This window comes from Somniosus microcephalus, chromosome 6 (assembly GCF_052327205.1).
Source record: "Somniosus microcephalus isolate GS21.2 chromosome 6, FLI_Smic_1.0, whole genome shotgun sequence".
Taxonomy (NCBI): domain Eukaryota; kingdom Metazoa; phylum Chordata; class Chondrichthyes; order Squaliformes; family Somniosidae; genus Somniosus; species Somniosus microcephalus.
The window spans coordinates 189,683,495-189,755,583 of NC_140992.1; the positions used below are offsets into that span (position 1 = coordinate 189,683,495).

The 72,089-nt window shown below is 44.3% G+C and overlaps 1 protein-coding gene and 1 pseudogene across 2 annotated transcripts; one reads left to right on the plus strand and one right to left on the minus strand.

Moving 5' to 3' along the window:
• The first annotated feature begins 7,104 nt into the window (after positions 1-7,104).
• LOC147116269 (natural cytotoxicity triggering receptor 3 ligand 1-like) lies at positions 7,105-16,086 on the plus strand (annotated as a pseudogene).
• A 2,197-nt stretch (positions 16,087-18,283) lies between these two features.
• On the minus strand, positions 18,284-56,073 carry nudt21 (nudix hydrolase 21). 2 transcript variants are annotated; one of them, XM_085991043.1, is made up of 8 exons: positions 55,298-56,073; positions 45,352-45,573; positions 40,024-40,224; positions 33,035-33,098; positions 32,322-32,411; positions 26,483-26,558; positions 24,601-24,715; positions 18,284-18,765 (listed from the first exon to the last, which is right to left on the minus strand). In XM_085991043.1, the coding sequence occupies exons 1-8, from the start codon at positions 55,408-55,410 to the stop codon at positions 18,744-18,746; spliced, it is 903 nt and encodes a 300-aa protein (XP_085847169.1). In that variant the 5' UTR covers positions 55,411-56,073; the 3' UTR covers positions 18,284-18,743. The 2 variants fall into 2 exon arrangements, with proteins under 2 accessions (XP_085847169.1, XP_085847170.1); XM_085991044.1 differs by lacking the exon at positions 45,352-45,573 and having other exon boundaries at positions 55,298-56,045.
• Between the last annotated feature and the right edge of the window lie 16,016 nt (positions 56,074-72,089).

Genomic DNA, 72,089 nt, shown 5'->3' on the forward strand with positions numbered 1-72,089 from the left:
ATTGGAAATAGTAAGAAAATAACCCCAGGCACCTTTTCAGGGCTTTGGGAGTGTTGGGCAGGGGCAGCTCCCGTAGGGGGCGCAATCGGTCGGGGTCTGGTCCGATTTCCCCATTCTCCACCACGCTGCCCAGTATGCAGAGGCGCGTGGTGTTGAAAATGCACTTGTCCTCGTTATAGGTGAGGTTGAGTTTTTGTGCGGTTTTCAGGAACCTCTCGAGGTTCGAGTCGTGATCCTGCTGGTTGTGACCGCAGATGGTGACGTTGTCGAGGTAGGGGAAGGTTGCCTGCAAGTGGTGGTCATCGACCATGCGATCCATCTCCCTCTGAAAGACCGAGACCCCGTTCGTCACCCCAAAGGGGACTCTGAGGAATTGGTAGAGGCGTCCGTTCACCTCGAAGGCGGTGTACGGGCGGTCCTCTGGTCTGATAGGGAGCTGGTGGTACGCTGACTTGAGGTCGATGGTGGAGAACACCCGGTATTGGGCGATTTGGTTCACCATTTCTGATATGCGGGGTAGCGGGTAGGCGTCTAGTAGGGTGTACCTGTTGATCGTTTGACTATAGTCGATCACCATCCGTTTCTTCTCGCTACCCCTTACCACTACCACTTGGGCGCGCCACGGGCTGTTGCTGTGTTCAATAATGCGCTCTTTCAGGAGCCTGTCTACCTCGGTCACGATAAACCGCCTGTCCTCCCAGCTGTACCTCCTGCTTTTGGTCGCTATTGGCCGGCAGTTAGGGGTAAGGTTCGCGAATAGCGAAGGCGGCTTTACCTTCAGGGTAGCCAGACCACACGCTGTGAGGGGCGGCTGGGACCCACCGTACTTGAGCGTGATGCTTTGGTGGTTGCACTGGAAATCCAAACCCAAGATCACGCTCGCACATAGATTCTTCATGATTAGTACTTTAAAATTATCATACACAGTTCCGTTAACGCACAATTGTACCGTGCAGTAACCCAGAATGGTCGATGTCTGGGTTTTATCGGCCATAGAGATGGTACCCTGAGCAGGGACCACCTTTAGGGAGAGTTGTTGTGCCAGTTCAGGGTGGATAAAACTCTCCGTGCTTCCACTGTCAATTAAGCATTTAACCCGGCACCCGTTTACCTCGATGTCCACCATTGATTTGGATAGCGGATGCGGCCTGGTCTGGTCCACTGTGACCGATGCCACTGTAGGGCCCTGATCGAGACAAGATGGCGTCCACGCTGTCTGCTCATAAGATGGCGGACCCCACGAGGTCGGGCAAGATGGCGTTCAAGATGGCCGCTCCCACGGCGCACACGCGGCGGTGGCGGGTTTTCCGGCGGTTGGTTTTCCGGCGGGGTTCCCTCTGCACACCTTCCCGAAGTGCCCCTTCTTACCGCACTTAAAGCAGGTGGTGCCTTTCGCCGGGCACAGGTTTCTGGTGTGCTTTGGCTGCCCGCAGAAGTAGCAGTTGGGTCCTTGGCGCGTCGCGGCTGTCGTAGGGCTTCTGGGGGGAGAGCTGGGCCCCGCCGGTGTCGGGCTGCCGGGCGGGGAAGATGCCTTCCAAGATGGCGGCGCCCTCGGCGCACACGTGGCGGCGTGGGCGGCGCGGGCTGAAGAATAGGCGTCCGAGTTTCTCTGGGCCATCTCCAGGGACCGCGCGGTGTCCGCAGCCTGTTTCAGGTCCAACTCCGTTTTTTCCAGCAGTCTTTGCCGGATGTGAGTGGAGCTGAGGCCTGTGATAAAGGCATCGCGAACAGGCTCGTCGGTGTACACTGCAGCTTTTACATCTCGGCACTTACAGTCCTTGCCAAGCTTTTTCAGGATGCTTAGGAACTCCTCCACCGATTCCCCAGGTCGCTGTGCGCGAGTAGCGAGTAGATGCCTAGCATACACCTCATTCGTAGGCTGCTGGTAATGCGCCTTTAAGGTGTTGCAGGCGGCCAGGTACGTATCGGCGTCTTGGATGAGGGGGTAAACCCAGTGGCTTACCCAATTCCGTAGCATTCCGAGTCTCATCTTCGCAGTGTCCGTAGCATCTTTGACGGCTGCGGAATTGTCCAGGAAGAATTCCATACAGTCAAACCAGTGTCCGAAGTGTTAAGTCTGTGGGTTGTATTATAAATAATCACAGACTCCACTGTTAACAAAATAAAACACGTCTTTACTATTCAGAGGCTCGGGCGATTCTGCCCTAGTTAACGTATCACAACCCTTATATACTGGTGTGGTCACTATCGGTATTACAGTATACATGAGCCAATAGATAGTGCCACCCTAAAGTAGTGCTCTTAAAGGCGAACGGTTACATTCTATAGTTCCCTTAAAGGTAAACGGTTACATACACAACACTCCTCCCTTCCTAGCTTATTACTTACAGAATCCCGTTAAACATACAATCTTCAACTTTATATAAACAGTTTGCAGATATACTCTCGATGGAGTCAACGTCATATAACAATTTACAGATATACTCTCAATGGAGTCAACGTCATATAACAGTTTACAAACATACTCTCAGTGGAATCAGTTTACAGGTTCAGTCTCTGTGGGAACAGTTCATAAATTCAGTCTCTGGTATTAATTCGTTCCAGACAGCATCCTCCATAGCCTTTTTTTTTTTTTTTTTTTAACAGCTTGTACTTTCGTCCTGTTGAACCAGCAGTGCGGACTTATACAACCCACTGGCTGTCTTGATAATGTCCCTGGATTTTTTTTTTACAAATTTAGCACCTTTCGTAGTGTTCGGACTGAGGTAGTAGAAGTAATAATATTTTAAACAGTTATTATTTTCTGCTTCTTCTTTTTCTTTTCTGCCTTTTTGAAACTCTCCGAGCTCTTTTCCCGGCTGCCATCTGTAGCGCCACCAACTCTCTATGCTCCTTAGACCTTAAGTGCTTCCTCAGGATTTCAGCACTTTGGGAGTTCCCATCACAATTTGGGCAGACCACATCCTCATAACATTCGGTGTCACTCAACAGGTCAAAACCCTTCTTCAAGCAATCATATTCATCCTGCTCTTCCTCGGATGTCTGCCCTTCCTTCCCTCCTGGCCTCATTTGTGCGTTCAATCCTTTCCCTTCCTTCAGGGATTTCGTTATCAGGCTATTTAATCCTTCTACTGAAGTAGCTGTTTCCCCATTCTCCTGTTCCCCTGGACGTAATTCAGCGTACTCCTCCATTTCATCCATCATTTTCTCCAATGCTTTCATCTTCTCTTCCTCTTGTACTTTGGCTTCCAGTGCTTGGAGAAGTTGCGCCTCGATGCTCTCTAGCTCATGTTCAGGGCCCATTCCCAGTTGAAACTGTTCTTCAAGTCGGTCAACCTCGGTAATTGCCGCCTCATATTTGTCTTGGGCTTCCTTCCATATTTTTATGAGTTCTGCCATGTCTTTCACCTCTACATCCTCATCTATGTATGGAACTTCTACCGATGAGTCTGTCTTGGCCCTGAGCTCCTCAAGAATTTCCTGCAGCCTTTGGACTTCTTGCTCATGTTCAACCTTTAGTTGCTCATATACTTCCAACGAAACTAGCTTTTCGGAGGTTGCTGAGTTAACCCCCTCCAGAATTGTAGTCTGGGCCTGTTCATACTGTTTTTTCAACTTCTCGCACTCTGCTTGTAAGGAGTCGTAGAGAAGAACTGGAATAAAATCCTGGCTTCCTGAAGATTCCTCTTCATTTGTTTCTTTCGCAATTTCCTGTTGGAGTTCAGCCAAGGCTGCTATGCTATCTGCCTCTCGAAGTCTCACTGCCATCAACTCTTCTTTATTCTTGCAGTCCATCTCAGCCATTTCCCGTTTACTTTCATTTAACTGAGTGAGTAGTCCCTTATTTTGGGCTGAGAGATATTGCACCTTCTCATGTAGACCCTTGCACTCCTTCTCTGCTTGACATAGCTGATTACCGCTGATTTGGTTCTGCGTTTCAAGTTCCAACATCCTTTGCTTAGCTTCTTTCAGTTTCGCCCCTATAAGCTCCTCTTGCAACATGGCCACATTATTCTCATCAGGTAAAGAAGCGTTTCTCTTTTCCATGTCCAAGATTTGTTTCTGCATCTCCTTAAGAGCACCCTGTGATTCAACTTCTCTTAACTTTGCCTGCACTAGCTCCGTCTCTAATTGCAGAACAAAATCCTCAGTGCAGCGTGATTTGCCCTTCTGCTGTATCTCTAGATCATGCAAATATTCTAACCCCTGAACATCATCAGGGAGATGTGATCGGTAATTGGTCACGATGGCTCTATGGTCGCTCTCTGCTTGAGCCAGTAGGTTCTGTTGTCTTTCCAGACTCTCCCATTCGGTGTCATAGAACTTTTTCATTGTTTTCATCTCTTGTACGAGGCGGTAACTTAATTGTTCTAATTGTTGTTGTACTTTGAAATAGCGTTGAGTTCGAGCCCGGTGTTCCTCCGTAATGCATATGTCTGTAGCTTGAACAGACTCAGAATTCTCTGTCTTTATACACGCCATCGATTTTCCAACCTTAGTCTGTGAGTTAATGTTAACCTTGTTTTTCATACATAAGCTGGACTTATCGTCTTCCGGCTCAGAGTCTGAGCTGCTTGTCTGCACCGAGTCCTCACTCATCATTGCTTGTCGGTAGTGCCATTCCATGTCTATTTTCTTGATCCACTCCCGTCCTAGAAGTGGTGGTCCTCCCTCAGGTAGTACGTACAAATTCATTCTTGGGTGTACTTTACCCCTATCTCTCACCTTGACTCTTATTTTCCCCATGGGGTATATGCGATGCCCCGTGTATGTCTGTAATACGAACTTGGTATTTCTTAAGGGTATGTGAGAGAATAGTCGGTGGTAGTCCTTTTGGTTGATGACTGATACAGCTGATCCCGTGTCCAGCTCCATTCGTACTTGGACTCCAGCTATTTTTAGTGTGACCCAGATCGTCTGTAGATCAGTTACTTTACTCACATTGTGGATTCTCAGACTATCCAACTCCTGGCTGTTTGGGTCTGAGTCTGAATTTTGTTCGTCTGAACTCTTTTCAGCCACCTGATGCACCTTGTTGTACTTTTCTTGTGGTGGTGGCTTCCTTTGTTTGTTGGTCTTCTTTCTGGACCTGCATACCTTCGCGATGTGACCCAGTTTGCCACATTTCCTGCACTCTTGATTCTTAAACCAGCACTGATTCTGGTCGTGCGTTGTCTTTCCACAACGGTAGCATTTGGAAATGCTTGCAGTCATTTGGTCCACCCCGAGTGCCGCCGCCTTTAGCTGCATTTCCGCCGTTCCTTTCACTGCGGCTTCGTGCGATGAAGCTATGAGGACAGCCCTGTCCAGTGTGAGGTCGTTTTCCTCCAGGAGTCGCTTCTGCGTTCCTTCTTTGGCCAAGCCGCATACGAACTTGTCCCGCAGCGCCTCTGTCAAATTCCCTCCAAGCTGGCAGTATTTCGCTAGCTTACGCAGTTCGACTAAGTATTCCGCATTGCTTTCATCTTGCCTCTGGGTTCTGGCGTAAAATTTAAATCGTTCAGCCAGTATCAACGGTGTGGGGTTCAAGTGATCCTTCAGCACTGCTACGATCTCTTCGAAGGTCTGGTCCACTGGTTTAACTGGTGCTATTAGATGTTTCAAAAGCCCGTATGTTTTTGCTCCCATCAAATTGAACAAAGTTATTGCCTTGTCGTATATGGCTACGCAATATATTCCTATGCGTTCCCCATACGTGGCCCTGTCTTCTATTTCAGCATTAAAATCATTAATATTTCCTCGCTTAGGCATCTTCTTCTCTTTTCGAGTACAGTACAAGTATTACTTTACTTATTATTAATTTTCTTCTCTCTTCTTGAGAACACCACAAGTATTGCTGTACTTATACTTATTTTCCCTCTCTTCTTGAGAACACACCAGCCTTTCTGAAAAATCTTATTACTTTCCTGAAATTCTTAATAATTTCCAAGATGGCGGTTTCCCGCTTCTTCCTTCTTCTTCAGCGGTTTCCCCGTGAAAAATGGCGGCTTTCCCGTGCTTCTCGCTCTCCCCGCCCACTTCGATGGCGGTTTTCCCGCGCTTCTCGGCGCTCTCCGCCCACTTCAATGGCGGTTATCACCCGTTCCCCGACGCTGACTTTCAGGCCGAGTGCGGGCCTTATCAGCGGATGCAATCGATGGCCCGGCTGCGCCTCGCACTTGAAAGCGGCCCCCAGCCTCTGGCTCACCCGCTCGCGCGGCTCTTGCTCGCTCCCTCCCGGGCTCTGGCTTACCCGCTCGCGCGTTTCACCACGGCTCTTATCAGGGATTGCGATCGCCCTGTCTTTGCAGCCAACGCTGCGGCTTACCCACGAGGTTATGGAGGCTTCAGGGTCCTAATGCCTGTCGCTTCCAGCCTGTCGGTTCCAGACTGGTGAGGATTGAAACCTCTCTTCAACGTCCTGTCTTCGGACGAAGCCGCCGTGGAACAACTGCCGCAGGGTTCGAATCCTGACTCGTCGCCAATGTTAAGTCTGTGGGTTGTATTATAAATAATCACAGACTCCACTGTTAACAAAATAAAACACGTCTTTACTATTCAGAGGCTCGGGCGATTCTGCCCTAGTTAACGTATCACAACCCTTATATACTGGTGTGGTCACTATCGGTATTACAGTATACATGAGCCAATAGATAGTGCCACCCTAAAGTAGTGCTCTTAAAGGCGAACGGTTACATTCTATAGTTCCCTTAAAGGTAAACGGTTACATACACAACACGAAGCATGCTGATGCGTCCGGAGCATGTTGATCCAAATCCAGACGTTCGGGTTTCAGGAGTTGATCCATAGTGTTGAAAATTGAGTTCATAAAATTGATGTGCCTCAATTATTCCGAGACTCGAAGTTAGCAGAACAAAAGTAAGGCTTTTATTAACTCAGAACATAACACGTAAAATAGAGAGATGTCTTCCTTCAGGAGGCTGATGCCCGACTGAACTTAGATTACAAAGGAGCCAGGTATGGGCGGAGCCCTGCACACAACCAGTTCCAGCACATTCCAATACATAATACATGAGGACTGGGGGAAGGGAAAAGACACAGAAAGCAGGCAGTTACAAGACACAGAAAACAGGCAGTGATGAATGGAATATATTTCATCACACTCATTTGCAGCAAGTGACCAACTAACTTTTTATTTGCAACATGTCGGTGAGAGCTACAGTTCAGTACATGGCTCTTCTGGGCATGGTTTGGCCAGGTACCCTTAGTTATGTGCTGTCGTTTCTGAATGGCAAATCCTATTTTAGAAGATTCTACAACTGTTATGTATTGCAAAGTTAGATACTGTGCTTTTCCAATTTGATTGCTGGTGTTTCTTAATTGTTCTTGTATTTTACGTCTCTTAATTATTTGTCTTTATCTGATGTCAGCGTTCTTGTTTATTTTCTGATAGCCGCTGAAGTAACTTCGAGCAAAGTGGATCAAGTCCCGAAATACATGGAGGTTGCCAGCGGTACAAATGTTTCTATGTTCTGCACATTTCCCATATTCCAAGATGCCCCCGATGTTTATTGGTGGAGACGGGGCGAGGAGACGTTTCTGGAGCCAGACAGCAGAAAGCAATTTAATGTAAAAAAGGGAAGTGGTTCATTTGATCTCCTGAATGCGAGTGTCGCCGACTCCGGTGTGTATTACTGTAAAGTAAAACGTCATCAAAAATCTATTGGAGATGGAAGTGGCTCCCAGCTTACTGTGTACGGTAAGAGTCATTGTGCCGGGGAGTGGGAGATTTTCAGCAGTGTGCGATATATGTAAAACTCAATGGTGGGGGTAATTTCAACTTTTATCACTGGCCGAAACCCTGGCGATAGCAAATTCGTTTTACACTTCTCCCGATTTTCTTTTCCATTGACCCCGGTGTACAACGCCCGCCGATTCGCTAGCGCCCGTTTTGCGCTACTGCCCCAGATCAATTTCACCCCTTCATTGTCCACATGACATTTCAAAGTGCTTTGCATCCAATGAGTTCTTTTGGAAGTGCAGTTACAATTATTATTGAGGCAAGATACTGAAACAGTATAAATGTTTAAATCTTGGCTTGAAATTAATAACTGGGATCAGATGGCCAAATTCTTCCTTACCAAAATAGCGGTGCCAAGGAGCGACAATGGGAACAATTTTAACGGCTCCTAGGTCAGGTATTTTATACTTCATTAAAGGCCAGCTGCTCCATCCCAACAAGGTGCCTTCATCACAACTCAACAGAACAATGTCCTGCCACAACCCCGTTTATTTCACACACCAGGTAACCTTTTGAAATTGCCAATCTAATATTTTCTGTACCGAATTGTTCGAAATCTGGAATTCTCTCCCCCACAAGGCTGTAGATGGAGGGAGAATTTGAGCTTTCAGGTTTGAGATGGATAGATTTTGTTAGGCATGGATATCAAGGGATATGGAGTTAAGTCGGACAAATGGAGTTGAGGTACAGATCAACCATAATCTAATTGAATGACCTCCTCCTGTTCCTATGTCCGCAGTTTAGGCTGTGCACTTCCGTCCATTGAGAACTTCTTTTGAGACTGCCAAACTCACTTCGCAAAGGAATCTTACAACCCATTGAGAAAAGCAGTGTTTTCGTACCCTCAATGCTGGATTGGAACCCAAGTCCTAGAACTGATAGGACAGTGTAGAAACCCAATGCCCCTGTTTGAAACTCTTTCTTATGCCAATTGGACTTTTTATACGCTCACAACCTGGCAGGATATCACCGAACATTTCTATAAATGCCTGGGCTCCTGTATTTGTAATTCATGATTGCCATTTACACTACCCCAACCCCAGACTGAAGTTACTGCAGGAGATCAAGAGAACACCGTCCTCCTCCTCCTGCACGGAAATTTTACCGCTTTACATATTAAACCTAAACAGATCAGTGGTAAAGGAATGGAGTAATTCTGAGCTTTGGTTGGACAGTGAACACGGTACGGCTGGGAGTAAAGGCTAAAATAATTTTCCAAGTTAATAATGCCCCTGATTTAATAAAGTGATTATACTACAAAGTCGGACAAGTACAAATGTAAAGAAAAGATGTTAAGGAGGTTGTTTGTAATAAACGGACAAAACAATGCAAACCACTAAGGGATTCTACTTCCAGCTAAACAGTGACTGTAACTCTAACGGACAAAGGTTGACATTAGTAAAAGAAGATTGTAGGACTGGTATAAGCAGAATCCTCTTCAGGCAAAACGTGTTCGACAGACCGAATAGGCTTGGGGAAGAACAAAAACCCTGGAATTATATAAGACATGCACTCTGAGTTAGGAGTTCCTATTCGTTTTCCCTCACCTGTATGGATGTTGTGATCTACACAGAGATACACCATTACCAATATAACCCTTTCATGGCGTGAAACATATTCCAGCCCTCGGTTCGCGCTCTGGGGAAAGTACGTTTAGTGAAAGCTGTATTCTGTCTGCAATCTGTGTAGGCATCAGAGCTACTTCGATATATTCTGCACATCTTCTCAATATTCACCGATAATATGTTTCGCAATATATGAAATATCCGAAAAACGACCAAATTTGAAATAAACACACTAAATGTTTAATACTTCAAAGATTATTAATGAATAACGAGAAGCGATTCCACTGTTCGTGTAGACTGGGTTGCGCTCTCTCCGATATATTAGGACAGGAACCTCACTCGGGGTCACTGCTTCCAACCACAATCCCGCACCAGGATATGATACTCCATTCAGAACAGTGACGCGTGGCTCCCTGCATGTTAGCAGCCCTGGGAGTTTCACCCTCTTTGAGTACCGTTTCCATTACATCCCGTCATTTTGCTATGCGCCGTAAAACAATTTATAAAATAAATGCAAACTCGAAGTAAAAAAAAAACGACAGCGCGGATAACTGTTGTGACAGTACGACTGTAACAGCATAACGAGAGTAGGCAAATGAGAATGTGTTCCTTTAAATTGAAAAAAAAAAGATCAATATAATTTTTTTTCTGTTAAAGTTCCACCAGCCCCCCTGAAAATCGATCCTGTTGAAGGGATTTCAGCGACTTCTCTAAAACTCGAGTGTAAAACGGCTGCCTTTTACCCGGAGCATTTAGACATCTCCTGGCGAAGAGATGGTGTCGAAATTCTGACCGGAATAGCAACTGTGAAAAACACGAGCGCGGAGGGACTGTTTGAGGTTTCCAGCTCGTTGGAAGAAGCACAGCCTGCACAGAGCGGCGTTGTTTATACATGTCTGGTATCTCATGTCTCTCTTCTGGTGCCCGCCAGTGTCAGCTACACCGTTAATCAAGGTAAGATTGGAAACCTTTTCAGCGGGGATCTGCTCCAACCTGCATTTACTTATTAGACATGTAGCTGAGTCGCTGTTCAACCCCAGGGATACAGGGTAAATGTGAAATGTATTTCCTCTCAGTGTCACATCAATGGGAGCGAAGTAAAAATATTCCAGATGGTTTGTAAGTGAAGGAGAGAGAATATCTCGCTGAAGAGATCCGCAACGGGAGGTTGATATGCGAAATGCTCAAAAGCTGAAAGACCATTCCTCGTCAAATTCTTGTAAAATAAAATAAAATTACACACCAAATTGATCCATTCTACCAGATTCACATTTACAGCCTTTGTATTTAAATGGAATATATGGAACTGTTATTGAAAGACTTGCATTTATATAGCGCCTTTCACGACCACCGGACGTCTCAAAGCGCTTTATAGCCAATGAAATATTTATGAAGTGTAGTCACTGTTGTAATGTGGGAAACACGGCAGCCAATTTGCACACAGCAAGCTCCCACAAACAGCAATGTGATAATGATCAGATAATCTGTTTTTGTTATGTTGGTTGAGGGAATAACTCCCCTGCTCTTCTTCGAAATACTGCCATGGGATCTTTTACATGTTTAATGTCTCATCCGAAAGACGATTGAGTATTTTGAATTGAGTAGATTGAGCCTATACTCTCTGGAGTTTAGAAGAATGAGAGGTGATCTCATTGAAATATATAAGATTCTGAGAGGGCTTGACAGGGTAGATGCAGGGAGCCTGTTTCCCCTGGCTGGAGAGTCTAAAATTAGGGGGCATAATCCCAGGATAAGGGGTCAGCCATTTAGGACTGAGATGAGGAGGAATTTCTTCACTCTGAGGGCTGTGAATCTTTGGAATTCTCTACCCCAGAGGGCTGTGGTTGGGTCGTTCAATGCTGAGGTAGATAGATTTTTGGACTCTAAGGGAATCAAGGGATGTGGGGATAGGGCCGGAAAGTGGAGTTGAGGTCGAAGATCAGCCGTGATTGGAGCAGGCTCGTGGGTTCGTATGGCCTACTCCTGCTCCTAATTCTTATGTTCTTATTATGTTCATCTGTTTTCTGCGCACCGTTCCTTCAGCTGTCTAGACCCTAAACTTTGGAATTCCTGCACTAAACCTCTCTTCTATATCTCTCTCCTTCTTTAAGACTTTCCTTAGACCCTACCTCCACCTGTCCTAATCGTGGCTCGTTGTCAAATGTTGTTTGATACCGCTCCTGTGAAGTGCCTTGGGACGTTTTACAATGTTAAAGGCGCTATATAAATGCAAGTTGTTCTTGTTACCTACTAAAAGTTGCAGTAGGTGTTCTCTGGTAAGGCTGGTGAGGGGTGGCAGCACTGGAGAATGGGCGACTTTGCCACTTTTTGCAGCCGGTGCCCATCAGTCCGGTGTAGCATGGCTAGGTAAAACATGAAACTCTCTTTACTCTTAATTAACAACAGTCATGTGCAGAGAGAAGCTTCCTGGGCCTTTATGTAATGGGATTTGTTTTCTCCCTAAATTGCATCACTGAGTTGCAGTTGATGTCGTTTGGTACACGTTATAATCCTTGTACAGCTACTGCCCATAGAAATAAAGTGATCGAGCCACTCTGACAGTCAGTGGACGCCATCATCTCAAGAGACACCTTTGGGACTCGCCCTCCCATGCCGGACCCATGATTCCCTGTGTGTATATCTCTCCAAGCTCTACAGTTTCTTATGTCAATTATCTGTTGATCCTGTAGGTACTGATGACAAATTTACACTGATATTTGGTTGTGCAGGGGGCGCATTGGCAATTTTACTGTTGATAATAATTTTGGTGAGACTCAGATTGAAGGCTTCAGATGGTAAGAACATTTCTTATTTCAACAAATGCTTTTATTTTCTGCGGCCCAGTTGCATTGTTACAAAACCGAAAGGGCAGATGAATAGTGATTGATTGTAGAGGAATAACGTGCCCTTAACTGCCCGCATCTTTAAAGAATGAAGTTACTACCACAAGAGCGTTATGTGGTTGGCACTAGTTGAATATGACAATGTAAACCGGATCTTGAAATGTAAATATTTTACCTTCCCATTCGAACTATTCACTCAACTTATACACTTCCATCTTGCAACACCCGGAATCCTTAATGTTCTGCAATGTTTTAGTATCAATGCGGGTCCAGATCTTGAAGCGTAAACACTTTGAGGTAGATGCTGACTTTTTGCGATAGTGTAAAACGGATGATAGCGAATTGGCAGACTGTTTTACATCTCTCCCGATTTCTATTTCCCTGTGTGTGTGTCACTGGGAGAGATGTAAAATGGGCTGCCGTCTCACTATCACCCATTTTACACTATCGCACAAAGTCAATGTCTGCTCCATTGGGTGCAGCGTCACTACGGGGTATGAGAAGGTCATGAACAGTATAATACACTAAGGACTGACACTTCTTAACACCGTCAAGCAGCTCGGTCGCTTCAGATCTCACTTTACAAAGTAAATGTGACCAACATCAAATCGTGTTGATTTTGCTGGCACACAGATTAAATTATTCACGGTGGATTTTTTTCCTTTCCTTTAGGCATTAAGAGAAATTCTGTGGAAGCGGGTCAGAGTGAAGAGCCGGTAGGGTGACAATGTTCTTTATGTTCCAAAAAAGAAGAGGGGGCAGGGGGTGAATAGCAACCCAATATATACATTCAGCCGAGAAGATACTACTTATACTTCATAGAATCATAAACTCTTACAGCAAAGAAGAAAGCCATCGTCCCTGTTTCGGCTCTTTGAAAGAGTTATCCAAATAGTCCCATCCCCCGGCTCTTTACCCATAGTCCTGCAATTGTTTTCGTCCCAATTCCCAATTTGTAAGTTCCTACTGAATCTGCTTCCACCAACCTTCCAGGCAGTGCGCTCGAGATCATAACAGCTGGCTGCATAAAAAATTCTCCTCATCCTCCCTCTGGTTCTTTTGCCAATTATCTTAAATCTGTGCCCTTTGGATACCAACCCACCCATCAGTGGAAACAGGTTCTCCTTATTTACTTTATCTAAAACCCCTCCGAATTTTGAACACCTCTATTAAATCTCCCCTTAACCTTCTCTGCTCTAAAGAGAACAACCCCAGTTGTAAGATCCTCCAATAGGCTGGGCTGGCCGAGGAATGGGAATGTGGCCGACGCCCCAGCAGGAGTGAAAACCTTCAGGAGAGTAGAGAGAGAGTTAATTGGGGAAGAAAGGGGAAAATGAGTAATGTGTAGTATTCATAGGATAGTTATTAGCTGTGCTTCGAATCATCCTGATTTTAAATGTATGTAAATAATTTGTACGCTATGGGTTTCATATTTAGAACATTACTCCACACCTTGTGGGTGAGATATTGGATAAAATCATTGAGTGGGACAGAATGTAATTGTACCCTAATCTATCGGTTACTGTGTGCATATTTACTTTCAGACTCAGTTCTAATTGATGGTAGCTGGCAGCTGTATCAGACTCTCCGCTATCAGTATTTCATGTCTTATTTTTACAGGTTAGACAAGGACCAAGTGAAGAGATTGCTGCCTACGCTACTCTAAACTTGAGAGATGACAGAGGACTCTATGGCCTCCCAAACGGAGACAGGAGAAAGAGCACACCGTCTATTCCCAGGTACATAGGATTATATCGGATATACGGCACAGAAACAGGCCATTCGGCCCAACCAGTCCATGCCGGCGTTTATGCTGCACAGAGCCTCCTCCCGTCTTCCCTCATCTAAATCTATCAGCATAACCCTCTAGTCCCTTCTTCCTCATATGCTTGTCCAGCCTTCCCTTAAATGCATCTATACTATTCGCTTCAACCACTCCCTGTGGTAGCGAGTTCCACATTCTCACCACTCTTTGGGTAAAGACGTTTCTTCTGAATTCCCTGTTGGATTTCTTGGTGACTATCTTATATTGATGGCCTCTAGTTTTGCCCTTCCCCACAAGTGGAAACACTCTCTCTGTATCCACTCTATCAAAATTTTTCATAATTTTAAAGACCTCTATTAGGTCACCCCTCAGCCTTCTTTTTTCAAGAGAAAAGAGATCCAGCCTGTTCATCCTTTCCTGATATGTATGCCCTCGCATTTCTGGTATCATCCTTGTAAAACGCCTCTGCACCCTCTCCAGTGCCTCCAGGTAAATCGAAGGGATTGGCGCCAATAATACCCAAACCATTTCCATACAAAATCAACACTCTGTGATAACAGAGGCAATGTTAACAATCTGTACAGAAACGTGGGGTAATTTTGACTTTGTGCGACAGTGTAAAACGGTGATAACGAAACGGCATCTCTCCCACTGACTTCAATGGAAATACAATCGGGAGAGATGTAAAACGGGCTGCGGGCCCGTGTCACGCTAATACACAGTCAAAATTATCCGCGTTTCTTTTTCGGGTCTGGCTGTGATAATGATTGCTCTGAACGACAAATTGCAAAATAAGAAACTCACCTGATCAGACTGGCAAATGTCTCTGTTACAGACGAAGCAAGGAACCGGCGACAGACGCTCTCGTAACCAATACCACGAAAAACGCGAAACCCAGACAGGAGATTCATTGAAACACGATCAATGTTCTGCGGTACGACACTGAGCCTCAGGAAATAGAAAGATCCCAGGTTTAATCTACCAAGTGTGCTGTGTCAGCTGATCACAGCCAAGGTTAATCATAATTGACCTCCGTGCCCCAGGAATCGGCTGAAAAGTGCAGATGCGTGGGCAGGTTCAACCTTGGAGCCTCCGCCATGAGATCAGCAGGTCACACAGGCTGTCGAGGCTCAGACACCTTAAAACGGTACATTGCGATATGAGATATACTTAACAGACGGGTATGGCATTGCTTTGTCTGCTATTGTAATTTGAAGTATTATCTTGCTCAGTTAAATGGGTTACAACAGCAGACGAACTAATTGTATATGAACGTTAAACCCGAATACTCAAGATTTTTTTCGGGCCCAAGAATGGACACTGAGGTGGGTGGGGGCAGCAGATTCCCCTGGAATTGGAGCCCAACAGGAATCATTGTTTGCAGAGCAAGGAGAAACCGGAGAGAAAATAAAATCAGTAAAAATGTGAATAAATCGGTTCCAATCTGAAGTTAGTAATTGATGAGAGGAAATTTCCCCACAGCCTTTTTAAAGCTTGATTTCTTCAAGCAATGAGTGGGCAATGGACTAACGGCTGATACTAAATGTTATTTTCACAGACTAAACAAAGAGGCGGAGACAACAAGCTGACTTACGCCGCTCTGCAGCTTGCCGATTCCAAGAAAACATCAAAATCGAAACACCAAGACAAGAGGGCTGTGTACGCAGCAGTAAACGTGAGAAACAAAGAGATAAGCTGAGAACCGGAATGCAGTCCGAAGATGTGGGCTATTAATGAGTGCAGGCCCGGGGTATTCCATTATAAACCATATAAGATGTGTGTCTATCACTGTTTTCATTTATTGCAGCCAGACGAAGGAGTGACGTCCTGGATCATCACACATTTTGCGTGTGTGGCGGTGTTGGGGTGGATGGGGAGGCAGGTGAAGTGGCAATTTTCACCTTGTGTTGAGGCGGTAAACTGGCGGAATTCGTCGCCGGCCCATTAAACAACCAGCCCTCTATCGCGCGCTGTCCATGGTGTGGTCAGAGTCCGCAACGCTAGTTTTACCCGGGCTGCAAGCTGAAAATCTACCTCGGCCCATGTGTTCTGGATTTCAAGTGTACAGAACGTACTGTGCGCGATATTATCAACCGGTTGTCATCGAAATTTGGCAATGTCAGCTTGCGATGGCTCTTAAAATTTAGCTTGCATGGTTAAGATCACAGGGATGCATAAGGAGTCCCTTGCAGTCTAATAAAGTGCTAATCGATTCAACGTTTTTTTAAATTAGTATTTATTTACATTGTTTAACAAATTATAACATTTGTCTTTTAAAATGCTTTAGGCGACAGCAAGTATTTGCTACGAATTCTACCTGTAGTGTGGTCTTTCGGTCACAGTCCAGAGGGAGGAGATAGGCTAATGTACCCATACCATAGCAACGAAATGTTTCCTAAATGATTCGAGGATGCCCTCTTGAAGTCGCCGAATTTCAATCCAGGGACAGATGAGCCTAACCTCCCCCCACAGGTACACAAATTAAGTCCTAGTCAAAGGGGCAACGTCACTCAAATATCAGAGACTGATCCAACCAAACAATTTTAAACAAAATTAAAAGCTAAATAGTATCAAAATCAAAATGGAAAATGAAATGTGGTGCCTAGCGGGCTCTCCCCCCGAACCTGACCTTCCGCTGAAGCGAACCTAGTTAGAGAGTACAGTACAGACAGCAACTATTGAAAGATAGAAGCTATTTATTTCTTCCCGCTCCAAGAGAAACACACCTCAGTTAGAGCCAACCGGGTGAAAGAGACAGCACAGCTAACATGGACTCTGGCTTTGTGCCGGGGTTGTGTAGTGTTGCAAAATGCGGCAGCTAGTCGAGTTGTAAAGTAGTTCGTGAAGGGGGCACTATAGCAGAACAGGACGCAATTCAGAGGTAGACTATGGTCCCAGCATTGTAAATCAGTTTCGGGTACATAAATAGGTCAGAAAGACAAGTGCACAGGTTCTATATGCCCTTTTAGCAAAGTACAGAGGTTTCTTAAAAGGCTTTTCAACAAATACTTGTACTTCTGTTCAAGATCACATTTGGAGTTGGTGAACTCTACTTTTTAAAATACGATATAAAGCCTGGCCAATATTTACATACACTATTGTCAGCAGGTAGATTAGTACCACACTACACGTCTGTGTGATGGTACCAATACGGAATAGGGTAGGGGGATGGTGGAGAAACACTGGCTCTGAACTTCCACAGGGATACTACCATCAATCCTGCTACAACTTTAACAGACCAGGGGGCAACCGTAAAGAAACAGTGCAAGCAGGAATTTGTCATTTCCCTCAGGTTACCAAAGTTACAGCAGGAGCCCAGTGATAGCCTTATGGAATGCCAGGGACACCATATTTAATGCAACGTGCTTTGCACTAATTATGTAATACAAGTTCAAGCTGTTTAATTGGATCAGCATAGATCCACTATGAATTATACATGCCTACAGCAATCCTAATGACAACACTTCTATATTGTGCCCAGCATCTACCAGATAGAAATCTGGCCTTTCTTGATGCTGTCTAACAATCTTTGCACAATACAGAAAGACATTTTTAAAAATTCCTTCTTTGGCTGTGAATGGCACAGGCAAGGTCACCTTTGGTGCCCCGAGAAGGCGATGATGGGTCTTCTTGAATTGCTCCAGTCCTGGTGACGATGGTCCTCCCCCATTCTAACTCACCTCACACTTGACAAGAAAGCATGAAATAGATATCTAATGCTTTCAATATTCAGTATAAACAATTAAAACAGACATTTCCAAAGTTAGAAGAACTTCAGGATTAGAACTAAAGACTGAAGGTGGAATGAACCATAGCACCAAACAAACCCAGACCCACAGGTGTCAAGACCAAGCTACACTCACCTCGACAAAGATTTATATCCGCACAGGCCAATCTTTTAATAACTTTAGTCCAGTTCAAACTGAATCTTTTCCTTTGCGGCTTCAAGTATTCACTACCATCCTCCCCATAATTTTTGAATACATTTTGACAAGTTCCTAAAGATCCCCATACAGCATTATGACTGCCTGCAATCTGATATTTACCATGCTACCCACTGCTTGTAAACATTTCAATTTGCTGCAGAAGCTTAGATTACTTACATACAAAAAATCTAAATTACACTCAGCAAATTGGACTGGCCCATAAACCAGTCAGATCATTTACATACCTAAAATGACATGGTACAAAGCATACAGCTAAAAGAAAGCATTAGTGTTTGTGTAAAAACAGGCAGGAGTTAACATCGCAAACAAAGTATAAATCGAAGGGTCAGAGTTCCAGATCTGATCATAAACCAGACCAAAACTGTACACGAGGCTGGAATTGGACTAGAAAATTACGAGTCCAAAGACGAGAGTTAAAAACTTCACGTTTCTACCATACAAACTGAAGCAGTAGAATCCAGTCAGTGAATTTTTTTTTTTTTATCAATCCACCAACTAGGTCGAGTGCTACATCCAATTACAAAATAAAGTAGAAGTCAAAATGAACATGGTGAAATACAACAAAATACACAAACTACAGCCATTAAAACCCTCAAAAATAAAGGCATTTGTCCATTTAATAAAGTAGAAAATGCAAACAATTACACACGAGCAGAAAGAAACATTTCTTTAAAAAAAAAACACCAGTTAAGTTCCTTGGCTTCATTATTGATGTAGGCATCATTATTGGTGTAGAGTTGAACAGAATCCCAATTGAGCACCAGCCAAGTCAGGGCAGGTGCTGCAATATGCCACTGGGTTTGGTTTGAAGAACTGATTACAGTCCCTGGCTGAAGAAAGCCACGCTACTGGCTCGGAGATGTTCAGGGAAACTGGACCTACACGGCCATCATGATCTTGTGTCTGAGAAGTCCATCAACTTCAGTTATAAATAAAATTAAACCTACAATTAAAAGAGTTAGAGAATTTTAGGTACATTGAAAAATGAGAGCAATCCCTGCAATAAGAAATACACGAAACTTTGCGCTATCTGGCACCGACGGGACCGAGCTGTTGCCGTCCCATCAAAACTGCCGGACAAACCAGCGCTAAATGTTGAAACATATGGAGATTGAGCTCCGTATCTGGCAACAAACCGTTGCACAGCTTCTAAACAGTCGGCCGTATCTTGCAAGCGTCTCTGTAGCTTAGCAACAGCTTCAGCGAGACCTTGCAGAGCCTGACTGGTGAAAAAAAAGCAACGAAACAGCTCCTGATTTTTGCTGGTGGCTCGAGCATTCCGGACAATTAACCTCCGGATAAACCAAAGTTTCCTGTATGGTTTTCCCCTTTAAATATGAACAATGTAATTAGACCCAAGGGTATTATAAAGGATGGAATCCTTTTTTTAAAAAAGGACTGTGTTGGATGAATTAGGTCACAGGCTCAAGGCTAACCAACTGTATACACTGAAGCAGCCAAGCGGACCTGAATTAAAATCCCTGTGGTCAATTACACTTTGCTGATAGAGAAGATTTAAAAAGTGTCAACTAATTCCTGGCAGAAAACAAATTCCAATTCATAGCATAACAAATCAGGAAACAAAAAAGATGGTGGGGGCTGGGACCCTTTGCTGGAGGTCTTCCTCGCTCCCAGATACAGCTCCTGCAAAAACTCCAACTCTTTATTGGACCAGAATTTACTGAAAAAATGTGAACACACGCTGTTAATATGCAAATTGGCCAGCAACTTGTGGCAAGGAAGTGATATCGCTTGAATTGTGAATCATAAGAGCATAAGAATTAGGAGCAGGAGTAGGCCATCTGGCCCCTCAAGCCTGCTCCGCCATTCAATAAGATCATGGCTGATCTTCGACTTCAATTCCACTTTCCCACCCGATCGCCATATCCCTTAATTGCACTAGTCCAAAAAGCTATCTCTCAGCCTTGAATATACTCAACAACTCAGCATCCACATCCCTTTGGAGTAGAGAATTCCAAAGATTCATAACCCTGTGAAAAAATTTCTCATCAGTCCTAAATGGCTGACCCCTTGTTCCAAGACGATGCCCCCTAGTTCTAGACTCTAGCCAGGAGAAACAACCTCTCAGCATCGACCCCATCAATCTCCCTCAGAATCTTATGTTTCAAAGAGATCACCTCTCATTCTTCTAAACTCCAGCAAGTATAGGCCCAATCTACTCAATCTCTCCTCATAGGACAAACCTCTCATCCCAGGGATCAATCTAGTGAATCTTCATTGCACCACCTCCAAGGCATGCATGTCCTTTCTCAGATAAGGAGACCAACTGTGCACAGTATGCCAGATGTGGTCTCAAAGCCCATTACAATTGTAGCAATCATTCTTTACTCTTGTACTCCTACCCCCTTGCAATAAAGGCCAACATGCTATTTACCTTCCTAATTGCTTGCTGTACCTGCATGCTAACTTTGTTTCCTGTACAAAGACAGCTAAATCTTTCTTAAACACCAACATTTAATTGTTTCTCACCATTAAAAAAATATTGTTTTCTATTCTGCCTGCAAAAGTGAATAACCTCACATACTCCATCTGGCACCTTATCACCTATTCACTTAACCTGTCTATATTCCTTTGCAGGCTCTGTGTCCTCATCACAGCTTACTATCCCACCTAACTTTGTATGTCAGCAAACCTGGATACATTGCACTCGGTCCCTTCAGCCAACTCATTAATATAGATTGTAAATAGCTGAGGCCCAAGCACTGATCCTTGCAGCACCCTACCAGTTACTACCTGCCAACATGAAAATTACCAGTTTATCCCTACTCTCTTTTTTGTCAGTTAACCAATCCTCTATCCATGCTAATATATTACCCCCAACCCCATGAACCCTTATCTTGCGTAGCAACCTTCTGTGGCACCTTATCGAATGCTTTTTGGAAAGACAAATATACATCATCCACTGGTTCCTTTTATCTACCTTACGAGTTACATCCTCAAAAAAGCTCATTTGTTAAACCACGATTTCCCTTTCATAAATCATAATATGATTAGGCAGAGTCAACATGGTTTTAAGCGCAGTTACCACTTCCTTAATAATGGATTCCAGCATTTTCCGACAACTGAGGTCAGGCTAACTGGTCTGTAGTTCCCCGTTTTCGCTCCCTCCTTTCTTAAATAGTAGGGTTACATTTGCTACCTTCCAATCTGCTGGGACCGTTCTATAATCTAGGGAATTTTGGAAGATCACAACCAATGCATCCACTATCTCTGCAGCCACCTCTTTTAGAACCCTAGGATGTAGGCCAGAATGGGTCAGCTTTCAGTCCCATTAGTTTCTCAAGTGCTTTTTATTCTTCCTTTTTACATACTTGAAGCTCTTAATCTATTTTTATAATTTCTAGCTAGTTTACTCTCATTCTATGTTTTCCTATTTTATCAATTAAGGTCATCCTTTGCTGGTTTCTAAAGCTCTCCCAATCCTCAGGCTTACTACTATTCTTCACAACATAAGCCTCCTCTTTCAATCTAATACTTAACTTCTTTAGTTAGCCACGGATGGATCAAGTTTCCCGTGGGGTGTTAATTTCTCAATGGAATGCATATTAGTCGAGAATTTTGGAATATTTCTTTAAATGTTTCACACTGCTTATCTACCATCATACCTTTCAATCTAATTTCCCTAATCTACTTTTAGCTAACTCACCCCCTCATACCTATGCTTTAAGTTTAAGAATTTACCCCCTCTTCCATTCTGCCTGTTTTTTCTAAATGCCAAGTACCCTGGAATATTTAGCTTCCAACCTTGGTCACCTTGCAACCACATCTCTGTAATGGCCATTAGATCAAAGCTATTTATCTCTGTGCCACTAATTAGTCTATCTTGTTATGAATGCTTCGTGCATTCAGCTAGAGCCTTTAATTTTAAATTTTTACCATTATTTCCTGCTTTCACCTTACTCGCTGATGCACTTTTACTGTTAAACTCTGTTCCTTCCTGTCACACTCGGCTTATCTTTACCCAAATCGCTACACTGCTCCATTGCCTGGACTTTTGATTTCTAAATTTCCCCTCACTTGACCCCTCCAACCCCCCCTTTTTAGTTTAAAGCCCCGTCTACAGCCCTAGGTATTTGATTTGTCAGGACACGGCCCGGTTTAAATGGAGACCGTCCCAACGGAACAGCTCCATCTTTCCCTAGTACAGGTGCTACTGCCCCATGAATTGAAACCCCTTCCTCCCACACCTGAGCCAAGCATTTAACTCTGATCTGCTTGTCCCTATGCCAATTTGCACGTGGCTCAAGTAACAATCCAGAGATTATTACCTTTGAGGTTCTGCCTTTTAATTTGGACCCCAGCTCCTCAAACTCTCAGCAGAACCTCATTCCTAGTTCTACCTCAGTCACTGTTCCTACATGGACCACGACAACTGGATCCTCCCCCTCCCACGTCAAATTCTTCGCCAGCCGCGAGGAGATATCCTTAACCCTGGCACCAGGTAGGCAACACAGCTGTCTGAACTCCCGGTCACAGCTGCAGAGAACATGATCTATCCCCTTGACTATACTGTCCCCTACCATTACAACATTCCTTTTCACTCCCCCCACTTGAATGGCCTCCTGTACCACAGTGCAGTTGTCAGTTTGCTCATCCACCCTGCAAACCTTGCCCTCATCCACACAGGCAGCAAGAACCTCATAACTGTTGGACAAGGGCAAAGGCTGAGGCTCCTCCAGCTCTGCACCTGGAATCCCCTTACCCACCACAAGTTGCTGGACAATTTGCGCCACTCTGCCGCTAGCTTCGGGAAAAACAGCATCTCGCCCTTAACCTTCCCCTTGTGTTTCATGAAGTTGCTGTATTTGCATATTAATTGCTCATTAAACTTACCACAGAAAGTCAAGTCTAGTAATTAATAGTGCAAGTACCCTATTAATGATTGGCAGTCATTAACAATTATTCAATCAACCTCTAGCCCAGAAAGTGAATTAAAAGCGTGTAGTCTCATTCCTTCAGGTAGTGAATTGTTAAAGGTTTAAAAAAAGTCAAACTTCAAATTATTTTTTCCCCTATTTTTCCCCATCTCCTGTCTTTCTCAATCCAATCTTTCTTTCCCTCTCAATTCTCTTTCGGTACGATTTGACATTGAATCACCCATTCTAATCCATCCTCCTTTTCAGTCCTTCCTGTTTATTTCTCAATCCTTAAATCTCATTGGTTAAGGAGATACACTTGGTCCTGTTGTTGACCAAGGTCCCAGATGCCCTGGCTGCACAGTTACCAGCTTGCACTTCCAGTACCTTGCAAGACAAAAAAATTGAGCTGAAGTGTGCATGAAATAGGTCGAACTAACCGGGCACACTGCAAGATGCCCCGCTTCAGCAAATTCCAGCCCATTGTGTCTACAGTAAGTGTCTGGGTGATTTAAGAGGGAAGGGAGCATCCCAAATCAGAATTTGTCTCTTCAGCATTACATAAGTTTGAGTAATAACAACAATTTATATAGCGCCTTTAACATAGTAAAACATCCCAAGGCGCTTCACAGGAGTATCAAGACAAAAAATGACACCGAGCCACACAAGGAGAAATTAGGGTAGTTGAAAGAGGTAGGTTTTAAGGAGCATCTTAAAGGAGGAAAGAGGTCACGAGGCAGAGGTGTTTAGGTTGGGATAATAGGGTTGAAATGGAAGTAGTTCTCTTCCTTAAGATACAAATGGAAGACAGACAGCTTCACGTGAACTAAGACAAGTGATCAGATAAAGGAAACTTCCTTTGATGGCTGGGCCACCACTGTTAAAATGTTATGAATGCACTGATTTCTGTTGCGATCCCTAAGATAACAAGCAGGTGCAGGGGAAATGCCAAAAGGAATAACTGTTCAAGGCCATCAAGGCATTAGTTACCAGGATGAAAAGACTTAATAGCTCACTTGCTTGACCAATTCAAAAAGAATTAGCTTTAAAATCAAAGCTAGTTCACAGGATAAATATTCCATTGCTGACTGCTAGCTTAAGTTCTGGTCTCTTTAGCTCAGAGCCTGGAAGCCAAAGCTCACTCCAAATGTGCCATTGTATCCTGAATGACTAGACGGTGTACCAAGAAAAGACTCTGCTGAATCATCTGAAGGAATTGTTATGTTGCAAGCAACTGTACAGACAGCTTGTTTAAAAATAAGGACATATTCACCCTTGGTCCTCAATACTCTGCTATTTAGGTTGCCCATGTACTAGTTTTATGTACAAATAAATCCAGAACAGCAATTTAAAGTAGTGATCTGGCAGCAGGATATATTCTGTCCTCAGCGATTTAACACGCATCGAGCAGTCTACTGGAGAATATGTAGGGAAGTTGCTTCAATCAGGGTTAATTCTTACTCTTCATCTAGATTAATCCAAGTAGGGCAAAGAATAAAGACAGTTTTCAGTTTGCCCAAGAAAACTGCTAATCTGTAAACAAGGAAAAGATGTTGGCAAACAGATGGAACTGTAATATGTTGCTAACAATGTTCCAGGTAAGCCCCACCCAAGTCTTACTTTTAATGGGTGAAATAAAAAGCACACATTCGGAGCCACACAAGCCAGTATAGATCAGGTTCAGGACTTGCTTCCTCCATTTATAAAAAGGTACATTCATTACCCAGAGGCTTGTTAAGCCCATTCCCATACTAATCAGTTTCAAAGCTTCCCACTCCACAATAAAAAAATTCTCAGCTCTAATCCCCCTCCCCAACAATTTGTACCCAACCATGTAAGCTTTAAACCACCTGGAGGTCTGAGTATGCAGGTGTTACTGAATTATTATATTCCTTTGTTACCTGCTCAGAAGCTGAGGAAGGCTGGAGATGATGGGTCCATAACCAGGAGCATTGTCATAAAGCTCAAATAACGGTGCAGCAACCAGCTTGTAATTCTTCGGCACTGCAAATAGGGCTGTAGTCAAACACAGGATCATTAGAGACATCCAGAACTATTGCTGTGTCACAAGTACAGTAAATGCCTCCATTAAAATAGCTATCCCAGTGGCTTAGCCAGTAAAGACAACAGCCAAATCTTGCTGGAAAAGTAATAGCGAGCTCACAAAACATTACATATAATGTACAGTACAGAAGCTGGCCAGTCAGCTCAACTGGTCCATGGTAATGTTTTTGCAACACACAAGCCTCCTCCCACCACTTCATGTAATCTTATCCCTTTCTCCCTCACGTGTTTATCTAGCTTCCCCTTAAATGCATCTACGCTATTCGCCTCAATCATTCCTTGTAGTAGCGAGCTCCACATTCTAACCACTGGGTAACAAAAACATTCCCTATTGGATCTATTAATGACTATCTTATATTTAATCGGCCCTAGTTTTGGTCTCCTCCACAGGTGGAAACAACTTCTCTAAGTCTACCATATCAAACCCTTTGATAATCTTAATTCCCAAATCGGCCAGAAAATTCAGGCAAAGAAGAGACATGTCGTGAGTTGTGAATCAGCATAACTTGGTCACTTTACACCGCTTTGCCTTTTGCCTCGCACAAACAGCAGCTCACGCTCAACATCTGTTCTTTTCAACAACTTGCTGCAATTGCGCATTAATCTCACCGCAGAAAGTCAGGGCTCGTACTTAAAAGCTCAAGTACCCTTTTAACAACGGGATGACAAGACAATGCCAACCAAGCTCTCCGGCCCACAAAGAACAATTTAAACTACTGAGCTTCATTCGTGCATGAGATTTTAAGTCTTTTCCTTTGTCTCTTCTCATAATCCAATCTTGATTTCCCTTTCTGTACCTGATTTGACTAATTCACCCACCTGCTCAGTCATTTCTATGCATCTTTCTCGATCCTTACAGCTCATTGGTTAAGGAGATAGACTACTGTGCCTGTCATTCACCAATGTCCCAAATGCCCCATTATAAGCTCACACTTCCAGCAACTTGAGCCGAATGGTGCAGGGGAAAAAAAAAAAAATCTAACTGCCACATGCCACGAGAGGCCCTGCTCCATCAAAATTTGGACCAACATGTCATGGAGCCGTACTGACCAACCAGGCAAATACCCGGATAGACTAACAGTTTGTGCAAAGTTAGCTGACCCCAACTGGGGTTGGGGAAGGGTTAATGTTAAAACTAGCCTCAGTGCCCCTGGGCAAGAGAGGAAGATAAACCTTCACCAATGGCCCGTAATTCCTGTTGGAAGGTGCACATAAGTGGGGATCTCAAGAGAGAGGACAGTGTTAGGCTCAACAGTTGCACATTAAAAAAAAAGGTAACACTGCACGCTCAGAAATGTCGTCTTTCGGATGAGACATTGACCGAGGCCCCATCTGCCTGTTCAGGTGGATGTAAAAGATCCCATGGCACTATTTGAAGAGAAGGGGAATTCTCCCGGTGTCATGGTCAACATTTAACCCTCAACCAATGATACAAACACATTAACTGGTCAGTTATCTCATTGTGGTTTGTTGGACCTTGCTGTGTGCAAATTGGCTGTCTCATTTGCTCACATTACAAGTATTTAATTTGATGTGAAGTGCTTTGAGCAGTCCAGAGGAATTGAATGGTGCTACATAATTGCAAGCTCTTTCTTCTTTCTAAATGCAGATCAATGTATTTCTCTTAGGAGCGCCTTTAGTTAAACTACTGCAGACTGTTATGAATGCAATCACCACATGTCCAGGCACATTATATATTCTCAGTCTTCTAGGACATACCTTTCTCTTGAAGCTGCACTAGGAAAAGCTTCTTATGCTCTTTGGGCTTTGTGATGTGAGCTGGAATGTAGGGATACTGGAGGAGAGGGAAAAACAATGTTAAGAACAGAACACAGGTTTATCTCAATAAAAGGCTCACCACAGATGGTTAATTCAGGAGTGTTCAGCTATAATATCCATTGACTATGCAAGGGGATACTTGAAAGCTTATAAAGTTTAGACGGTCTTAATTTTTGTGGTTATAGTTTCCAAGGTCTCTTGTGTAGTGGGGAGTGCGAGTAAACAAGGGCCCTTGGGTATATCATTTAATTGTAGCGTAATTAGTGATATTGATTTGATTTAATTTGAATTATATAAGGGTAAATCATGGCAGCACAGCTCAGCCCCGTGGCATGCTCCTCCTGCACTATATGGGAAATCAGGGACACTTCCTGTGTCCCTGACAACCATGTGTGCGGGAAGTGTATCCAGCTGCAGCTACTGGCAGACCGCATTGCGGCACTGGAGTTGCGAATGGAGAGATACTGGAGCATTCACGATGCTGAGGACGTGGATAGCACATTTGATGAATTGGTCACACCGCAGGTAATGGCTACACAGGCAGGAAGGGAATGGGTGACCGCCAGGCAGAGTAGTAGGCGCAGGCAGGTAGTGCAGGGTCCCCTGTGCCCATTCCCCTCTCAAACAGATATACCGCTTTGGATATTGTTGAGGGAGATGTCTTATTGGGGGAAGGCAGCAGCAGCCAACTTCCTGGCACCATGGGTGGTTCTGCTACACAGGGCGGGAGGAAAAAGAGCAGGAGAGCTAGTGATAGGGGATTCTATTGTAAGGGGAATAGATAGGCGTTTCTGCAGCCGCAAACGAGACTCCAGGATGGTATGTTGCCTCCCTGGTGCAAGGGTCAAGGATGTCTCAGTGGCTGCAGGGCATTCTGGAGGGGGAGGGTGAACAGCCAGTTGTCGTGGTGCATATAGGTACCAACGATATAGGTAAAAACCATGATGAGGTCCTAAAAGCTGAATATAGGGAGTTAGGAGGTAAATTAAAAAATAGAACCTCAAAAAAGGTAGTGATCTCAGGATTGCTACCAGTGCCACGTGCTAGTCAGAAGGATATTTCAGATGAATACGTGGCTAGAGGAATGGTGCAAGGGGGAGGGATTCAAATTCCTGGGACATTGGAACCAGTTCTGGGGGAGGTGGGACCAGTACAAACTGGACGGTTGGCACCTGGGCGTGACCAGGACCGATGTCCTGCGGCGGGGAGAGAGCGTGTTTGCTAGTGCTGTTGGCAGGGGGACAGAGGAAAGGGAAGCAAGGATAGAAGCAAAAAAGACAGGAAGGAGAAAAGCAAAAAAGTGGCAGTCAGAGAAATCAAGGGTGTAAATCAAACATGGCCACAGTAAATAATAATTCTAAAAGGTCTAAGTGTTAAAAAAAAACAAGCCTGAAGGCTTTGTGTCTTGATGCGAGGAGCATTCGTAATAAGGTGGATGAATTAGCTGCGCAAATAGATGTAAACGGATATGATATAATTGGGATTAGAGAGACGTGGCTCCAGGGTGACCAAGGTTGGGAATTCAACATCCAGGGGTATTCAATATTCAGGAAGGCCAGGCAAAAAAGGAAAAGGAGGCAGGGTAGCATTGCTGGTTAAAGAGATTAGCACAATAGTAAGGAAGGATATTAGCTCTAATGATGATGTGGAATCTGTATGGGTAGAGCTGAGAAATACCAAAGAGCAAAAAACATTAGTGGGAGTTGTATACAGACCCCCAAACAGTAATGCTGAGGTTGGGGGTGGCATTAAATGGGAAATTAGAGATGTGTGCAATAAGGGCACAGCAGTTATCATGGGTGACTTTAATCTACATATAGATTGGGCTAACCAAAGTAGTAACAATACTGTGGAGGGGTAATTCCTAGAGTGTATATGGGTTGGTTTCCTGGACCAATATGTCGAGGAACCAACTAAGAAATCAGGCCATCTTAGACTGGGTATTACGTAACGAAAAAGGATTAATTAGCAATCTTGTTGTGCGAGGCCCCTTGGGGAGGAGCGATCATAATATGCTCGAATTCTTCATTAAGATGGAGAGTGAAGTAGTTGACTCAGAGACTAGGGTCCTGAATTTAAATAAAAAGGAAACTACAATGGTATGAGGAGAGAGTTGGCTAGGATGGATTGGGGAACGTTAAAGGATTGATGGTGGATAGGCAATGGCAAACATCTAAAGATCACATGGATGAACTACAGATTGTTCATCTCTGTTCGGCATAAAAATAAAACAAAAAAAGGTGACTCAACCGTGGCTAACGAGAGAAATTAGGGATAGCATAAGATCCAAGGAGAGGTCATATAAATTGGCCAGAAAAAGCAGCAAACTGAGAATTGGGGGTAGTTTAGGATTTAGCAAAGGAGGACAAAGGGATTAATTAAGAGGGGGGAAATAGAGTACGAGAGTAAGTTTGCACAGAACATAAAAACTGACTAAAAGCTTCTGTAGATATGTGAAGAGAAAAAGAATGGTGAAGTCAAGCGTAGGTCCCTTGCAGTCAGAATCAGGGGAATTTATAATGGGGAACAAAGAAATGGCAGACCAATTAAATACATACTTAGGTTCTGTCTTCACAGAGGACACAAATAACCTCCCAGAGATGCCGGGGGACATAGGGTCTAATGAAAAGGGAGGAATTGAATGAAATCAGTATTTGTAGAGAAATGGTGTTAGGGAAATTGACGGGATTGAAGGCCGATAAATCCCCAGGGCCTGATAATCTACATCCTAGGGTACTCAAGGGAATGGCGCTAGAAATAGTAGATGCATTGCTGGTCATCTTCCAAAATTCTAGAGACTCTGGCACAATTCCCATGGATTGGAAGGTAGCTAATGTAACCCCACTATTTAAAAAAGGTGGGACAGAGAAAATGGGGAATTATAAACCGGTAAGCCTGACATCGGTAGTGGGGAAAATGCTAGAGTCCATTATAAAAGATGCAATAACAGAGCACTTGGAAAACCATGACAGGATCGGACAAATTCAACATGGATTTACAAAAGGTAAATCATGCTTGACTAATCACTGGAATTTTTTGAGGATGTAACTGGTAGAATGGATAAGGGAGAACCAGTGGATGTGGTGTATTTGGACTTTCAGAAAGCTTTCAATAAGGTCCCACATAAGGGATTAGTGTGCAAAGTTAAAGCACATGGGATTGGGGGTCAGGTACTGGCTTGGATAGAGAACTGGTTGGCAGACAGAAAGCAAAGTGCTGGAATAAACGAGTCTTTGTCCGAGTGGCAGGCAGTGACTGGTGGGGTACCGCAGGGATCGGTCCTAGGACCCCAGTTATTCACAATATATATTAATGATCTAGACGAGGGAACTAGATGTAATATCTCCAAGTTTGCAGACGACACAAAGCTGGGTGGGCGTGTGTGCTGTGAGGAGGATGCAGAGAAACTCCAGTATGATGTGGACAGGTTGGGTGATTGTACTGCATCTGCCCAATATGGATAAATGCGAGGTTATCCACTTTGGTGGCAAAAACAGGAAGACAAGATTATCTGAATGGCAATAGATTGGGAGAAGAGGGAAGTGCAACGAGACCTGGGTGTCCTTGTGCACCAGTCGCTGAAGGTAAGCATGCAGGTGCAGCAGGCGGTTGAGAAGGCAAATGGTATGTTGGCCTTCATAGCGAGAGGATTAGAGTACAGGAGCAAGGATGTCTTGCTGCAGTTGTACAGGGCCTTGGTGAGACCACACCTTGAATAGTGTGCAGTTTTGGTCGCCTTATCTGAGGAAGGATGTTCTTGCCGCGAAGATTCACCAGGCTGATACCTGGGATGGCAGGAATGACGTACGAGGAGAGATTGGGTCGATTAGGCTTATATTCGCTAGAGTTTAGAAGAATGAGAGGGGATCTCATTGAAACTTATAAAATTCTAACAGGACTAGACAGACTAGATGCAGGAAGGATGTTCCTGATGGCGGGGGAGTCCAGAAGTCACAGTCTAAGGATAAGGGGTAAGCCATTTAGGACTGAGATGAAAAGGAATTTCTTCACCCAGAGAGTGGTGAACCTGTGGAATTCTCTACCACAGAAGGCAGTTGAGGCCAATTCATTAAATATATTTCAAGGCGGCATTAGATGCTGTATATTTCTTAAGGCTAAAGGGATCAAGGGAGGAAGCAGGGCCAGGGTACTGAATTTGGATGATCAGCCATGATCTCATTAAATGGTGGAACAGGCTCAAGGGGCCAAATGGCCTACTCCTGCTCCTATCTTCTATGTTTCTATAATACCCTCCATCACCAGTGGATAAAAATACTCCAAATAATGCCAAAACAACCTCAGCATAAGCTGCGGTTATACTAATCATGTCCCTGGTTTATACCAAAAATCTGATCAAGATGTTAGGGCACCATTTTGATGGAGATAGCAGGAATAGCAGAATTGTTTCAGGAAATAATTCTGCTCAACACTTATGGGTGAAATCACACTATGCAATATTAAAATACAAGGGTAATGCCAAGAGTTAAAATAGCAGCCAGAGAATTTTTCTTACAAACATGTTGCCATAATATGGGGTAATGGGATCCCATAAGCATTAGTTATGGTTTCAGGTGAATGTGAAACTTTTTAACCACAGCTGTGCAGAGGATAAATAGATCAAGTTACTGACAGAACAGAGGGGCTGGGGAAAAAAAGGCATCTATCCAGCAAATAGCCAACCCCTACAGACCACAGAGCAAAGGCCAGGCATTAAACCCAGGACGAGTACCTCCCTTTACCCAGGGTAGCAGTAGGAGGAACACTGTACTTGGTTCCCAGTTCACGTGTGGTGGGGAAGAGAGAGAAACTGAAAATTATGCAAAAAAGGGTCTGCTCCAAAATCACTACTTAGCCACTGGATCGTGCCAGAGAGGAGGGAAGAATGATTGACTTTCAGTGAAGGGAAGAGTGTGCAGAGGGTGAAGTGGCTCCATGCAGAGAAGCCACCATTAACTGACATGCTGGGTGCAATGACTGGGGCCAAGGTACAGATGTAACTTGCATTCGAGGCAGCACTGCCAGTACCGGAGGACCTAGAGAGAAAACTGAAGCAACCCAGCGTGGAGATTCTTCTCAAACTCAGCTGGGAACAGGGACTTGCCAAGGAGAGAAGTGAATGAAGGTAACCAGCCCAGGGGGAGCAGGGTGAAGCAATGTATTCTGAAAAGTGAGTGACAAGAGTCGATCAATGCAGGCTAGGATCAAGTAGAAATAAACTCCATTAAAAATGGATGAAATTTAAAAAAAATTTTTAATGTAAATCACCATTTTACAAAAAGTGCCATTGGAAGTTTGCCAGGAGTTTACTCCACTCTGCAGCAGTCCTGATCCACTTCCCTCAGCTGCTGAGAAAGAGATGGCAAATAAAACAACTGGAAATTCTCTTTACCGTTGCTTTTTTTTAAAAAAAGTCTCTTCTTACTGAGGGCTGATTCCATTATTTGATTTTTAGTACCAAGTGGAGCACAAGGGACTATGAGAATCAGTAGGCTGTGGCTCAAAATAGTTCAAATCCATTGCTCTTTGCTAGTGTACTACCCAGTTAGTTAAACTCAAATCCAGCTTGAAAAACTCTACGGAGCTCCAGAAAACAAGACTAAGTAGACAAACACTAACTTAAGCTGTAACAATTTTGTTTCAATATCTGAGGCCAGAAACTACCACAGAGCTTCACATCACAAATATTTTTAAATGACATGACCCCACAATGACTTGGAGCTCATTTTACAGTATTAAGCGAGTCATCCGAGTAGAGACGATAAAACCCTGCACCACTCACCTGAGGTGGTTCAAAGTTCGGCCTCCACCAGTTCCCGATGCAGTCATCAATGACCCAGTCTTGCTGCACACCATCTTGGCGGCCCAAAATCTGTGAAAATGCACAGTTGAATGAGAGTTTCTCAACTACAAAACAGGTGCACTGCTTCATCCCCGAATCATGATGGGGCATCAGCCCTTTTTAAGCCGTCTTAAAAGATGCTGGCTTTATCAGGTTTGTTCACTTGAAGGAGCCTTCCTTCCCCTCCTCCAGGAAAAAGTTTGTGACAGTTGTACAGATACAACATTCAATTGGGGCTGGCTTCAAAACAAATCAATTCAATAAATTACTAACTGTTCTGAACATCCTCTCGTTTTGCTCTTACTTCCATTCTACCCCTCCCCTACTTATTTGCAAGAGGGTTAAGACAAGTGAAATTCCCATTTTAAACACAAACAGCACACATTAGGTTGGAAACCAACCCCTCACAGCAAGGGGCAAAGGGTTCTAGGGCAGACAGCAATTTTCCATAAACTCAAGAGCCTAAATCTAACGCGAGCTACTCCAAACAAAAGTGCACAAAGCAGCATAAATTAATTGGCTTCCATTTAATCGTGTGACATGTGGACAGTACCATAAAAATCAAATCCGGTCAGAGCCCGACCAGCTGATCCTTTAGCACGTACTCCACCCAACCAGTCTGGAGTGCTCCTATCTGAAAACAGGTTCCGTACCTCTGTCATTAGACGCTTCAGACCCTCCACCTCATCTTCTCCAGGATTTAACTCTCCACCAGGCCTAAATCCACAAAACAAGAAGCACAGAATGAATGTTACAATTCAAAAGCAACAGAAACTAGAGGTAGGTTAAAAAAGAGATGAAATCTGCACTGGCTTACCAATTTCAAGAAAACCCGATGGTCGAAATTGTTCAGTTTGCAGCCTGGGTAGTTAGCCTCAAAGGCTACACACTCCTTTGACAAATTTATCTAACCATCCTAACTCTATGCTGATTTATTAGGATGTTATATAATTGGCCTTAGCACCCCTCGATAGGGAGAGGGATAAACGTCATGAGGGCTCCATCTCCTGATCATGATCCAGTGACTGCTGCTGGAACTGTGCACGTTAAGTTAGATAAGGACTGGATTCAGCCGTGATGCCTGCTGTGCAGAAATAGCCTGCTCACACCAACAATGATCACTTCGGCACATGCAGGGATGTAAACACAACTGTGTAACTGCACCCCACAGTAAATCAATACCTTTGGGAGAGGAAATTAGCCAAAAAAAAAGTACATGCTGTATCCTCCCTAGCATATTTAATACGTATCTTAGTCCTGTGACCACGTTGAAGGATGCCAGCACCTCAGCATGGAACACTTTCATTATGGAAAACTGGTGCCCACATGAAATAGGTTTATGTAGGGTATGGTGCTTTAAGTCACAACTACTTTTTACAGCTCCTGTATACTGTAGTACTGGCAGTAACCACACCGGTATACAAGCTGTGCGCATGCCTCTGTACCCCAGTCTAGAGATGACCCTCCTCCAGTAAAGACCTGTTGTTTGTTTATGTACAGCATCCGTGTAATTATTTATCCACTGAACCACGGATCTAACAGTGGCGACGAGTGTTGATGCGAATCTACCTGCAACATTAAACAAAAAAAAAAGGTCGAGTCCAGGAACACGGGCGTCGACCGCGAGCAACCGCCCAGCAGTCAGGCAGAGATCCAACTTCACTGGGGAGGCTGTGGAGAGCCGGGCTTGGTTCGCCAGCCACAACGAGCAGTAAGAGACCGACGACAGGTCCAGAGCAGACCCTTCCCGAGCAGCGGGGGCTGGAGCCGACCGACGAGAGAGAGAGAGAGAGAGAGAGCCGGGCAGCGTCGACAGGGCAAGAAAAAGGGTGAAGAGAGCAGGGCGCAGCCGGGGGTTGATCACCGAGCGGCGTCGAGGAAAAATACTGCAAAAAACCAGAGGGTAAGAAACAGCCAGGTTCTAGACTGAGCGGCGTCGACAAATATCAAGAGAAGAACGCGCAGAGCACAGCCAGGGATCACGGGCTGATCAGGGTCCGCGGGGCGAAGCAAGGGGAGACGCCATTGAGAAGCAGGGAGAGTGCGGGAGGCGCCATTGAGAAGGAAGAGCGCGGGAGACGCCATTTTGCGAAACCGCAGCGGAGAAGACGGGCGAGCGCAGGAAGGAAGGAAAGCGCGGGAGACGCCATTTTGTGCCAGCAGAGAAGAAGGGGAAGCACGGGAAGTGCCATTGGTGATAGTTAACGCACAACCAAGGATGCCGAAGAGTGGCAGTATCTCTACGTTTGACAATGAAGTCGAAGATTGGGCGACATATGTGGAACGTATTGAGGTGTACTGCAGGGCGAATGAAGTGCCAGATGCTAATAAAGCACTGGTTCTGTTAAATTCCATGGGTGCAAAAACTTATGGGTTACTGCAAAATCTAATAACCCCAGAGAAGCCGGTAAACAAGAATTTTGAAAGCATAGTAGAAATCCTACAGGACCACTTAAACCCCACACCGCTGCAGATAGCAGAACGATTTAAGTTCCATAAAAGGAACCAACACAAAGACGAAAGCAATGCTGAGTACCTAATGGAACTGCGCAAGCTATCGAAATACTGCCAGTTTGGAGTGGGGCTAGCAGACACGTTAAGGGACAAGTTTGTGTGTGGGCTACAAAGTGAAGGAACCCAGAAACGGCTTCTATCAGAAAAGGACCTTACGCTGGACAAAGCTTTCAGTATGGCAGTATCACACGAAGCAGCCGCAAGGGGCGCTGCAGAGATACAATGGAGACCGCAAGAATACGGCACCAACGAAATGACCTATGGAACAGGGAAGTGCTATCGCTGCGGCAGAACACATGACCAGAAAGATTGTTGATTCAAGGACCAAGCGTGCAGACAGTGTGGGAAAGCAGGACACATAGCAAGAGTCTGCAGGTCTGGGAAGAAAACCAACAGTAAGAAATCTCCACAGGAGGAGAAGTACAAAAAGGTACACCAGGTGATGGACAGTGGTTCAGATGAACAGAAAAGTGACAGACTCCAGAAGCAAGGAGCTGGGTTGTCTGAAACTACATAATGTAACCGAAATAGAGGATCACCAGACTATCTGGGTTACACTCAAGATAGACGGAGTCCAAGTGGAAATGGAATTGGACACAGGGTCAGCTCTAACAGTCATAAATCAAAGAGACTACAAGCGGCTATTTTCACACATACCCTTGAAAGCTAGAGATTGTCTTGAAGACGTATATGGGGCAAAAAGTCTACCCCAAAGGAAAAATAAGGGTGAAAGGGACATAAAGGTCAGGAAATACCTAAAATGGATATATATGTATTGCCAAATGGAGGACCACCACTGCTAGGACATGAATGGATCCGGAAGATACATTTAGATTGGCATTCCATACAGGCACTGAAGGTGGAGGCCAAAAAGGATGACGACGTCACACCTGGACGACTGTCAAAAATGCTAACTGACGCAAAAGAAGTGTTCCACGAGGGACTAGGAACACTAAAAAGGAATAACAGCAACAATTAAAAGAGAGGCTAATGCAAGCCCAAAGTTTCTGAAGGCCAGACCAGTGCCTTATGCAATCAGACCAGCAAGGGTTGGAACGTTCAGGAGTACGGTCCAAAGTGGACTGGAGCGAGTGGGCTACACCCATCGTCCCTGTAATGAAGAGGTCGTTGAGTAATACGCCTGGGGAACCAAAGAAGGTCTGCATCTATGGGGATTTTAAGGTGACAGCGAACCCAGTCCTTCACATGGTGCAATATCCGCTTCCACGAACGGAGGATATTTTCGCCTCGCTATCTGGTGGTAAACGCTTCACCAAAATTGATCTAGCCCAGGCGTACTTGCAAATGGAGGTAGAAGCAGCTTCGAAACATTACCTTACGATCAACACCCATAAAGGTCTTTATCAATACAACCGGCTGGTGAGCAGCCTCGGCTCCGGCTATCTGGCAAAGGGCGATGGATCAGGTCCTGCAAGGGATTCCAGGGACCCAGTGTTATTTGGATGACATCTTGGTCACGGGCAAAAATGACAGTGATCACCTCGCTAACTTGGAGAAGGTGCTTGCCAAATTAAAGGAATATGGGCTACGAGCTAATCGCCACAAGTGCGAGTTTTTCCAGAAACAGATCTCTTATTGCGGCCACGTCATCGATGAAGAGGGGTTACATAAGTCCCCTGACAAGATTGAGGCAGTAGTCAAGGCTCCAGCACCGGAAAATGTGTCACAACTGAGGTCGTTCCTCGGGCTGGTAAACTATTACAAGTTCTTACCAAATTTGTCTACGGTACTACACCCGCTGAACACCCTACTGCAAACAGGGGTACCATGGAAGTGGGATGACGAACGTAGATGAGCTTTCCAGAAGTGTAAAGAATTGATCACATCAAGAGAGGTGTTGGCCCATTTCAACCCAGCACTACCAATTCGTTTGGCATGTGATGATGCATCACCCTACAGCATTGGAGCGGTGCTGTCGCACAAATTCCCAGACGGGTTGGAGAGGCCAGTGGCCTTTGCGTCTCGGTCACTAACCTCAGCCGAGCGCAACTACGCCCAGATTGACAGGGAGGCCCTCAGCCTAGTATGGGGAATAAAAAAATTCAACCATTATCTGCATGGGCAGAAGTTCACCTTGCTGACTGACCACCAACCACTTGTCTCCATCTTTAATCCGAAGAAGGGCGTGCCAGTAATGACTGCACAGCGGTTACAAAGATGGTCCCTGTTTCTAGGGGCGAATCAATATGAAATAGAATATAAAAGGCACGAAACAGCATGGGAACGCTGACGGGCTATCGCGCCTGCCACTGCCTACGGTGGAAGAAGCACCAGCAGTGGACCCTATCGAGATATTTTATTCGTCGATAATTGAACGATTGCCAGTAACAAACGCGGATATAGAGAAGGAGACCCGCAATGATCTGACGCTGTCACGGGTATATGAATTGACGGTGAGGGGATGGCCAACACATGGCGACTCACTGTTGCCAGCATTCTCATCCAGAAGAGAACTGTCAGTATGCCAGGGGACAGTGATGTGTGGATCCAGAGTAGTGATTCCACCCAAGTTAAGGGAGAGAGTGCTAAAGGAGCTACATGAAGGTCATCTGGGGGGAGTGAAAATGAAAAGCCTTGCTAGGGCTTGTGTGGTGGCCGGGAATCGATCAACAAATCGAAGACCTAACTAAGAGCTGCTTAGGATGCCAGAAGGTCCAAAATGCACCACCACATGCCGCTCTACACCCATGGGAGTGGCCCTCCTCTCCATGGCAACGGTGCACATTGATTTCGCTGGTCCATTCATGGACTCAATGTTCTTAATAGCAGTGGATGCTCATTCAAAGTGGCCTGAGGTGATAAAGATGTCTTCAACCACTACAGAGAAAAACGATTGCAGTCCTACGGACCATATTTGCCAGAAACGGTTTGCCAGAGCAGATCTGCTCTGATAATGGACCACAGTTTGTGTCCGATGAGTTCCAAAAATTCATGAAAAGGAATGGGGTAAGGCATTACACATCCGCCCCGTATCATCCAGCCACCAATGGATTGGCTGAGAGGTTCGTACAAACCTTTAAGAAGGCGATAAAGGCCATGCGCGACAAGGAAATTCTACTACAGCATAAGATGGACAATTTCTTATTAGCCTACCGAAACGCGACACATGCAGTTACCAACCAGACCCCGGCCATGATGTTCTTTAACCGAAGGTCGAGATCTCGTCTGGACTTGCTCAGACCAAATGTGCGAAGAAATGTTGAGGACAAACAATTCCAGCACATCAACGAGAAGCTGACAAGGAGCTTCAATGTAGGGCAACCAGTCTTGGCCCGTGACTATCGAACAGAGAATTGGCAACCCGGAACGATATGTACAAGGCAGGGGCCATTAATGTACACGGCAGGGGCCATTAATGTACACAGTGGATGTCGGGGAGAACATTGTGAGACGCCACGTCGATCAGATCTTAGCGTCACAGGAAGGCGTCAACCCCATGTCTCGAGTACCTGGGGATGAACCCGACATACCGGTAGCATCTACTTCAGACCCAGTAGCAGTGGAACCCAATGAAAAGGGGTCAGAATCGCCTCTGCACCAAGAACAAGAACCTCCGGAAAGGCGCTTTCCCGAAAGGGTCAGGAAGCCGCCCCAAAGACTGAATCTATAAATGGACTTTTGTTATTAAATGTACATGTAAAAATGTAATTGTTATTTGAATATTAAGGGGGTATTATTAATCTAAAAAGGGAGGAATTGTAGTGTATGTGCTTTAAGTCAGAACTACTTTTTACAGCTCCTGTATACTGTAGTACCGGCAGTAACCACACCGGTATATAAGCTGTGCGCATGCCTCTGTACCCCAGTCTAGAGATGACCCTCCTCCAGTAAAGACCTGTTTGTTTATGTACAGCATCCGTGTAATTATTTATCCACTGAACCACGGATCTAACAGTTTATGCCCCTTAATCAAAGTTTAAATAGTGCATTCCCTACTGCACCAGGATTCTCACTAGGCATCCTCATGCCCAAACTATCAAGTTTATGACGAATTACGTCCAGTTTTGTGCTATGAACCAAAGCTCATTAGGAACAAGGTTAAAACTACCCGGGTAGGCTGAATTCAAAACAGTTGAAAGGTAAAAGGAGTTTGCTCACTACATCTGGTTGCATGCAACCCACGAGTCCCGTGAGAGGGGGGGGGGGGGGGGGGGGGGTGAAATCAAGTGACATAGCTGCCTCCATGGGAGTTGCAGTAAGGTTACAGCCAAGGTAAACTTCACCTTCCACCATTTTGGAAGATTTTACACAGTATAAAATGAAAATACTGCTAATTTGTAATACACCACAGGCCACACAGCATCTGTTAAGACAGGTTACAATGTTTCTGGCATGTACTCACCTGATGAAGGGTTAAACACCCAAAACATTAGAACCCGTCTTCTCTCTTTATAAATGACTGACCTGCTGTGTATTGCTGGTATTTTATTGGAAAGCAAACAACAACTGCCTCCAACCTTCTTCCTCCCCACACCATAAGAATGTTAGGCGACTCCCAATGCTCGCTAACCTACATTGGCACCTGGACCACCAACAACTTAATTTTAAAATACTCATCCTCTTGTTCAAATCCCTCCATGGCTTCAGCCCTCTTGCCATACAACCCTCCTCCAACTGTGTTGCTCTAACTGCTGACTCTTGTGCACCTGCCGCCCCGAGCCCTACCACTGCCGGCCATGCCTGCAGCAGTTGAGGCCATTAGCTTGAATTCCCTCCCCAAGCCCCCCCCTCCTCCTTTAAGAGCTTCCTTAAAACTTCTGTGACCAAACTTTTAGTCACCTGTCCTAATGTCACCTCCTATGGTTCAGTGTCAATTTTTAATCTTATTACACTCCTATGAAGCACCATGGGATGTTTGCCAACGTTAAAGGAACCATATAAATTCAAGTTGTTTTTGTTAGCTTTTAGCCAGCATTTACTGCTGATGACCAATGGAGAGATCAGAGACAAAGGAAAACCAAAAAAAACTCCATCACTACAGTGCAATGCACCAATCAACAACTAACTGCACTTTTGTGAAAGTTTGCCCAAGGGTTTGATTATTCACACCCCAAAACTGAAAGATCTTTTACAGCCAATCCCTACCCCCATGGCACAATGAACTCACAGTTTAAAGAAGGTTGTCCCCAGCTGCAGTAACAGTACATGAGGCAGCCTGTGCTCGTGCACAATCAGAACACCCTCCACTGTGCGCCTCATGCCAATCTTCTCAAACTCCTCCCGCATGCGCTGGAATCGAGCTGCCACGGAGCAGTCCTTCTCGTACAAGGGCTCCTTGGTACCAAAGGTGTAGTTAGTCAGTGGATACCTGAAGAGAGATTTCCCAGAGTGTTATACATTGCAATGAGAATGTAATTACAGTACCCATGAAGACAAATCCAAGAAATAATTATACTGGAACACAAAATTTTCCAAACAGGGGCAGAGTCAGAACCAGATCTAGCATATGTTCATTGGTCCAGATCGTCAGGAGGAAAAACAAACCACCTCCTTAGAGGCCCATCTAATGGAAACTCAGCAACAAGATCTACCTGACCCACACTGCAGGGCAGATTCAGACACTACGACCCCACCCATACCGCAGGGCAGATTCAGACACTGCATTTTTAATGCCTCACTTGAAGGGTGGCACCTCTGACAATGCAGCATTCCCTCAGTTCTGCACTGAAGGGTCACCCTAGACTATGTGCTCAAGTGAGGCTTGATGTGCAGCCTTCCATCTCAGCCAGAGTGCTACCAACTGAACCAAGCTGACAATTAGTAAGTAACCATTCAGGAACTTGGGAGCCCCAATATAGTGATACATAAATTATACAACCTGAACTGAAAGTAGAAGGAAACAGACAATTCAAAGTTAAAAACAAACAATTCAAAGCTGATGTGCGAGAAGAGTATTTCCATTAGTATCTAAAAATGGGCCTCCACCCAAAAATGTTACCTTGTCTTTCCCCACCCTCCCTTTTTACAGATGCTGATTGACCTGCCATGTCCTGCATGGAGTTTTTAAATGCAGATTTCCAGTATTTGCTGCTTTCCCCCCCCCCCCCACCCCCCTTTTCAAATTTATACTAGCAAGATCAGTTAAAGTCAGGACAGCTGTATCAAATCTTGCTTTCCTTGCCACTGAACAGATCAGTTAAAGTGAAGACCATCAGATTTCCATTTAGACATATAACCTCAGACAGCAAGTGTTCATTAAACTACAGTATACTCACACAAACCCCCCAAAAAACTTAACAGGAGCAAAAACCTAGACTACCAAAGGGCTAAACAATGCTTTGGGAGCAATCAACTATTGGTGTCTTATTTTGTTCTTAAAGGTAGATGTGCCCAATTCTGAGCACCACACTTAAGGATGTCAAGGCCTTGAAGAGGGTGCAGAGGAGATTCACTAGAATGGTATGAGGGATGAGACTTCAGTTACACGGAGAGACTCCAGAAGCTGGGACTGTTCTCCTTAGAGGAGAAGGGGAGATTTAACAGAGGTGTTTAAAAATCATGAAGGATTTTGATAAGAGTAAATGAGAAACTGTTTCCAGTGGTAGAAGGGTCAGTAACCAGAGGATACACAGAGTTATGGTAATTAGCAAAAGGACCAGAAACAAGATGAGAATTATTTTTTTTTTTTTTTTTTTTTTTAAAAACAGCAAGTTATGAACTGTAATGTACTGCCTCAAGGGCAGAGGAAGCAGATTTAACAACAACTTTCAAAAAGGGAATTGGCTAAATCTGCAGGGCTATGGGGAAAGGACAAGGGAGTGGGATTAATTGGATAACTCTTTCAAAGAGCTAGCATAGGCACAATGAGCTGAATGGCAGCTTTCTGTACTAGATCATTCTATGATTTTTTTTCACACCAATTAATCCACAATCCGTCAAATAGCTCACTAATAACATCTACAATTCATACAAGTGTCTGCCTTGTGGGTTAAAACTACTGATATTTAAAATCCTAGAAAATCTCAAAGTAAATGGAACCCCTGAATAGCAGCGGACGTATGTTACACAAATTGCTTTAACTCTATCTTCCATCCTTGCCACGCCCCCAAAAGTACAGGCCCTTGCTGATGTCTAGTTGCAGATACTGGCAGTTCAGCACCTTACATGAGTGACCATGCCTCATGTGCAATGTAGACAGAGCCATTGAACCAGAGGGCGATTGTCACGCCCCAGCTGAGATCAGCTATCTCAGTAAAGACTGCAGATCAACCTGCCTTTTAGAACGAACAAGAACTTTCGCCCCAGAACACTCCCCATATGCAGCTAAGCTCCCAGTGCATCTTAAAAGACTGTAAATATATATCCAATAGAGTTCAAGAATCTTTGTTTCCTCTTTATTAGGAAAAGTTGCTTATTCAGATGCTTGGTCTGTGCTGAGTTCACAGATCTCTGAACAGCAGTTATAACTGGTCCTATGATAGGGAAGAAGGGAAAAAAACAGCCAAGGTTCTTGCCCAAGATTACCATCAAGAGACCCATGGTTGGAAGTGCAATCGTTCACACATCACCAGGAAGGGGGGTTAGAAGTTCCATGGGGGGTGCTGCTGATCTTCTGTCATAACTTCAGCGCAAACAGCTACTTAGTTTCTCCAGGGATTCCACTGATCTTCTGCCAAGGTTACGGCAGGAGATCAAGAGAACCCCCACAGAAATTCCAGGCGCTGGCGAGTAAAAGTTAGTGCTTGGGTGTGATGCCATTCATGGAAAAGAGATTTCAAACAGTCACGGTTGAATAACCACTTGGGCAAGGCGCTAAGGAACTGGTGGTGCCTGTGGAAAAGTATCCTGGCATGCACAGTCTTTAGAAGAGAAAGCTGGAAAATAAATTGTCTTTATAAAACACAGGATCTGGAGGACTGTCAATCAAATTCCAAACTTAATTTAGTACATTAAATAAATTATAAAATGGATACATGTCTGCAGAAAAATCCTCAATGTTTGTTCAATATTTTATACCGCAACCTTAACGTCTTTCAAACAAGTTTTAATTCTGCATAGGGTTGCGAAGGGGTGGAAAGTTTCCGGTAAATTTCCCACGGGAAGTTTAGCTTGGGAATTTTGCCCAAAAAAGCACATGCTAGCATAATATATTTTTTTTGTATTTTTCATTTCCCCCCCCCCCCCAACAGGTCCTCTCTTAAAATTACTACCAGAGATGCAATCTTAATTAAGGAATTTCTTAATCAATATATGTTTCTCTTCTGACTTGGCTTGTTTTAATAATTACAAGTTGTGTGTGTGACTGTGATAAATGTGTCCCGATTGGTTGGATGAGCGATTAGCTCCCTCTATTGGTGATGTAGCGTCGTGCGTGCATAGGTCATGCTTCCATCACATGGAGCATGAGGAAAAATTTACTTACCCTGTTGCAATCGTGCTGATCGACCGCAGTTCAACAGAGACGAATGCCCTTTATTTCTCTGCAGAGAACAATGCCACGTTTACCGTCGGATGTGGGAAGCATTTTACTCCAGGCATTAAAGATGGAAAGACTGTGTACATGTGCAAACACTGTACAAAGCCATATGTAAAGAATGCCACAAAGATGCAGCAGCATTTATCCAAATGCAACAACTTCACTCAAAGCTCACAGCAGTCAGCCCAGAGTTCCTGTGCTTCCATTCAAGATGATGGTTCACATTCAGCATCTCCTGGCCCACTTGGAAAGTTCTTTGATACAATGGATAACCATAGCCAGAAGAATGCAGATGAGTGCCTTGCTTGAGCTGTATATGCGACAGGCTCACCGCCAATGTGTACTGGAAGAGATTTTTCAATGTTATTCGCCATGCACACCATCCTCCCACCAGACATGCTTTGTCTACTTATTTGCTGGAGGCGGAGTATAACAGATGGCAGACTGTATTGCAGTTATCTCAGATGGGTGGTCAAATGTATGAAGGGAGGGCATCATAAACTACAGAGTCTTCACTCCTCTCCCAGTGTTCAAGAGCAGACATGAAGGACAACAGACACAGGCACATACATTGCTGATGAGCTGAAAGCAGTCATCAACAATCTTGGATCACAAAAGGTCTTTGCAGTAGTTACTGACAATGCTGCGAATATGAAAGCTGCTTGAGCTCAAGTGGAGGAGGCTTACCCTCATATTACGTCTATTGGGTGCGCAGCTCATGGGCTCAACCTGCTCAAGGACATCATGGGTTTGAGAACCATGGAAACACTGTACAAGAGAGCCAAGCAAGTTGTTAAGTATTTCAGGGGAAAAACAGGTAGTTGCAGCAACCTACAACTCCAAGCAAACAACAAAAACACCACACTGAAGCTGCCCAGCAACACTGATGGCGTTGCCATAATGTACAACAGCCTTCTGGAGGGTAAGGAGTCGCTGCAAGAAATGGCAATATCCCAGTCTGGGGACATGGAAACCACCATCAAGAAAATACTGCTGGATGATGGGTTTTGGGAGAGAGTGGTTAGCAGCCTTAAACTACTCTCCAGTAGCATCTGCAATTGCTCAAATTGAAGATGACGCTGTCCTGTTAGATGTTCAGGCTTTTTGCTGATTTAAAAGAACAAATCAGCATTAGAAACATAGAAGATAGGAGTAGGCCATTTGGCCCCTCGAGCCTGCTCCGCCATTCAATGCGATCATGGCTGATCATCCAAATTCAGTACCCTGTCCCTGCTTTCTCCCCATATCCCTTGATCCCCTTAGCTTTAAGAAATATATCTAACTCCTTCTTGAATATCTTTAATGAATTGGCCTCAACTGTCTTCTGTGGTAGAGAATTCCACAGGTTCACCACTCTCTGGGTGAAGAAATTCCTCATCAGTCCTAAATGGCTTACCCCTTATCCTTAGGCTGTGACCCCTGGTTCTGGACTCCCCGCCATCAGGAACAGCTTTCCTGCATCTAGTCTGTCTAGTCCTGTTAGAATTTTATAAGTTTCAGTGAGATCCCCTCTCATTCTTCTAAACGCTAGCGAATATAAGCCTAATCGACCCAATCTTTCTTCATACATCATTCCTGCCATCCCAGGTATCAGTCTGGTGAATCTTCGCTGCACTCCCCCCATGGCAAGAACATCCTTCCTCAGATAAGGTGACCAAAACTGCACACAATACTCACGGTGTGGTCTCACCAAGGCCCTGTACAACTGCAGCATTGCCCTACCCACATCCCTGCTGCTCAAAGCAGAGAAGGCGGCAATTGTTCAATTCATACAGATGTGTCAAGAATTTTGTGTCAAGCCGATTCATGCTGCAGCATACATGCTGGACCCAAAGCATGCTGGGAGACCAATACTTCCTGGATAACAGATCAACAGCGCTTAGTGTGATTTTTACCCTCACGCCACCTTAATCTGGACGTGGGCAAAGTTCTGGGAAGTCTGGCAAAGTTCTCTACCAAGCAAGGTCTTTGGAATGGGGACGGGATATGGGAATCATGCAAGCATATCAGTGCACATACCTGGTGGAAGGGACTTTGCGCATCGGAGGCTCTGTCACCCATTGCATCGGTGATGCTCCAAATCCCACCTTCATCAGCGGCCTCTGAACGAAACCGGTCACTTTTTGGGAATACGCATACAAAAGGTGCGCAACAGGCTGACTAACGAGAGCGGAGAAACTGGTGGCTATCTGGGCAAACCTACAACTTATTGAGCCAGATACAGAAGTGTCCACCACACAGCTAGACAGTGACACAGAGGAGGAAATGGACATGTCAGAGCCAGAGTCAGAGAATCAGGAGGAGCAATGATGAGTAGAAGACTCAAAAAGGGACAAAATAAGGACAAATTACAGGCTAAATAAGCTGACGCTCTTTTTTATTTTATTTTAGATGGGTCTTTTTTGTGGGGGTTCAACAAAGTTCAAAATGATAACCTAAATAAAGTTTTGAAAGCCTGTTTTTATTTGTATGGCGCAGTATGTCTATTTTTATGACAAAGATAATATAAGGGTCAGAGGCAAAAACCATCAGTGTGCAAAAAAAACTCAAAATTCCCATGGAAAGTTTCCTCTTTTAAAAACTCCCGGAATTTTGCAACCCTAATTCTGCACACCACAGGTCCCATGAGACACCTATCCAGGAGCCTGGTCTAATTTTTAAACACCCACTCTAGTACTGGGGACAATTGGCAGCACCCTTACCATAACCCCAGCTAAGATCAGCTGATGTAGCACAGGCCAGGGAATGAATCAGACATCCTCTCACAACCTTAAGGAGAGTGCTAGAAATCACATCAACTGCTACAGTTAAACTACACAGCAGACGCTTACAGCTCAAAAGTCTCTTGGACATACAGACCTCATCTCTTGATTCCTCCCCCCCCCCAAAAAAAGGACATGTACACCACACTATGACTCAGGTTAACAATATGCTTTAGGATCAGATGCTTGGACTTCCTACTTGGCCGATAGTACTAGATGCCACATACATTATACAGGAGAAAGTTTGCATTTATATTTGCATCTCCAGCATTTTGTCATGCAGCATTCAAGATTCCAAACAGATACATCAAAATTAAAAGAAAAAACTTAGTGATAGAAAGACACAGCAGGCCAGGTAGCATCAAGAGAAAGTGACTGTCCAGGTATGTACCCCTTCATCAGAACCGCAAACTGAAATATGTTTTAAAAAAAAGTGGAAAGAGGAGGACCCTATTCATAGAAGCAGCTCCTGGGTTAAATAACCTGCAAACTGTTAAAGACTGTTCGACAAGGTGATGGAGAGAAAAGAATGTGCAAACAGTAGAGGGTGAAAGATACAAGAATAACCCACAAAAACAATTCTGACAAAGGATCTCTACACTACCTTCGCATCCCAAGACGTGACAGACTTACCCCACATCACAAGCACCCCTTGCTGTTGAGAAAGTGAAGGATATAGTTAAACAGATTACAGATCGTTCAACCCATTTACTCCCCCTCTGATGTATTAGTTCATTCACATTCTCTTCACCCTCCCCCTTACCTTTCCAAGGGTACTAAAATGCCTGTTTATCTTTGTCAAGTTCTGATGAAGGGGTACACACCTGAAAAGTCAGTTAACAATAATGCTGACAGACCTGTATTTTCAGTATTTTTAATTTACTGATACAAGTTCACATTAACAACTTAATCCCTTCCAGAGTCAGTGGCTTGGTTTACAGGCATCCTCTCGGTTACTGTGTTATATACATATGCTCATAGATAGCCAATACACTCTATAGTGCAATACCGAGGCAATCTGCTTGGCCTATAGGTACTAAGACACCATGAATAGTGTGGCATTAATAGTCACAGGTTGAATAGTCGTCTCTACCTGCTTGGTCAGTAAATACTTCAAGACCCCATACATAACCACATTCCATTACAACGAGCGATCACCTTCTCCAAAACAAGAAGCTTGGCCCACAGGTACTCAAGACAGTTATATCTTCCATATATCAAGAATATATCCGATAGCCTAGTTAAATGTCATTATGTACACTATTTAGTGGCTGGGGAATTTGAATTCAGCATCTATTTTACCATCAGCGAGAAATCAACTAACAAAAACAAAAAATCAAATCCACTCCTCTTCCTCCAATCCTTTCAGCAACATTGGTTCTTTATTCAACCAACAGAGGTCTCCTTCATCTGAATCTTTTCACTCTTGGGGAGGGTCCCATTTTATTCTCCATTTTACTGCACTTTAAAAAGGGCGAGAGTGGAGACAGCGGCGATTTAAAAACAAAACAAGGAGCGACATGACAGGACAGCAGGTAGGTGGTGATCGGTGGGTGAGTATTAACATTTTTTCTCTCCGAGCTAGGACAGTGGTTTAAACTAAGAGCGGGAAACTATAATGTACTTTATCAAATTAAAAGCTTAACTCGATAAACTAATTACAGTAAACTCTTGTTTAAATGGCACTTAATCATCTGGAATTCTCTAATAACCGACAAAACTGATAGTCAGAAAACACCTCAATAACCGGTAATGTTGCCCAGTCAGAGTCTCCCACGGTGGCAGAGTTAGTCAGTGGTGATGGTGAGTGAAAAAGCAGCATCGTGGGGGTAGTTCTCTTCCGATCGACCATTTTTCTGTGCGTTTACATTGTGTCTCTCCATCTTTATCGTGAATTATCTCCCCCATCTTGCATTATGGAATTCCCAAAAGTTGGTCAAAGCAAAAAAGGAAGAGAATGGTGTTAACTTCAAAAACAGAAAATCGAGATTGTCAAAGACTAGAAAGGGGAGAGAAGCGTATGAACATTATGAATGAATTCAAAATCGGTTCGTCAACAATCTACAACATCAAATTGCAGAAGGATAAGCTGCTCAAGTTTTATTCAAGCTCGGAGACATCCAAGAGTGTAGAGAAACAGCATACGCTTCGTAAGCCTAAGCTTGAAGAGCTGGATACCGTGCTTTGTGAGTGGTTTTCTCTTAAGCGTTCAGAGGGTGTTCCGCTTTCCGGACCTATGCTAAATCGAGAAAGCGAAGGATTTCTACGCAAAGATGGAGCTCACTGACAAGTGTGCTTTCTCCGAGGGATGGCCAACGTGCTTCAAGTTGCGGCACGGGATACGACGACTCGACATTTCCGGGGAGAAGAAATCAGCTGATCACAACGCCGCCGAAGAATACTGCGATTATTTCAATCGGATTGTGCAGCAACATGATTTGTCGCCAGCACAGATATACAATACCGATGAAACTGGCTTATTTTGGAGGTTTTTGCCAGAATCAACGCTTGCTGAGGCTAGTGCTTCAGGTTACAAGAAAAGTAAAGATCGTGTAACCGTGCTAACATGTGCGAACGCTGCTGGATCACACCGGGTTAAACTTCTTGTTATTGGGAAGTATAAAAATTCCCGTGCATTTAAAAATGTGAGGCACTTACCTGTTGAGTATATAGCTCAAAGAAATGCTTGGATGGATAAGGAAATCTTTTTGTATTGGTTCCATCTGTGAGGGAACATTTCCATAAAATAAGGAAACCTGAAGATAGCAAATGCATTTTATTGCTTGATAATTGTAGAGCCCATCCGCATGAATCAGAGTTGCTTTCGGGAAATATTTTCACCATTTATTTGCCAGCAAATGTAACTTCTCATACAACCCATGGACCAGGGCATTATCCAAAATCTCAAGTGTCATTACAAGAAAGACTTCCTACGTAAACTGATAAACCAAGATGACAAAATTCAAGCATTTCAGAAGGAATACAATCTTAAAAGATACCATCTTTAATGTTGCATGTTCCTGGAACTTGGTGAAAGGTCACACTTTGAGACAAGCCTGGTGCAAATTGTGGCCTCCTGTAATGTTTGCCAAAGGTTCTTCAGAGGAGGAATTTCATGGGTTCAATGTTCGTCCCAAGAAGAGTGCAGTAATGGAAATGGCTGGCATGGTGAAAAATGTAGGCCCAGCAAACCCTCTACGTAACCTCAGTGAAAGTGATATTGAGCAGTGGGTTGATGCAGAGAGAGAAGTTGGCGTTGTGCATGTGCTAAGTGATGATGAAATAATTGAGACTGTTTTGAATCCAAAGAAAGAAGTGAAGAGGATGAGATTTCTGAAGAGAAGATGATTTCTTGGGCTAAAGCTGCAGATGGATTTGCTTTAATCCTCCAATTTGCTGAAAGGCAGCTTTGCTACTCTGCCCAAGAAGTTATGCAACTCCATATTTTGCATTCCACTTTTCTACAAAAAAGGCAAGAGTCCACTAAGCAAGCAGACATCCGGGACATGTTTAAGAAAGCTTCCAAAAGAGTTGAAGCAGTGAAAGTGCCTGAAGAATCTGTTGAAGTGCATGATCCTGATGACCCAGCTGGCATGGATATTCCTGATGAACCAGCTGACTTGGAATAAGTGTACATAAACTACAGTATACAGTAGTTTAAAAGTTTAGCTTTACTGTTAAGTAATTAAAGAGTAATGGATTACCCTCAACTGGCAGTACTGTACTTCAAGCATCTTCTACCATCCATTTAACAGAACATTCTGTAGGTCATACTGGACATTTCTTGATTTTTTTTGTTTGTTTGTTAGAAATTGCCTCGGTAGGTATACTTCTCTGTTATCCGGAATTTTTAATCAAGCGGCACCATCCTGGTCACGAAAGAGTTTACTGTAATACATTATAAATAATCGTTGAATAAAATTTTTTAACTAATTAAATAAATAAAACAAGGTTATACTAAGACATGGCAGAGCACGTTGTATGTCTGGACTGCAGTATGTGCGTGTTTGTTGACAACGAGACTGTCCCGAGCGAACACTGCTGTCTCCGTCTCGAATCTCTCCAGCTCAGCATCATTGAGCTGGAATGCAAGTTGGAGACACTCCGACACATAAGGGAGGGGGAGTATCTGGACAATTTGCTCCAGACTTTGGGCAAATCACGTAGAGAGGTGCAGGTTTAGAACAGGGTTGGTGTGACCGATAGTGTGCAAAGTAAGGGGAACCCAGGTAAGAAAGAGAACAAGAATTCACAGAAACTGATCAATGTAGTTGCTACTTGTGAGGGTAAGGATAAAGACTGTCAGAAGGACAGCCAGAATGCAGACCATGGCACTTTGGAGCAGGAGGCTGTCCTAAGGTGGGAGGCGGAGGAGGAGAGGAAGCTTAATGTGGTAGTTGTAGGGAATTCTATAATTACAGGGGCAGATAGCATCCTTTGTAAGCTAGATAGAGTCCCACATGGTATGTTGCCTACCTGGTGTCAGGGTGAGGGACATCACTAACCAGCTTGAAAGGAGGGAGAATCCAGTCCTTGTGGTCCATGTTGGGACAAACAACATATGGAAGAGTAGGCACGAGGTCCTGTTTGGAGAGTACCAGGAACTAGGAGCTAAATTAAAGATCAGGACCTCAAGGGTTATAATCGCTGGATTATTACCCGAGTCATCTGCAAACTGGCGTAGAGATAAACTGATTAGGGAAGTGAACACGTGGCTGGAGGAGTGGTGTGGGAAAGAGGGGTTCCATTTTATGGGGCACAGGCACTAGCATTGGGACAGGAAGGAACTGTACCATTGGGACAGGCTCCACCTGAACCAGTCTGGGGCCAGGGTCCTAGCAGAAAGGATAAATGGGGCAGTCACAAGGACTTTAAACTAGTAAAAAAGGGGGGGGGGGGGGGGGGGGTGAAGAGATGATGTTCAGGAGGAAATTGAAGTACAAACAAAAGGGAAGGGTAGAGTAACAGTCAGAAATTGTGCTTTAGGCACTGCAGGTAAAGGGAAAACTAAAAGATATAAAGAGCTTAAACCAGGAGAGAGAGAAATAAGAAACAGGTGAGTAAACCAATAGAGCTGAAGGACAGGCTAGGTTGTGGGGCCCAAATAAGCGCTCTTTATACAACGCATGGCGTATAAGGAATAAGTTGAATGAACTGCAGGCACAAATTCAAATTGGAGGGTATGACACTGTAGCCATTACTGTGCCATGGTTGTAAGACAGTCAGGACTGGGAACTAAATATACCAGGTTATAATGTCTACAGGAAAGATAGGGAAAATGGCAGAGGGGGAGGTGTAGCCTTAGTGATTAGGGATGAAATCACTAATGATAAGAGGATATAAAAAAGGGGTAAGCAGGCAGTGGAGACTATGGGTAGAATTAAGAAATAGGAAAGGATTTAAGGCTAGTGGGAGTCATGTATAGGCCCCCTGGTAGCAGCTGTGAAGTGCTAGATTGTGTAAATGCAGAGATTAGACAAGCGTGCAGCAAAGGCAGAGTGGTTTTAATGGGGGATTTTAACTTTCATACAGGTTGAGATAAGCAGACTAGCACCTGTCAGAAAAGTAGTGAATTTCTTGTGTGTCTGGGATAGTTTTCTACAACAATGGCCCAGAAATTTGGGTTTCCACTGGTGAGTATCCACGGGGTACTCACCCGTAGGCCGAATGGAATTGCCAGTTTCCTGCATGCACGGGAAACCAGCACTTCCGTTCCTTTGAACGAAGAGGTTCAGAGGTCGATCGCGTGCGCGGAGGAGGATGCGCGTGCGCATCAAACTTAGGTTGGGGTTTTTGTTTTGTTTTTTAAAAACAGGTTTCTCCGGGATCGTAAGCCTGCAGGATTTAGAAATGTAAAAAGCAGGCGTAAGGCCTGCTTTTTACAAGGTAAGTGGTGAATTAATTAAAATTTAAAAAAATTTCCACAGGTTTATTATTTTTTAAATACTTTAAAGCAAGGTAAGTTTATTTTTAGCCACATTAGAATATAAAATTATTTTTCAAAAATTTATATTATTGTTTAAAATAGTTATTTCATGTAATTTATAGTTTATTTTAAAAATGTGATTATAATTTATTTGAATGTTTAGTGCTATTTTGGGGCCGTAGTATTTATAAGTCTTGACAGCTCTTCCTGTCAAGACTTATGAATGGGCTTTTCCCTGCTCCGATTGGCTGCCATTGGCCTATGTGATCCCAGGGGACACATCGAACTAATTGCACCCCTGGGATACACAAGCACTGTGCGCCGGCAGCTGGACCAGGCCCCAGATCGGAATTCCATGGGGGCCCAGAGCTCAACGGCCGGCGCGCAAGGTAAGTGCAGATCGGGGGCTTGCACCCGCGGGAAGCCCCCCGACCCGAATTTCTGGGCCACCATGTCCTAGAGGCAACAAAGGGGGGCAAGGCATATTAGATTTAGTAATGAGTCAGATTTAGTTAAAAGCCTAGCTGTGCGTGAACATTTATCCAATAGCGATCATAATATGATAGAGTTCAACACAGCTTTTGAAAGGGAGAAATGCAAAACAGCTACTAAGATTCTAGATTTAAGTATGGCCGACTTCAACGGGATGAGGCAGAGACTGTCCACAGTAAACTGGGCAAATCTGTTAATGGGTAAGACGATAGATCAGTGGGAGATGTTTAAAAAATAATTTAACGTGATACAGAACCAGTTTATACCAGAAGGGCAAGAGCTCTACTTGCCAAAAATAAAGCCATAATGACTGAAGAGATGAGGGACAGCATTAAACTAAAAGAAAATCATACAAAAATGCAAAAAAGCACAGATCCTGGAGAATGGGAAAGATACAAAGAACAGCAAAGGTTCACAAAACAGGTAGTAAGATTTACAAAAATGGAGTATGAAAAGAAACTTGCAAGGGATATCAAAATCAATATGAAGAATTTTTACAATTACATGTAATGTTGGCCCCTTAAAAACTGGAATTGGTAATATTGTCAATGATAATAAGGAAATGACAGACGTGTTGAATAATTACTTTGTCAGTATTTACAGTAGAAGATAACATGCTGGAAATCAATATTGAATTGGGACAGGGACTCAATAAAATTAACACAAGTAAAATAACAGTAATTAAGAAAATAATGGCACTAAAGAGTGACAAATCCCCAGGACCAGAAGGTTTCCATCCCAGGGTTTTAAAGGAAGTAAGTGAGCACATTACAGATGCCCCAACTATAATCTTCCAAAGTTCTCTCGATTCAGGAACCGTTCCTTTAGACTGGAAAATTGCACGTCACTCCTCTATTTAAGAATGGCGAGAGGGGGAAACCAGGGAATTATAGACCAGTTAGCCTAACATCTGTTGTGGGGAAATTGCTAGAGTCTATAATTAAAGATAGGGTGACTGAACACCTCGAAAATGTTCAGCTGATCAGAGAGAGCCAGCATGGATTTGTGAAAGATAGGTAATGCCTGACAAACCTGATTGAATTTTTTGAAGAGGTGACTAAAGTAGTGGACAGGGGAATGTCTATGGAGGTTATTTATATGGACTTCCAGAAGGCATTTGATAAAGTCTCACATAAGAGACTGTTATCCAAGGTAGAAGCCTAGAGTTGAGAGCCAATTATTGACCTGGTTAGGAAATTGGCTGAGCAGCAGGAGACAGAGTAGGGATAATGGGTAGGTACTCAAATTTGCAGGATGGGACTAATGGTGTCCCGCAGGGATCCGTGTTGTGGCCTCAACTATTCACAGTATTTATTAACTTAGATGATGGCATAGAAAGTCATATATCCAAATTTGCTGATGACACAGACAGCTGGCATTGTAGGCAGTGTAGATGAAAGCATAAAATTACAAAAAGGGATATTGATAAGATTAAGTGAATGGGCAAAACTGTGGCAAATGGATTTCAATGTAAGCAAATGTGAGGTCAACTACTCTGGACCTAAAAAAGGATAGAATGGGGGTACATTCTAAATGTGAAAAGCTAAAAACAGTGGCTGTCCAAAGAGACTTGGGCATCCAGGTGCATAGATCAATAAAATGTCATGTCCAGGTACAGAAAATAATCAAAAAGGCTAATGGAATGCTGGCCTTTAAATCTAGAGGACTAGAATACAAGGGGGTAGCAGCTGCACAAAACCCTGGTTAGACCACACCTGGAGTACTATATGCAGTTCTGGGCATCACACTTTAGGAAGGATGATTGGCCTTGGAGGGAGTGCAGTGTAGGTTCACCAGAATGATACCCGGACTGCAAGGGTTAAGTTACGAGGAGAGATTGCACTCCCTAGAATTTAGAAGGTTAAGATGTGATCTGATCGAAGTTTTCAAAGATATTAAAAGGTGAACAGATAGGGGAGCGAGAAAGAAAAACTATTTCCACTGGTTGGGGATTCTAGGACTAGGAGGCATAGTCTAAAAATTAGAGCCAGGCCTTTCAGGAGTAAAATTAGGAAACACTTCTACACACAAAGGGAGGTTGAAGTTTGGAAAACTCTTCCGCAAACAGCAATTGATGCTAGATCAATTGTTAATTTTAAATGAGAGAGATACCTTTTTGTTAACCTAAGGTATATGGGACAAAGGCAGGTATATGGAGTTAAGTCACAGATCAGCCATGATCTCACTGAATAGCAGAACAGGCTCAAGGAGTTGAATGGCCAACGTTCCTATGGTCCATTGCTTGAGCCATTTCCACTTTATTTGCCACCAGGTTCATTCACGTTTGTTTCTCTATGCCTGCACTAAACCACTCCCATTCATTCACTTACACACAGACACACAAACTATTACAGGCACATGGCTAGATACCGACAGGTCAATAACAGGCAAATCAGACACTTACACAATCTGCAAGTACTCAAAACCCAAATTGATACATGAAGTATGTCACAGAGATTCATATTTAAACATTCGTACGCAAAGCCTCTTCAAGATTAGGACTGTGTCTGCAGATATTTATGAACAGGGGATAACTTGAACTACACACTTCACCTGTGGGGGCCTGAGCCGAACACCCAGTAACGGATACACCCACATATCAGCAAGGGATCTTACTCGGGTAACGCCGGTACTCAGCTCCACTTGTTTTTTAAGTTTTCAAGCACAAATGGCTCTAGTTATGTAGCGGTTTACACGAAGGCTCGCAGGTTGATGGGGAACATGAGCCCGCCCACAAATACGCATCGTCCGGCCATCTAGTACATTCAATCCGCCGGTTACTCACAGGTTGATGGTCCTCTCCAGGGTCAGCGGCTTGGCCTGCAGATATTTGTTCCCATACTGAGACACCCCGCGGGGCCAGCCGGCCTGCGAGCGGCTCGGTGGAACCACAGACATGGCAATAGACACTGGGCTGGACACAGACCGCAGCACCGGGACCGAGCTCACAGACACAGGCCGCAGCACCGGGACCGGGCTCACAGACACAGGCCGCAGCACCGGGACCGGGCTCACAGACACAGGCCGCAGCACCGGGACCGGGCTCACAGGCACAGGCCGCAGCACCGGGACCGGGCTCACAGGCACAGGCCGCAGCACCGGGCTCACAGGCACAGGCCGCAGCACCGGGACCGGGCTCACAGACACAGGCCTCGGGACCGGGCTCACAGACACAGGCCTCAGCACCGGGACCGGGCTCACAGACACAGGCCTCAGCACCGGGACCGGGCTCACAGACACAGGCCTCAGCACCGGGACCGGGCTCACAGACACAGGCCTCAGCACCGGGACCGGGCTCACAGACACAGGCCTCAGCACCGGGACCGGGCTCACAGACACAGGCCTCGGGACCGGGCTCACAGACACAGGCCTCAGCACCGGGACCGGGCTCACAGACACAGGCCTCAGCACCGGGACCGGGCTCACAGACACAGGCCTCAGCACCGGGACCGGGCTCACAGACACAGGCCGCAACCAGCGGCGCTTAATTGCACACAAATCACAAGCGAGACTGCCTTCGCGCTTTAACTGGCGCGCTGCGCGTCCGGGTCAGCGGATCACTTCCGGGTCAAAGGAAAGCGCCAAGAGGCGAACCCACGTGACCGGGCAGTCAGGGACAGTCTGCCATGTTTGTCATTGAGGGAGTGTTTTGGCAGTTCAGGAGCGACAATCGTGTTTTATTTCAGCTGCCCATCACTCTTACAAACAAGCTTTGTGGAGTGGGGTTTGGGACACTGATTTCAACCCCTACTCAAGGCTGACGCTTCAGAATTAGTGCAGTCCCTCCTGACGGAGATGCTGAATTATCACCGTTCGATGTCTTTCGGATGAAATTTTAAACACAAGCCTGTTCCAAATGGCTTTAAAAAAATCTCTCGGGGAAAAACGTCCCAAAATGCTTCACGAGACACAATAGAAAAAGGATGCCGAACTAAAGGAAACGAACAGCTTAATTGGTCATTCGTCTTATTTGCTGTTTGTTCTACCTTGTGTGACTACCAGCCATTTATGTCTACCCGTGTTCACATAGACTGCAGTCACTCATTGTCTAGGCTCATGAACAATATCCAATTTCACCGTGGTACCAAAGAGCATCTGGTGCTAATGTAACCATACAACGCCTCTCTGTTGTCCAGTGCATTGGAAATGCCCTCGCCTAGTTCCACACTTACCTATCCGATCGTAGCCAAATGATCTTCAGCAATTGCTTCTCTTCCCGCCTCCATACCATTACCTCCAGACTGCCCCAAGAATGCACCTTGGCCCCACTTCTGTTCCTCGTCTACATGCTGGTCCTTAACAATTTAATCTGCAGACATGGCATTAGCTTTTACATGTTGGCTGTGTGATGAAATATTTCATTCATCACTGCCTGTGACTGGTTGGTTTCAGGTTTCCCCTCACCATTGTATTGCCTGTGACTGTGGTTGGTTTCAGGTTTCTCCTCACCATTGTATTGTATACTGGAATGTATGGAATGTGTTGTGTGTAGGGCTCCGCCCATACCTGGCCTCTATGTAAGCCAGCTCAGTCTGGCCTCATATCCAGTACTGCAGAGCTCCAGATGGAAGATACCTCTCTCCACTGCGTGTTATCTTCTAAGTTAATAAAAGCCTTGTTTTGTTTCGCTAACATCGAGTCTCGGGATTATTGAGGCACATCAGGCTGATGAAACCCAGCTCTACCTCTCTCAACCCCTCAAGTACCTTTGTGCTATCAGACTGCTTGTCCGATAGCCAGTCTTGGATGAGCTGCAATTTCCTCCAGTTAAACTTGGGAGGACTAAAGCCATTGTCTTTGACCCCTGCCACAAACTCCATCCCCTATCCTGGCCATTGCCTGTTCAGATTGACATAAAAGATCCCAAAGAACCTTTTCAAAGAGGAGCAGAGAGTTCTCCCACCATTCTGGCTAACATTTATCGCTCAACCAACACCACTAAAAATGACTAACTGGTCTGTCATTTCTTTGCTGTTTGTGGAATCTCGCTGTGCAGATTGGCTGCTGTGTTTGCCTACATAACCACAGTGACTACACTGCAAACATAATTTGTTAGTTTTGTAGCACTTTGGGATTTCCTGCGAATGTGAAAGGCACTGTATAAATGCATCTTTTTTTCTTTTTCATATGCAGATATCACTTCATAGGAGGCAGTTTGTTGAACAAGTATCACACATGACTACCATTAATGTTACTGGTCAGCCCAGGTTTTTAAGTTGCCACACACTTCATGGTGGATTGTAGCCTTCCTGCATGAACGAATAATTTATTATTATTTATTACTGTTGTTTTATTTATTATTACTGTATTTCTATTAGTATTTTTATCATTGTTATGCCATATTTATTCCAATGTTGGGAGGACTCGTAAAAATCAACATTTCATTGTGCAGTACACACATCTGCTGCATATATGACAAATAAAATTGAATTGAATTGAATTAAATTGAACTTCACAGCAGCTAGTTGACTCCTTCATGGTTGTTGGCAAATCTTGCAGAGTGCTTTGGACTGTCTCAAATGACTTTATAAAAGGATCGTTGCTCAGATAGCAATCTCCTTTTATAAACAGACCCTTTGAGGTGCGAATTTCTAGCTCTGCTGCTGAGGAAGAACACGAACTGCTCCACCTCACCCACCCTCAATGGCTCAACCTGTACTTCCTACTAAAGCTCACTACCTAAATCTGCCCCCTCCCCCCAACCCCATGGTGGGTATACCTGAGCTGGTGCTTGCAACATGTCAGAATGACTGATGCAGAATGCTGTGAAGTGCTAGCTTCAAGGCCTCTGGCACTTTGGCTTAGTTCTTGTGGAATGTTTATAGAAATGGAAGAAGAACATCCATTAGAATGCAGGCTGTATGACTAGTACTTATGTGTCAATGTATTATGTCATGGTATCGAGTTTTGAGTGTATGCCTTTGTGACAGTGAGCAACTGGGTAGGGGGATACGTGAACAGGTTAGTACTCGCCCTGACCTTGGATGATGGGGGGATAGTCTGACTTCATCCTCACCCTCTATGTTCACAGTACAAATGATTTTGAATGTTGGCTCTTCAAAGGGACTCAAGAGCTTGAGATTTCGGGGCCTGCCTCTGATGTGGATTTGCTTCCTTCTGCCACCATGTCCTGTAAGGAGAGAAGTAATTTTGATAAGTGGCAGAAGCACAGGCAGTAATACCCAAATGTGCACATGCATCTCGTATTTCCGAGAGTAAATGCATCATGCAACAAGATTTGATTAGAAGAATTGTTTGTGTGCACACCTTTAAAAATGTAAGTATGACAAGAGTTCCAGTAGTAAGTTGCAGCTGGAAGTTATGCCCTTCTGTTGTATATAGGGGGGCTATAGGGGGGGAGGAGCTAAACATGATTAAAATCACTAAGGAGATAGTACTCGGTAAGATAATGGGACTTAAGGCGGATAAATCCCCTGGACCTGATGGCTTACATCCTAGGGTCTTGAGAGAAGTAGCGGTAGGGATTGCGGATGCATTGGTGGTAATTTTCCAAAACTCCCTGGATTCAGGAAAAGTCCCAGCAGATTGGAAAACTGCTAATGTAACGCCCTTATTTAAAAAGGGAGGTAGACAAAAGGCTGGAAACTATAGACCAGTTAGCCTAACATCTGTGGTTGGTAAAATGTTGGAGTCCATTATTAAGGAAGCAGTAACAGGACATTTGGATAAGCATAATTTAATCGGACAGAGTCAGCATGGTTTTATGAAGGGGAAGTCATGTTTGACAAATTTGCTCGAATTCTTTGAGGATGTAACGAACAGGGTGGATAAAGGGGAACCAGTGGATGTGGTGTATTTGGACTTCCAAAAGGCATTTGACAAGGTGCCACACAAAAGATTACTGCACAAGATAAAAAATCACGGGATTGGGGGTAATATACTGGCATGGGTGGAAGATTGGCTATCTAATAGAAAACAGAGAGTTGGGATAAATGGTTCATTCTTGGGTTGGCAATCAGTAACTAGTGGTGTTCTGCAGGGCTCAGTGCTGGGACCCCAACTCTTTACAATCTATATTAACGATTTGGAGGAGGGGACCAAGTGCAACATATCCAAGTTTGCCGATGATACAAAGATGGGAGGGAAAGCAGTGAGTGAGGAGGACATAAAAAACCTGCAAAAGGACATAGACAGGCTAAGTGAGTGGGCAGAAATTTGGCAGATGGAATATAATGTTGGAAAGTGTAAGGTTATGCACATTGGCAGAAAAAATCAAAGAGCAAGTTATTATCTAAATGGAGAGAAACTGCAAAGTGCTACAGTACAAAGGGATCTGGGGGTCCTGGTGCATGAAACACAAAAAGTTAGTATGCAGGTACAGCAGGTGATCAGGAAGGCCAATGGAATCTTGGCTTTTATTGCAAGGGGGATGTGTTGTGTATGTAATATGTGTGCTACTTTGAACCTATGGACAGGACTGCACTACTTGTTGGGCGTAGTGATACGCAGTACCACTCCTGGCCATAGGGGTATAAATAGTACTGTGGGTACTGATCCCCCTCAGTTCCCGCCTGTGGGCATGAAGTAAAGACCTATGTATAGTCCCTACCTCCAACCAGTAAAGACCTGTTTGAGTTATACGTTTAAGTCTTTGTGTTAATTGTTCATTACAATACACATACTTAACACTGGCGACGAGTCAGGTTCTTACCCTGCGGCAGTTATTCCACGGCGGCTTCGTCCACAGACAGGACGTTGAAGAGAGGTTTCAAATCTCACCACCCCACTGGAAGCGACAGGCATTAGGACCCTGAAGCCTCCATCAGCGACTGAAAACGGGAGGACAGAAGACATCCTGCAGCTTTTTCAACCTCGGTGGTGGGTAAGCCAAGCAGCGTTGGCTGCAAAGACAGGGCTGGGGGAAGTCGGAGGTAGAAGGGCGATCGATCGAAATCCCTGATAAGGGCCGCACTCGGGCTGAAAGGCGCAGCGTCGGCAGACACTGAAGGCGCGAGAGCCGCGGTGAAAAGCGCGGGCGATCGATCGCGGCGGAGATAAGGGCCGCATTCGGGGCTGAAGGGAGACGGCGTCAGGGGACGGGTGAAGACCGCCAAGCGCGGGAAAACCGCCATTTTGTGGGCGGAGGACGACGGCAAGAGCGGGAAGCCGCCATCTTGGATAGCAGTAAAAAAATTAAAAAAAAATCTGAGAAATTGCAAATCTGATAAAGTACTACAATGCCTAAACATGGGAATATTAGCAACTTTGATAGTGACATCGAAGATTGGGCCATATATGTTGAACGAGTTAAAAATTATTGTAAGGCCAATAAAATTCGTGAGGCTGATAAAGCACTAACATTATTAAATTTAATGGGTGCGAAGACATACGGGCAATTGAAACACCTGTTATCACCAGATGAACCGGCGGATAAGACGTTCGATGAGATTGTTACTGTCCTGAAAGATCATCTAAACCCCACGCCGCTGATGCTAGCGGAACGATTTAAATTTTACGACAGAAGGCAGCTACAGCATGAAAGCAATGCTGATTATTTGCTGGAATTGCGTAAATTAGCAAAATATTGCCAGTTTGGAACGGGACTGACAGAGGCACTTCGAGACAAATTTGTGTGTGGTTTACTTAAACAGGATACACAAAAGCGACTGCTCGAGGAGAATGAGCTGACGCTTGAGAAGGCGGTCACTATGGCAGCAGCACACAAAGCCGCAGCGAGAGGCACGGCAGTAATGCAGCTACGGTCACCGGAGCTCAGTGCACACAAATTGGGTGTGAGTTCTGGCAAATGTTATCGTTGTGGAAAGACAACGCATGATCAGAACCAGTGTTGGTTTAAAAACCAAGAATGTAGAACTTGTGGTAGGCTTGGACATATAGCTAGAGTATGCAGGTCAGGGAAGAAGACCAGCAACAAGAAGTCACCGCAAGGAAAATACGCAAAGGTACACAAGGTGACCGAACAGGAGTCCGATTCAGACGCTAGCAGTAATGAACTGGCTAGCTTAAGAGTACTCAACGCTGGTAAGGGTGCAGACCTCCAGACAATTTGGGTCACTCTTCAGATAGAAGGAGTCCAAGTAAAACTGGAATTGGACACTGGATCGGCATTGACGGTCATAAATAAGAAAGATTACGGAAAGTTATTCCAACATATTCCCCTACAGGATACGGGGATTATATTGAAAACATACACGGGGCAAAGAGTGTACCCCATCGGGAAAATAGAGGTTGCAGTGGTCCACAAGGGCGAAGACAGTCAAATAATGGACTTATATGTGATATCTGAAGGAGGTTCTCCACTACTAGGACGGGAGTGGATTAGGAAAATGAATATGGACTGGCATTTCCTACAAACAATAACGAGTGAGAACTCGGTGAAGATAGTCGGCCCAGACTCTGGAACGGATGATGGTAAGCCCAACTCAGGTGCAAAAGACAAAGTTTCAGCACAGAATTCCACTGAGCAACAACAACATAGTTTAACTGTGGATTCTGAGTCTGGCAAGTCTACTGATGTGCCCATTTCTGAGGGACACCGGGCTCGAACTCAACTCCATTTCAAACTACAACAGCAATTAGAACAAATGCTTCGCCGTTGTGAGCAAGAGTTGAATGCAACGAAAGAGTTCTTTGATATAGAGTTGGAGAATCTGGAAAGACAACAGAAGCAGCTGATGGAGAAAATGGAGCAGGAGCACACAAAACGTCTGATGTCAGAGGAGTTAACGGTCAGCCAACTCCTGCATATGCTGAAGGACAGGACTCTGAAATGGGAAAAACTTGAACACGAACTTCAATATTCAAACGAAAGGGGTTCGGAGCTCTCAAAGGTTATTGGAAGAGCTGAGGTGGCAACACAGACTGAGATGACTGCAACAGAGCAGCCCTTGGATGCCAAAAGTACGCTGACTCACGTCAACGTAGAACAACAGACCGCTGAAACAGCTGCTCCGGTAGAGGGATTGAATAGTCCGATCAATCAATCTCCAAAAGAAGTTGAAGTAGTAAAATCTCAAATGAGGTCATTAGTAAACGACTTGCTGAAAGCCCAGAAAAAGCTGGATGAAGAGGTACGCATGAAGAAGTCTCTTCAGGAAAGATGTCTGGACTTGGAACAAAAGCTGGCTAACGCCCAGCTGGGTATGGAGGAAATAGAAGACCCTCTCGCTGGCCTAGATCAGGACGACACCGAATATTACTATGTCCTGTCCTGCCCAACTTGTAACTTCGACTCCCACCATACAGAAATCATGGAGGAGCACCGAAAGTCTACGGAACATCGGGAGAAGGTGGCTCTACTACGGAAAAAGGAGGGAGAGAAGGAGGAACTGCGCATGCAGCTGGCAGCTGACAGTGGAGCCCAGAGAGTCTCCAAGAAGCAGAAAAGGAAAAGTCAAAACAGAAGATGACCCATCTGAACCATTATTACCTCTACCAGATCACACACATGGTCCCTCCGAACGGAGCCAATTCAGTTCGGAAGTTCAAACTGTTAAATCCATGGAAGGACTATTGAATGAGTCACTCCAGCAACGTGAACCGACTCCACCACAGAGATTGAATCTGTGAACTGTTTTCCGCAGAGACTGAATCTGTGATCTGTTTTGACATGAAGTTATCTATGTATCTATGTTATTCTGTTATGTAAACCTGAAGTTATATATGTATATATGTTATTACGTTATGTTAAATGGGGAGATGACTGTAAAGCTAGGAAGGGAGGAATGTTGTGTATGTAATATGTGTGCTACTTTGAACCTATGGACAGGACTGCACTACTTGTTGGGCATAGTGATACGCAGTACCACTCCTGGCCATAGGGGTATAAATAGTACTGTGGGTACTGATCCCCCTCAGTTCCCGCCTGTGGGCATGAAGTAAAGACCTATGTATAGTCCCTACCTCCAACCAGTAAAGACCTGTTTGAGTTATACGTTTAAGTCTTTGTGTTAATTGTTCATTACAATACACATACTTAACAGGATGGAGTATAAAAGCAGGGAAGTCTTGCTTCAGTTATACAGGGTACTGGTGAGGCCACACCTGGAATATTGCGTACAGTTTTGGTTTCCATATTTAAGAAAAGATATACTTGCTCTCGAGGCAGTTCAGAGAAGGTTCACTCGGTTGATTCCGGAGATGAGGGGGTTGACTTATGAGGAAAGGTTGAGTAGGTTGGGCCTCTACTCATTGGAATTCAGAAGAATGAGAGGTGATCTTATCGAAACATATAAGATTGTGAGGGACTTGATCGGGTGGATGCGGTGAGGATGTTTCCACTGATGGGTGAGACTAGAACTAGGGGGCATAATCTTAGAATAAGGGGCTGCCCTTTCAAAACTGAGATGAGGAGAAACTTCTTCACTCAGAGGGTAGTAAATCTATGGAATTTGCTACCTCAGAGAGCTGTGGAAGCTGCGACATTAAATAAATTTAAAACGGAGATAGACAGTTTCCTAGCTGATAAGGGAATTAGGGGTTACGGGGAGCGGGCAGGGAAGTGGACGTGAGTCTAGGTTCGGATCAGCCATGATCCTATTGAATGGCGGAGCAGGCCCGAGGGGCCGTATGGCCTACTCCTGCTCCTACTTCTTATGTTCTTATGTTATGTTCTTATGTATGGCCATGCATGTTAGGCATTGAAAGAGCTATAAGTTGTCTGTGTGCTTTCCATGGGCAGCGGTCAGTGTGCAATGGGTTGTGAGGAAACACTTTGTGGCAGTTATACTTTGTCCATCTACTTGGTAAAAGGTACTAGTGGGGAGCCATATCTTGGCATATTTTCTCAGGTCGTCAAACCTTTTTCATGTCTGCTCCCATGTTCCCTAGCTATTGCAGACATCATTCAGCCTTCATAGCACCTTCACCCAGGCATTCAGCACCACTTGTCTGGAGAGACTATAATGGAGGACTGACAAGGACAATCCTCCTTTTTCCACTTCCTGAAACAGCAGTTCTGCAGCTGCTTCTAAGCATGGTTTCCTTCGCTGGTGCTGCTCCATATGTTCACCAGAAAATAACTTCAGGCTGAATATAGTTTCCCCTGCCCCAACCAACATGTCCCTTTAAATGGCTGCTGTAGCCCTTTAATTTGCTGCAGCTGTGCTGAAATCGCCACACTCCACCCTGTGAGCTCTCAGTGGTTGGTGAATTGAATGCCAGGAACGCTCATGGAATAGTTACTCTTGAACTGGAAGTTGTGGCGGGAATAGCTATGAGAAGCATGTGTTGGTGCATAGCTGGCTGCACAGTATTCCCCCTACCAGAATGCCAACCATGGAAAATCCACTCCTCTATCTCTTTGCATGTCTCTAATTCTTTTTCTCTGTTTTTCTCGCTTAATCTGTAACTCATCCATTTCCATAGTCTCCCCTCTCTTCCATTTGCTTTCCACTCTCTCTGCATGTCTCTCACACATGTTCTTTTATTGATTTAATAAGGCCATGTAAAATTGTAGCCCACATCATAGAATCATAGATGTTCTGGATTGGAGGCAGGCAATCGGATCAAGTTGGGTGAGGCCATCAGTTAGCTGCTGCATCACACAGGAGACAGAGAGAAGCTGGAGGCTGGGAGAGAGTAGACGTCTCAGGCCGGATGAGGAGTTGGGAACGGGAGGTATGGGAAGCCAGCATCCAGGTCGGAATCAAGTTTTGAGCCATAGGCTGGATTGAGAAGGAACTGAGGCTTGGGGCTGGGAGGCCAGGCCTGGGAAGGATTGGCAAGACTGATGGCTGTTTCCTGAATTGCTGGTATTCAGGAAAGATAGGGAAGGAAAAAAAGGAGGAGGGATAGCAGTTTTGATTAAGGAAAATATTACAGTGCTCAAAAGAGAGACTGCCCTTGAGGGATCAAAGACAGAATCTATTTGGTTGGAGTTGAGAAACAATAAAGGAGCTATTACGCTATTTGGTGTATTTTATAGGCCACCAAATAGTGGGAAGAAGATAGAAGAGCAGATTTGCAACTAAATTACTGAGAGGTGCAAGAACTATAGAGTAGTGATAATGGGATACTTTAACTACCCCAATGTTGAATGGGGCAGTGATTGTGTTAAGGTGGCAGAGAAGGGGAGGTATTTCTGAAGTGTGTTCAGGAGAATTTTCTTGATCAGTATGTTTCCTGCCTAACGAGGAAGGGGGCATTGCTGGATCTAGTCCTGGGGAATGATGTGGGTCAAGTGGAGAATGTCACAGTTGGAGAGCATTTCAGGAATAGTGATCCTAGTATTGTAAGGTTTAGGATTAGTTATGGAGAAGGACAAGGGGCAATCTAGAATAAAAGTACTTAACTGGAGGAGGGCTAATTTCAGCGAATTGAGGAGGGATCTGGCCCAGGTAAATTGGAGTCAAAGACTGGCAGGCAAAAAAGTAATGTTGCAATGGGCGGCTTTTAAAGAGGAGATGGTTCAGGTACAGTCTAGGTACATTCCTACAAGGGGATAAGGTAGGGAAACCAAAGCCAGAGCTCCCTGGATGACGAAGGAGTTGGAGAGTAGGATGAAGCAGAAAAAGGGGGCGTATGACAGATGTCAGCTTGATAATATAAGGGGGAATCAGGTTGAATATAAAAAGTACAGAGGAGAAGTGAAAAAGGAAATAAGAGGGGCAAAGAGGCAGTACGAGAATAAATTGGCGGCTAACATAAAGGAGAATCCAACGGTCTTTTATAGGCATATTAACAGTAAAAGTGTTGTCAGAGGAGCGGTGGTGGCGATTAGGGACCAAAACGGAGAACTATTGGGGGAGGCAGAAGCAATGTTCCCTCTTATTTTTTTTTGGGTGTGGTGCATTAACATTCATGAAACTTTACATTAAAAAAGTTGGTCCCGGGCTGTGCATGACCGGCAGAGAGGCGTGCAGCCGTGCACCTTATAGGGAACGTTGGGCAGAAGGAATGGCTGAGGTGCTAAATTAGTATTTTACATCGGTTTTTACCAAGGAAGAAGACTTTGCCAAAGCTATGGTAAACGAGGAGGTTGCAAGGATACTGGATGAGATAAAATGAGATAAAGGGGAGGTGCTGGAAACGCTGGCAGTAATTAAAGTGGATAAGTCACCTGGTCCAGATGGGATGTACCCTAGTTACTGAGGGAAGTAAGGGTAAAAATTTCAGAGGTCCTGGCCACAATCTTCCAAACCTCCTTAGATACAGGGGTGGTGCCAAAAGACTGGAGGATTGCAAATGTTACACCCTTGTACAAAAATAGGGGAGAAGGATAAACCTGGCAATTACAGTGTAAGATCTTAATGATCTCTCAGAGTTCTTGGACAAGACACCAATAGGCAGCAGCCAGTATGTTTGAGCAACAGATCAGTTTACAGTGTAATATACTTAACAACAGGCGATAGTTCAACGAGTAGCTCGCAGCCCTTGGTCTCTGGAACCTCTCGGACACAGGTGATGTCGTCTTAAGTCTGTTCCTTTGTTCTCGCAGTATGTCTGTGTAAAGTTGTTCTTCGAGTATCATGGTTTTAACCCATTTCTTATCAAAAGTTCATTTGGCCAGTGTCCCTATATGGTCTTTAACAAAATCACCTTTTTAATTGGTTCTAATGGTCAAAATACCATTGTCACTCAGGCTAAGGGTAGCATCTTGACTCCTCCTGGCTCAGTAATTTTCCAACAACTCTACCCTGTTCAGTGTTATCTTGTTTATAGTTCTTCACCCCATTGGAATTTACCTCATCTCTTTCATTTCTAGCTTCCCTGGTACAAGCAGTGTTAAGCGAACTCTAATTAAGCTTAGCATTATAATACGTTATTTAACAATTTGACCTTCACTCGCGGCCTGTGGCTGTTTGTTATCAGAGCTTAGTTAAAACTGCTTCTGACCGTCTTTGCGGCTGCATTCGAACAGTCTTTAACATTTCCATACCCACAGGGAATCATGGGTAAGATTAGTTGGTCAATGGCTACACTTGAATTTATACATATATGATTCCATCGACTATATGGTCTCTAAATACCAGTCTTTCGTACAGTCCCCACCTCGAGGATGAAATGTTTTAAACATTGATTCGACTATTTCAATATATTCTTTGACAAGTGTTGCTGCAAATTGGAGTCCTCCAACTGAGGGGAACGGAGTGCTTCTCAAAGGAGATTTTATACCCCTTTTAATTATAGGCCTGGGTTCTAACTATGACGCTCACAGGGTCCAACCCTTTACTATTGTCATGGCTGAGGGACACCCCGGGGTCTCCCCAACAATCATGATGGCCGTGCTGATATGCCTTTTCTTCCAGTGCATCCCAGTCTATCATTTCTCCTCCGCCCGCTGCTCCTATTGCTGAATCATACGATCTGGCAGTAACGGCCCTGATCTTACCCTGCCTGGGGTCGCCTCTATTTCTTCGGATCTTCTCTTTCGGTGTGCTCAATTAATTTGTTGGTGCTGGTTAGTCATAGGCATGAGTACACAATTGGCTTATGTATCAAAGTCTTACTACACGGTTTACATATATCAAATACACTATCATTACAAGTTGGATAACTACCAGAGCGTGTGAAATAATACAAACCTAAGGGTGTGCTGATGTATTCAACCCAATATCCCATCAGTGTGAATCGTCTCTTATGCTGTCAATTTCAATATCTATCCTCGAGTTGTCTTGCTCCAAAACATAAAAATGCTTTAGGGAGGAGTTCAGTCGCAACACGAGCTCACTGAAACCCTCAGACAATAGGGGAATGTGTTATCCGAATTGTGCCACATAATTGTGCAGCTCATACTTAAGCATCTCATTTACTGTCAGTTTCACTTGAGCATAAGTTTTGATATTGAGTAAAACGTGTTGGTTGATGGGACAGGTCCTGTTAGACCCATAAAGCATGGTAGTTGCGGTAGTAGTGACACAGGAGGCACCACCAAAATCACCTCATACTGGATTAGTACTGGTTTTTCCCATGCTCTTATCTACAGAACACAATTATTACAGTTACAAGTTATAATTCAGTCTTACAATCAATTCAAGTGACATTACAGTTTAACATCTAATCAACAAGTCATGGACTTAAAAGATTCTCCAGAAAGTTGTCTCACTCTCCTGAGCCACATTAGCCATTTCATGTCGTGCTGTTATCAAGTAATTGATCATGTCTGAGATCTGTTCTTCAGTGCAGATTCACCATGCATTTCCAGATGGTAATTGCTTCATACGTAACAAATCACATTTACACACTCATACCGGTATCTCAATATCGTGCCACATGTGCCATCCGATACAAGCCATTCTTGGGCTTTCAGGTATCGAAAGGTTGTAGTCGTCTGGAGATCTTTGCTAATCTTCCACTGCATGGTTCTGATGTCTTGGGTAGTGGCCGGACTATCAAATTAAGAATTCTTAAAAAGTTCATTATAGGCAGGGACACAAATGTCTCCAAGAGAAAGCTATCAATTTACTATTCGTAGCTACACTTTCCTGACTTACACTAGATAGTTAGGAACATTCCCATTTGGTGGTGTAATTTTCCTGTTTCTATCTCACACCCTCAATCACTTCCTCTCTCCATTTTACACATCCCATTAATTACCATTCATATCTCATTCATGAGCCCTGGAGGAACTTTACTGTCCAGTACAATATTTAAGATAGAAAACATAGATCAAACGTTCTCACTTGGTCCAAGTTATTAACACTTTTTATTTATCATTATTTTAGAGGATCTTTTATTTTCCCAAAAGTAACCCAATATATAGTGCCCGAGTCCATTTTGTCATTTCAAAATTATCCCAAAATCCAAACAGCAGTACTGTTGAACTGACAGAAATTAAATAAATAATAATAATAATTCAACTTTATTGTCATTGCACAAGTACATGAACAACGAAATGTGACCTTGCAAGCTCCCATGAGTCCAGTACAAATAACATTAACATTAAACGTAAATAGCACCGTCCTGGGAGAAGCAAAGCCGCTGCGTCTGTGCGCGCCGCCATTCCATTTCCACCATTCCGACAATCTTCAGCCCAACGCCCGGGCCTGCTCACCAGCCGCCCCTCCCGGGGCTCCTTCCGTGACCTTCTCACCAACCGCCCCTCCTTGGGGCTCCTTCCGTGACCTTCTGCACCTGGTCTTTCCCTGATGGTCACCCCTCCCTCCAGGTACTAACCAGGCCTGGCTCTGCTTAGCTTCCAAGCCTTGCCAGTGACCCTGTCCCTAGTCCCAGGAACTTGAACATTGACAAAACCTATCAATTTATCTTATCAATTCCAATTTCAGAAACAAGTGATTCCCAGGCTAGGTGGTTTACATGGTGTTTTAACATTAGAGACAGAAGTGCTGCAATTAGTTTACAAGGTAACTTCCATGTAACAAAAGAAAGAAGAGAATCCATTGTGGCTCTGATTAAGAGCCCAAGGGGTAAATTTATCAAACCATAATTTTCCCTCTGTCACTGTGGGGAAATATTAACTTAAAATTAAGAAACTTCTGTCCAATATCTTTAAATTTCATTCAGCAATACTAAACATAGAAAACATAGAAGATAGGAGCAGGAGTAGGCCATTCGGCCCCTCGAGCCTGCTCCGCCATTCAATGAGATCATGGCTGATCATCCAAACTCAGTACCCTGTCCCTGCCTTCTCCCCATATCCCTTGATCCCTTTAGCCTTAAGAAATATACTTAACTCCTTGAATATATTTAATGAATTGGCCTCCACTGCCTTCTGTGGTAGAGAATTCCACAGCTTCACCACTCTCTGGGTGAAGTAATTCCTCCTCATCTCTGTCCGAAATGGCTTACCCCTTATCCTTAGACTGTGACCCCTGGTTCTGGACTCCCCGGCCATCGGGAACATCCTTCCTGCATCTAGTCAGTCTAGTCCTGTTAGAATTTTATAAGTTTCAATGAGATCCCCTTTCATTCTTCCAAACTCCAGCGAGTATAAGCCAAATCGACCCAATCTCACCTCATACCTCATTCCTGCCATCCCAGGTATCAGTCTGGTGAATCTTCGCTGCACTCCCTCCATGGCAAGAACATCCTTCCTCAGGTAAGGCGACCAAAACTGCACACAATACTCAAGATGTGGTCTCACCAAGGCCCTGTACAACTGCAACAAGACATCCTTGTTCCTGTACTCTAACCCTCTCACACAAGGACACCCAGGTCTCGTTGCACTTCCCCTTCTCCCAATCTATTGCCATTCAGATAATAATCTGCCTTTGTGTTTTTGCCACCAAAGTGGATAACCTCGCATTTATCCACAATATACTGCATCTGCCATGCTTCTGCCCAATCACCCAACCTGTCCAAATCATACTGGAGTTTCTCGGCATCCTCCTCACAACACACACGTCCACCCAGCTTTGTGTCATCTGCAAACTTGGAGATATTACATCTGGTTCCCTTGTCTAGATCATTTATATATATTGTGAATAGCTGGGGTCCTAGGACCGACCCCTGCGGTACCCCACTAGTCACTGCCTGCCACTCAGAAAAAGACCCGTTTATTCCAACTCTTTGCTTCCTGTCTGCCAACCAGTTCTCTATCCAAGTCAGTACCTTGCCCCCAATCCCATGTGCCTTAACTTTATATGCTAATCTCTTATGCGGGACCTTATCGAAAGCCTTCTGAAAGTCCAAATACACCACATCCACTGGTTCTCCCTTATCTATTCTACCAGGTACATCCTCACAAATTCCAGTAGATTAGTCAAGCATGATTTACCTTTTGTAAATCCATGTTGACTTTGTCCGATCCTGTCACTGTTTTCCAAGTGCTCTGCTATTACATCTTTTATAATGGACTCTAGCATTTTCCCTACTACCGATGTCAGGCTTACCGGTCTATAATTCCCCGTTTTCTCTCTACCACCTTTTTTGAATAGTGGGGTAACATTAGCTACCTTCCAATCCATGGGAACTGCTCCAGAGTCTATCGAATTTTGGAAGATGACCAGCAATGCATCTACTATTTCTAGGGCCACTTCCTTAAGTACCCTAGGATGTAGATTATCAGACCCTGGGGATTTATCGGCCTTCAATCCCATCAATTTCTCTAACAACATTTCCCTACAAATACTGATTTATTTCAGTTCCTCCCTCTCATTAGACCCTATGTTCCCCGACATCTCTGGGGGGTTATTTGTGTCCTCCTTTGTGAAGACAGAACCAAAGAATGTATTTAATTGGTCTTCCATTTCTTTGTTCCCCATTATAAATTCCCCTGATTCTGACTGCAAGGGACCTATGCTTGACTTCACCAATCTTTTTCTCTTCACATATCTATAAAAACTTTTACAGTCAGTTTTTATGTTCCCTGCAAGCTTACTCTCATACTCTATTTTCCCCCTCTTCATTAATCCCTTTGTCCTCCTTTGCTGAATCCTAAACTGCTCCCAATCCTCAGGTTTACTGCTTTTTCTGGCCAATTTATATGTCCTCTCCTTGGATCTTACGCTATCCCTAATTTCCCTTGTTAGCCACGGTTGAGTCACCTTCTTTGTTTTATTTTTATGCCATACAGGGATGAACAAATTTCGTAGTTCATCCATGCGATCTTTGAATGTTTGCCATTGCCTATCCACTGTCAATCCTTTGAGTAACATTCCCCAATCCATCCTACCCAACTCGCGCCTCATGCCATC

Bases quoted from the DNA above. Each gene is read 5' to 3' on its own strand.
- nudt21 (XM_085991043.1), bottom strand. From the start codon at position 55,410: ATGTCTGTGGTTCCACCGAGCCGCTCGCAGGCCGGCTGGCCCCGCGGG. The intron at 40,225-45,351 runs GTATGTGCACTG...ATCTCTCTTCAG, and splicing joins CGCAAAGTCCCTTCCACCAG to GTATCCACTGACTAACTACA. The intron at 18,766-24,600 runs GTAACAAAGGAA...TTTTAATTGTAG, and splicing joins CTTCCTCAGCTTCTGAGCAG to GTTTAATTTTATTTATAACT.